This window comes from Scleropages formosus, chromosome 8, assembly GCF_900964775.1.
Source record: "Scleropages formosus chromosome 8, fSclFor1.1, whole genome shotgun sequence".
NCBI classification, from domain to species: Eukaryota; Metazoa; Chordata; class Actinopteri; order Osteoglossiformes; family Osteoglossidae; genus Scleropages; species Scleropages formosus.
This window is the reverse complement of record NC_041813.1, coordinates 13911327-13970683: the sequence shown is the minus strand read 5'-3', so window position 1 is coordinate 13970683 and position 59357 is coordinate 13911327. Positions and strand designations below refer to the sequence as shown.

The 59357-nt window shown below is 43.3% G+C and overlaps 3 protein-coding genes and 1 non-coding gene across 5 annotated transcripts; 2 read left to right on the top strand and 2 right to left on the bottom strand.

The window, feature by feature from the left end:
- Nucleotides 1-4316: 4316 nt before the first annotated feature.
- LOC108935713 (LIM domain-containing protein 1-like) lies at nucleotides 4317-30947 on the top strand. 2 transcript variants are annotated; one of them, XM_018754533.2, is made up of 9 exons: nucleotides 4897-4962; nucleotides 5339-5553; nucleotides 9660-9761; nucleotides 14481-14548; nucleotides 16113-16175; nucleotides 23582-23712; nucleotides 24498-24549; nucleotides 29021-29089; nucleotides 29520-30947. In XM_018754533.2, exons 2-9 carry the CDS (start codon nucleotides 5463-5465, stop codon nucleotides 29649-29651), a joined length of 708 nt encoding a protein of 235 aa, XP_018610049.1. In that variant the 5' UTR covers nucleotides 4897-4962; nucleotides 5339-5462; the 3' UTR covers nucleotides 29652-30947. The 2 variants fall into 2 exon arrangements, with proteins under 2 accessions (XP_018610048.2, XP_018610049.1); XM_018754532.2 differs by having other exon boundaries at nucleotides 4317-5553.
- A 4679-nt stretch (nucleotides 30948-35626) lies between these two features.
- On the bottom strand, nucleotides 35627-35699 carry trnar-acg (transfer RNA arginine (anticodon ACG)). Its single transcript has one exon. It is a non-coding gene; the product is annotated as a tRNA-Arg (tRNA).
- A 1211-nt stretch (nucleotides 35700-36910) lies between these two features.
- Nucleotides 36911-38574, top strand: LOC108935815 (small nuclear ribonucleoprotein Sm D1). The gene is made up of 4 exons (XM_018754695.1): nucleotides 36911-37099; nucleotides 37642-37718; nucleotides 37816-38007; nucleotides 38423-38574. Exons 1-4 carry the CDS (start codon nucleotides 37086-37088, stop codon nucleotides 38497-38499), a joined length of 360 nt encoding a protein of 119 aa, XP_018610211.1. The 5' UTR covers nucleotides 36911-37085; the 3' UTR covers nucleotides 38500-38574.
- A 1224-nt stretch (nucleotides 38575-39798) lies between these two features.
- Nucleotides 39799-54477, bottom strand: LOC108935788 (sodium- and chloride-dependent transporter XTRP3-like). Its single transcript, XM_018754652.1, has 11 exons — nucleotides 54291-54477; nucleotides 48627-48767; nucleotides 47473-47564; nucleotides 46113-46340; nucleotides 45788-45898; nucleotides 45420-45661; nucleotides 44726-44888; nucleotides 43063-43267; nucleotides 41190-41349; nucleotides 40257-40422; nucleotides 39799-40012 (listed from the first exon to the last, which is right to left on the bottom strand). The coding sequence occupies exons 1-11, from the start codon at nucleotides 54412-54414 to the stop codon at nucleotides 39869-39871; spliced, it is 1776 nt and encodes a 591-aa protein (XP_018610168.1). The 5' UTR covers nucleotides 54415-54477; the 3' UTR covers nucleotides 39799-39868.
- Between the last annotated feature and the right edge of the window lie 4880 nt (nucleotides 54478-59357).

The following is a 59357-nucleotide window of genomic DNA, read 5'->3' as shown; positions in this document are numbered from 1 at the left end:
CACAAAGCCCCCCTGCTGCCACAGGAACTTCACACTCCTGCATGAACATGCGGGACATAGCACATGAAGAACAGTGTTGATAGCTGACCACAATCTGCAGGACACAGTGCTGAGCTTAAAAAAGCTACCACTCCTTTGAAAAACAAAATATTATAGCCCTTCATATTTTTACATGTACATTTTACAGGTATTCAGGTGGCATGGTGGCACAGTGAATAGCGCTGCTGTCACACAGTGCCTGGGTGGTGTGATATGCCGTCTGTTCAGTCCCCTCTCAGTCTGTGTGGAGTTTTCATGTTCTTCCTACTTCTGAGTGGGTTTTCTCCAGGTGCTCCGGTTTCCTCCCATAATCCAAAGACATGCTGTTCAGGTGGATTGGTGATTGTAAAATTACCCATAGTGTGTGTGTGAGTGACAGACAGAAAGTGTGTTTCACTGAAGTATTGATGAGTGACTCATTGTAAGTAGTGTATCTAGCATTGCAAGTCACCTTGTGGAGAAGCATTCAAGAAGACTTTCATGATACTTGTACATGGTACTTGTATCTATGACAATAAACTTGAAACTTGAATAAGATGTGGGTTAGCACATATGCTACTACAGTGTTCATTGGAAGTTGCTTTTGAGAAAAGCGTCTACTAAACGAATAAATGTAATGTAAATGTATCCAAACATCTCTGAGAACAATATAAGAAAGATAAAAATTGTAGAGATTTAAATGAATTTAAATGTATGAATTATTAAAATTTTTTACTAAAAACACATTTATATTTATTCATTTAGCTGATGCTTTTCTCCAAAGCGACTTACAATGTTAAGGTTACAGTAATTAGGACAAATAGTAACAGGACAAATTACAGTGAGTACAGTAAGTAAATAGTAAACAGAACAAATATAGAACAAATAGTAACAAGAGAAATTACAGTATTGTAATTACTGCAATTTGGGTTGCTATAAGAAAACTATATGCATATAGTTTTCTTATAGCAACCCAAATTAAAATCTCATCAAATGTGAAACAATGCATAAATATGGTTGAAAACCCCAATCCACTCTGAACAGTAGAAATATTCCAAGTGAAATTATTGTGTCTGGACCCATTTCTTATCACCGTTATTTCTCGCTACTGTTAGTTCAAGTTCTTGTCATACTTACAGACAAGATTCAAAGAGAACCTGATTCTTCCATGACCCCTACAGCCCCATGGGTTCTCATCACTGTAATGGGATTTTGTTGAAAATCTTAAGGAAGTTAAAATAATCATTTAGAAAGACATGAAAGGGCGTATGATGGTGTTACCAAATTTTTGTTAAATCATCATGGCTGCACCAGTGTGAGACACTAAAGATTGTCATTACTGTATCAAAGAGTTTTGTGATCTGGTTTGGGTTAAAGTTCTTGAGTCTGACCGAACCGTGGTGCTAGAACAGGCTGTACAGCCCTGTCCTGCCATACACGCTGTCGACAGACAGGAAGAGCAGAGGAAATGACACACATTAATGTGGGTTATTTTTGTCCTTCATGGTTAAAAAATAAGACAAACAGAACAGATCCCCCCCTCCCCTTGATACCCAGGGCCATGATAAACACTGACAGTTTCCTACACACTTGCTATCTGAGCTCAAGACCTCAGTGGAGAGCATCCACTCCTGTCAGCTCTCTGGCCTGTTATGGCTCATGAGTAAGCTGAATATAAGTTTTTAGCATTGATATACATACACTGATTACAACTTGTGTGTTATTCTGTTTGTTAACGAGGGAGATGTTTTTACCCATTACTGTTTGAAAACGCCCTGTGTTGCCGGGTAGGCTTTGGTTCCCCGCGACCCCGTATGGGCCTAGCGGTTCTGAAAATGTGTGTGTGTGTGTGTATGTTTGAAAATCAGAGTAATTGCATGCGTGCCTGATTTGCAGGGCACTGTAGGGACAAAAATTTTGGAGATTTCAAGCTAAGACGTGAAGGCTATTCCTCATACTGCCAACTGACACTTAATGGAATCTTCTGTGCAGCGCTGAACACTGACAGCGACCTCAGAGGCCTGGAGTGCCCTGCCAGCTGGTGTGAAACATGGCCTTTGGGCCTCAGCCCTTAAATCCAGCATTAAGACCTATTTCTTTAGCTAACATAAACACAGCAGAATGTAGAGCTTGCCATGAAAAAGGTGTAGAAGAGATTAAAAAGTCAAACTCTGTCTTATTAAAAGCTGCTGGGGTTCTCCAGTCTGCAATAGAGTGTTTTAGAGCAAAAATTAAGAGTAGTGGCATTAAAGAATGTAAAATGCTGAAGCTGGGTTAAAAAAAAATTTCACCTAGAAATTTCAGTCAACAAGGTTCCGAGGCTGGCAAATTAGTTGCCCCTTTCCAGTCTCTCGCTCTCTGACACACACACACACAGAGAGAGAGAGAGAGAGAGAGAGAGAGAGAGAGCCCACAACCACCAATGTCTTTGTAATGAGGTGCAGAGTGCTGAAGGGGAGCTACTGAGTAGTCATTTCCACTATCAAACCCTAGACCAGCTTTTACCTGGCTGTGAGTGTCAGATTGCAGTACTGGTGTTGTGTTGCCAAGTCATGACCTCAAAGCCAGTTTAACACAAGACAAACATTTAAAACACCTGTCAATCCCATATACACATGGAAAGCAAAAAAGTATGATGACACTTTATTTGTGCAGCTGAGAGCGTGAGAGCTGCTGCCTTTGGATCTGAAGGTTGCCGGTTGGAATCTCAGTGCTGTAGTACCCTTGAGCAAGGTACTTACCTTAAACTGCTTGAGCAAAATTACTCAGCTGTATAAATGGCTAAATAACTCTAAGTAGCTAAACATTTTAAGTCACTTTTGAGAAAAGCATCAGCTAAATGTATAAATGTAAATGTATCAATTACTGACAATAATTAATTGTTTAGTGGGCAGCATAGTAACACAGCAGGTAGCACTGTTTGGTGTAGTTTCAGTTTGGCTCAGTCTGTCTGAAGTTGCTTGTTCCCCCATGTTTGTATGGTTTTCTTCTGAGTGCTCCTGTTTCCTCCCACAGTCCAAGGTATGCAATTCAGGTGGATTGGTGACACTAATTTGCCCATTGTATGTGTGTGTAGCTCCTTTGTGATTGATTTGTATCCCATCCAGTGTGTACCCCTAGCAATTCCAGGATGGGCTCTGGACCTCTCCTGCAAACTTTACCAGGACATTTAGAACTTACATAGAATATCCATTTAGAACTTACAGTCCTTGTTTATTTAGGGGGTAATCAAATTGAGATGGCTAGCCCACTATTGTTAATGTATTCTGGAGAGGAATAGTGCTGGAAATAGGACTAAACAGGTCTGATGGTGCAGCTGTACTGCTGTGCTGTACAATATTGTATAGTCAGTGTACAGTATGTATATAACACACAGAAGAGTTGCTGCCTTTGGAAAGGTTGCAGGTTCGAATCTCACCTCCTGATAGTACCCAAGAGCAAGCAAGGTACTTAGCCTGAATTGCTGCAGTAAAATTACCGAGCTGCATGGGTAAAAAATTATAACTAGCGTGTTGTACGTCGCTTTGGAGGCGTCAGCTAAATGAATAAATATAAATACATGATTGCATCGCAGTGTGTGTAAATAGTTCAATGCACGTTGTGCAGGGGGGATCCACACCACATCATGTTGTTCAGTGTATTTACCAGTCAGGGTGTGTGTTTATAACGTGGTGCAAAGCAAATGACTTAGAGTACTGTGTTTTTAAAACTGAAAATTACATTCGCCTACACTAGGTGACTGTTGGAGTCGTCGGGACCCGCCGGTGCTTCTCGGCTCATGACAGTAGTACTGTACATTATTTTATTGTACTCTATGTATGTACTGTTTTATAGTGTGTGAGTGACACTGAGGGAGTGTGTTTCACTGATGTACGGATGAGCGACCCATTCTAAGTAGTGTCTCTAGCAGCGTAAGTCACCTTGGTGAATAGGTGTGGGCTAGTAACAGTATCCATGATTGTAATGTAAGTCGCTTTGGAGAAAAGCGTCTGCTAACTGAATAAATGTAAATGTAATGTAAATGTTTTGACTACACTGTTGCAAGTACTGTGTACTGTACTTATTGTACAGTATATCTTCCTATTTAAAATATATTTTCATTTATATCTCGAGCGTTGTTTGCAGGTGATGACCGTTAGTATTTACTTAGGCTTATTTAGCTGTGTGCATGTGCTTGTATTTCCTGTCGTGTCCGCTGCTGTTTTCAATTACTCCTACAGGGGATCACTGCCAGCAAAGTTTTAAAAAAAAGTTTCGTGGGTGTTTGAGAGAGAGAGAGAGAGAGAGTGTGTGTGTGTGTGAGAGAGTGAGAGAGAGAGAGAGAGAGAGAGAGAGAGAGAGTGAGTGAGTGAGTGAGTGAGTGTACATGCGCGCGCACAGGGAGCTCACACTCGCACTTTCCTCTCTGCTTTGTCGCAGTTAATTGTGGAAATCCTTCTGATACTTCAGTAGTTATGTACATTGAATCTTTGCTTTGGTAGTCGAGGAGTGTAGAGCTTTTATTTAAACAAAATTCCCGCGCGTCTGTTGATTAATAACAAATCGTTGTTCTTCTGAGAGTTTTAATGGAACGGCCGGTTGCTCGCGAGTGAAAACACTTTTACAACTTTTTAATTTTTTTTATTTTCTACCTCGGCGCCATGGGGGAGCGCTGCGACCTGGGCCAGGAGGCGAGCCGCTTCCTCGAGGACCTCGACCGAATCGAGGCGTCGCGGGATGGGCTGTGCAGCGGGCGCCGCGCCGCCGCCAACAACCCCGAGTTCGAGCACACACGGCGCGTGTTCGCCTCCAAGATGGCCAAGATTCATATGCAGAAACAGCGGGAGGAGGCGGCCGCACGGCTGCTGGACGCGAAACCGCCCCTGCTGCCCGCTCCAAACGACATTGCGGGGATCGGGGGGCGCGGCCACACCCTCTCACCTGCCAGTGCAGGGACAGCAGCAGGTAGCGCTTCCTGCGGCCCTCGTGCTGTGAGCCAACCTACAGTGCGGGGTCCGATCGGCGGGGAGGGGGCTACATGCCATCAGCCCTCCTTTCCCAGCAGGCTTCCTCACCCTGGGGTGGCTAGCCAGGCCCACACAACCCTGCACCCACATGAACACATGGGCCTCCATCAACCAGGGGCAGCAGAAGATTGGGGCACCACTGGGTTTGTGCCCCAGTCTCAGTGTGGCCCCATGGCGCAGCTCCTTCAGGCCCCAGCATACACCTCCAGTTTAAGCTTGGAGCCCTGGCAAAATGGTATGTGTCACAGCTCCAGAACCCTGCATGTGACTCAGCTCTCCTCCTCCCATGGACTGCCCTCATCCTGGAACCCCAGCACTGGGTCAGTGAAAACTGCAGGGAGCCCCTGGTGCGGCCAGGGTGTAATCAGCAAGTTGGGGAATGCCACAGAGGAGCCCCAGTGTAGCTCCCTGAGGGCTGCAGTGCAGGCAGAGGCAGAGATGGGTCCCACGACTGCAGAAATAAAACTAGAAGCTCTTACACAGCAGCTGGAAAAGGAGATGGATGAGCAGCCAAAGGCAGAATACTACGGTACAATGTTTTATCTTCTCTCACTAAAATTCAGTTATTAATGTTTAAACTAGTAGTTTGTATTGCCTGGTTTGTATTATATGACCCTTAAAGTACAGACTGTACACAGTTACTGTATTTTGCCAGCTTTGTAGGGAAATTTTCCTTAACAAAAATTATACAATAGTTATACAGTAGTTATTTTTTGTGTAAATTGTGGCAGATGACATCATATTCATTATTTTTTATGGTGTCTGAGTAATGTAAGACAATTAGTTTCATGTATAATCAACCAAGTGCTTTCAGAAAGTATTCACCAACCACTTCTCATTTTTCACACTTAAAAATACATGGAAATTCAATTATTTCACTCACTTTCCTTAACCCGATGCAAGAGTACAATGCAGACCTTGCTGAGAGCAGTCGATGGGGACTTATGAGAAAAGAGAGTCCTTGGGAGTCGTGGAATGTGACAGCTTGCTCAGACACATGAGGGTAGCTGTAAGTCTTGGGGAACTCATCCATCAGGGTTTGTTAGAATGACACTTCTTCCTGAGGAAGAGACTCTGCAGATGGAATGGACTGTAGGTTTTTGAAGACAGGAAATGGCAAAGGTGGAAAACTGGTTGGTGAGATGGAGTATCTGCTCTTTATTCTGCTCTTGAATCCTGTCCATGTCCAATCCTGTGATGTAGTTGAGAACCACTGTGAGTGGGGAAGTATGTTACCAAGCACAGATTTTGGATGGTCTGTGGTTTCACATCTGGTGGAAAAGACAACCCATACACACTTCATTTCACATTGAATATACATTTAGCTGACACTTTTCTCCAAAGCAACTTAGAATTATTTACCTGTTTTTGTAGCTGGGCAATTTTACTGACACAATTAAGGGTAAATACAGTACCTTGCTCAAGGGTACTACAGCAGTAGGTGAAATTCAAAGCAGCAACATTCAGATCCAAAGGCAGCAGCTCTAACTACTATGCTGCCCAAAGGGTTAGATATGGACATCATTAGACAAGACTTGAACCAGCAATCCAGAGGTGACAGGCAGGTGCATAGCAGCACAGTGCCACAGAAAATACACACAGAAGCAAAATGTAAACAACTGTGTCATCAAAAATGACAAATTCACATTCAGAATCATTCATTTTTCAAATTTGTGTTTTAGATGCCTTAAGAATGACATACACACTATATGCTACATATTCTGCAGTGAGTATTCTTCAGAAATGTCATAACCACTATTGAATTATTTATTCCTGAATTGTGGAAATTGTTTTGTTTTATGATTTGCTGATTTATTTTAATTAGTGTGTGGTTAGTTTAAACACAATGAGAAAGGATTAAATTCAATCCAAGCAATTGTGATTAGAAGCTGCATGATGCACAATCTTTACTGTAAATGACCTCATAATACGATTACTGGTGTGGAAGCCAGTTTTGACGTGTTGCCTGGACAAGGGTTGGCTGCAGCTCTCACCGTTGCTGACAGTCCTTCTCAGTGCTCAACAAGGGCAGGATGTAGACCACTTCTCTCCCTTAACCTTCTGATAGCTGGAATTTGGGATTTTAGGTGACATTGTTTGCTTTTATCTGATCCATGCTTTTTTTTCATCCTAAAGCTTTTTGGATTGCACTTTTGTTTTTTATGAACTATGTTGCTTTTCACTGTTCAACTTTTCTGCTCATTGTAGGAAGCTTTGAAAAAGCAAAGCAGTGTCTGCCTCTGAAGTACCTAATTTAGTCTAAATTGGCTTGTTCATGCATGCTTTGTGATGAGGTCCTCTGGAACTCTTGAATCGAGGCACCAGTACAGTCTGGCCGGAGAGGACTTCATAGTCTGATTGGATTAGAGAGGACTGTCCCAGACTGTTCCCTATGTTCTAGCTGGGTAGGTAAGGATCCTGGGGTTCCAGTAAGGGCTGACCAATGATGCTGTCAAAAGGTGTGAGGTTGAAGTTATTTTGGAGATTGTGTTCTATCATGGCTGAGGTAATCAAAATTTCCCATCACTGATGGTGGGTTGTAAAAATAGCACCCAAGACCCTGTGGCTTTAAAGGATATTGTGTGCTGATCTGAAATCAATCCCAAGTATGTGCATCTTGGCAGGATATAGAGTGTCTGTGTCCGGCTCTGCTTTGTGACACCTGTCAAGCTCTTCATCAGGGGCAGCATGTTGCCTAGTGTCCAGGGGTCAAAGAGTCCATTATTTTGTCAGCTCAGTCTTACCCACCACTATCCGCCCAATGTCATCACAGTTTAATGTAAAATAAGGTGCCTGATTCAGGGGGTGCAGTGGTGCAGCGGGTTTGTCCTGTGCCTGCTCTCTGGTGGGTCTGCGATTTGAGTCCTGCATGGGGTGCCCTGTGACAGACTGGCGTCCCGTCCTGGGTGTCCCTCCTCCTTCAGCTCTGTGTCTTGTGTTGCTGGGTTAGGCTCTGGCTTGCTGCGACCCTGCTTGGAACAAGTGGTTTCAGTGCGTATGTGTCTGATTCACTGAGCTAAGGGAGTGTTAAAAAAAAATTGTAACATATTTCATCCTGTCAGTACAAGTGTATGACTGGGAAAATTAGACAAAGGCTATGATGCTGCCATGAGCTGGGTCCATCCCTTTATTTTGCATGGATTCAAGTCTATTGATTCATTTTTGACCAACTGCCATGATGAACGAGATGTTCCATGCTGAGCTGAGGATCCAAGATACCATTTAGCAACAGTATCGTTATTACTTGTTAAACTGGCTTATAATTGTTACTTAATCTAGAATGCCCAGGAGGGGTGGGCAACAACTGGCCCGTGGACCCCCAGAGGTTTTTTTTTTTCTCCCTCAACTTTCAGTTGGGAGTTCTTGTTCCTTTCCCCGGTGGCCAGTAGGCATAATTATAGCTCTGTAAAAGTACTTTATTATGGTAGCCATTAGTCGACTGTCTTCTTTGTTTGTATCTGTTTTTCTTGCGTTATGCCTGTGTTAAAGTGCTCTGTCACTGCGTGAGAAGCGAGCTCTATAAAAATAAATTGAATTTTGATTCATTAATTAAGTTTATATTCTTAATGTGGGTTTTTGCTGTCCCCCTTAAACACAGATCAGCTGTGTTAATTTCATGTAGCTCATTCATTTTTTGGGGAAATATTTTTTAAATACTGTGACTGATTAAAATGGAATATATTTAAAAGAAAAAAGTTTAAACATGAGCAGCTAGGAATTCAATATGACATCAGTGCCTTAGCTGTGTACTTTTCAATGTACCCAAGCTCTGGAATACCGAATTTAACTAGGTCCAATGCAGTTTACGGTGTTCAGGTACTGTTAGGCCATTTCTACAGCAGGACAATTTTTACTGGAGCCATTCAGAGTTAGTACCTTGCTTGAGAGTACTAGAACAAGAGCAGGTGGTTCTTTGAGTGGAAGGCCTACATTTGAACACTTTGCTAGTTATTACCATACCTGGCCTAATTTTAATAGTGTTTTGAACAACTGAAGTTGCTAGTAGCTTAATTGAATTTGGACCCCATAGTGAAGTCTGTGCTAGATGTCTGTGTCTGCAGCTTCATAACCATGTGACTGACCACACACACAGGCTGACCACTGTCCACTGTGGACCTGCTGTTTTCACCATTGTAATTTATACATGCAGTCTACATATTGTTATGTAGACTGTATCTGTAAATTGCTGTACTTTAGTGTCATGGAAAGGTGTGCGTGTGTTTGTGAGCATAGGGGGAGAGCTTGCACCATAGTGGTTAGAGTTGGTGCCTTTGGATACAAAGGTTCGAGTCTCACCTCCAGCTGGAATACCCCTAAGCAAGGTCCGTCCGTCCGAACCGCTCGCCCCATATGGGGCACGGAGAACCAGAGCCTAACCCGGCACACAGTGTGTAAGGCCGGAGGGGGAGGGGACACACCCAGGACGGGACCTGAGCAAGGTACTTACCCTAAAATTGCTCTAGTAAAATTACCCAGCTATATAAATGGGTAAATAATTATAAGTAGCTTAACATTCTAAGTCACTTTAGAGAAAAGCCTCAGCTAAATTAAGTAATGTAATGTGTGTGTGCTGTGTGTATTGACAGCTGTGCTCTATGTACCATGTATGGTGACTGTGGTTCTCTGCTGTTACAGGAAGGTGTGTGAAGTGCAGAAAGGCAGTGTACAGAGCTGGCCAGGCCTGCCAGGCTATGGGGAACCTCTACCATGACAGCTGCTTCACCTGTAGTGTATGCAGTGAGTACCAGCCCTTGGCATTCACACACAGTTGTTTTTCATATTTGATCCACAGTTGTTTTGTCTCTGGCTTCTCAGCATTTTCTGATGTCACCTGCTTTATCATCTTTTCACTTTCTCCGTTTGCTTTTATTTTTTTATGTCCTCCTACAAACCTCCAAATAATGCTTGGAGCACAATAGCTCCAGGTAGCATATTACTTCTGCCACATACCTGTGCTATTTGGTTTCAGGGAGTGTGGTACCAGGGAGCGCGATGGTGCAGTGGGTTTGGCTGGGTCCTGCTCTCTGGCGGGTCTGGGGTTCGAATTCCTCTTGGGGTGCCTTGTGACGGCCTGGCGTCCCATCCGGGGTGGGTCCCCTCCCTGCAAGCCTTATGCCCTGTGTTGCTGCGTTAGGCTCCAGTTCACCTCGACCCTGCTTGGGACAAGTGGTTTCAGCATTTTGTGTGTGTTTGTGTGTGTGTGTGTGTGTGTCTGTCTGTCTTACCTTCAGTTCATGCACTTCCCACCAGTTCAGCTCAAAGCTACAGGAAGCATCAAAATCTCCTTTTCCTGTTGCTTGTGTCAGCAGAGAAATAATATGAGCCTCGTGAAAGTATAACATTTACATTTTAATATTATTGAAGGTAAATCAGGTATGAGTTGTTGATACAGGGTTGCGTTTACACTTTTTGCAACAATATAACCCTTCCTGGTAGGAGTTTAGTATATCTCAGACAAAACACAGGTGAAGTTCCTATCCTAGCTTTGTTTAGTCAGATAATTTACAGATCCTGTTACATGAATAGTGTAAGACTGATACAAAAGGGCAGCAGGTAATATGTATGGTAGTTAAAGCTGCTGCCATCGAACCCAAAACACCTAGATTGAAGTCCATACTCCTGCTGTAGTATCCTTGATCAAGGTACTTGTCTTATTTGCATGTCAGTTTGTATTTCATTTTGTCAGAAAAGCTCTTTGAAAACCATTATACACACACACACAACTGCTTGTTCTGAGTGGTGTGGTGGCAAACCAGAGCCTAACCTGGCAACACAGGGCATAAGGGGATACACCCAGGAGGGGACACTAGTCTGCTGCAAGGCACCTCAAGCAGGACTCGAACCCAAAACCCACTAGAGAGCAGGCCCTGGCCAAACCCACTGTGCCCCCCTCCGAAACCCATTATATGTTGGTAATTAATTCAGCAAACTACATGAATCTAGACAAATCAGTTCTGAACCCTGCTGGTGCCAGTGTTTAGATAGATATACTTTATTGATCCCACAAGGGAAATTATTATGTTACAGCAGCAGAACACAAGTAGATAAATACTTGCAATATATATTTAAAAAACATATAAAACAAGTGGAAAAATACAAGTTAAAAATACAAGATAAAAATATATGTACAATTATGTATACTGTTGGAAAAATAAAAGAATAAAAAGTATATTAAATAAATTAAAACAGTATGTAGTGCAACAGTAAAGTGCAAGTTGTACAAACGGTAATATAATCATTATGAAGTAGTAACAAGATGAACTAACAATAGTGCTGAATAGTTAATCTGTCACACAGAGGTGAGCTGTTGTACAAAGTTATTGCGAACAATAGAAATGATTTCCTGAACCGTTCTTTACGGCAGCGGAGCTGAATGAGTCTTTTAGAAAATGAGCTTCGCTGTCTCTGCAGCGTGCTGTGCAGTGGGTAGGAAGGAGTGTCCATGATGGAGAGCAGTTTGTTCAGTGACCTCCTATTCCTCACTGACTCAAACGTCTCCATGTTCTGTCCAATGATGCTGCCGGCCTTACGGATGAGCTTGTTCACCCTGCCTGCATCTCTGGCATTGATGCTGCTCCCCCAGCAGACCACGGCAAAGTAGATGGCGCTCGCAACAACAGACTGGTAGAAGATCTCCAGCATCTTGCTGCACACATTGAAAGATCTGAGCTTCCTCAGAAAATAGAGTCTGCTCATTCCCTTCTTGTACACAGCATCAGCGTGGTCCCTCCAGTCCAGACTGCTGTTCAAGTGGACACCTAAGTACTTGTATTTCTGAACAGTCTCAACCTCCTCCCCCAGGATCTTTATGGGTCTGACTGCAGTTCTTGTCTTCCTAAAGTCGACGACCATCTCCTTGGTCTTCTTGACATTTAGGAGCAGATGATTCCTGCTGCACCACTCCACAAAGTTATCCACCAGGTGCCTATACTCCAACTCCTGTCCATCTCTAATACACCCCACCACTGCAGAGTCATCAGAGAACTTCTGCAGATGGCATGATTCAGTATCATACTGAAAATCAGAGGTGTACAGAGTGAACAGGAATGGTGACAGAACAGTTCCCTGTGGCGCTCCTGTGTTGCTAACCAAAACATCAGACAGGAAGCTCCCCAGCCGTACAAACTGAGGCCTGTCTGACAGATAGTCAGAGATCCAGGAGACCGTAGATGCACTGACACCCATCCCCAGCAGCTTCTCACTCAACAAAAGAGGTTGGATGGTATTAAAGGCACTGGAGAAGTCAAAAAACATGATCCTCACAGTGCTGCCACTACCATCCAAGTGTGAATGAGCTCGATGCAGTAGATAGGCGACGGCATCATCCACACCCACATGAGGCCGATAGGCAGACTGAAGAGGGTCCAGACTAGATTTAACCTGTGGTCTCAGCTGTATCAGCACCAGTCTCTCCAGTACCTTCATAACATGTGACGTTAGGGCAACTGGTCTGGAGTCACTGGGGCCAGATGGGATGGCTATCTTTGGCACCGGTACTAAACATGATGTCTTCCATAGCACAGGAATCCTTTCCTGCAACAGACTCAGGTTGAAGATGTGTTGCAGGATGCCAGGCAGCTGGGCTGCACAGGACCTCAGGACCCGGGGGCTGATGTGATCCGGGCCTGCCGCCTTGCCTTGATGGAGTCTCTCCAGCTGTCTTCTCACCTGGCCGATGGTCACATTCATGGGGGGTTGGAGTTGGGGGGTTGTGGTCAGACGTACACTGTGGGGGGTGGGAGTGGGTACGATGCAAGGCATTAGAGGGTGACAAAGAGGATGTGAAGACTGGTCCGGTGTGGGGAGGGCCAGCAGGGGGGTCCAGTGCTGAACCTGTTAAAGAACAAATTCAGTTCATTGGCTCTGTCCAGGCTGCCGTCCTGCTGGCGATCTTTGATGTTATATCCTGTGATCTGCTTCATGCCCCTCCACACATTCCTCATGTTGTTCAGCTGGAGTTTATTCTCCAGCTTTTGTCTATAAGAGTCTTTACACTTCCTCAGTACCACCTTCAGTTGGCGCTGTATCCTTCTCATCTCGTCCTTGTCACCAGACCTGAAGGCTCTCTTCTTTTGGTTCAAGTGACCCCAAGATAGGAGTACAGTTTGAGCACTGCTATACCAGGTGGTATGGGCCATTTCTGAAAGGTAAAAGCAGCAGAGACACGATTTTTTGACTACAGGTCAGTTTGAAGTGCAGGGAGCTGTTAGTCTAGGTTTGCTGCTAATGGGGTTATGATAGCACAGTCTTGTGGCTCTGTCCAAGGAGCACGTTTGAGCTGTACATTCATGAGCAGAATTAGGTTGGAAGGTTGATGGGAAAACTTGCTATTTTTCTGATGGACAGAGAGGGAATTCAGCAGCTGGACCCTTCACTTTCAGAAATGAGAGGCATATGTGAGGAAAGCACACAGCGATGAAAGCATTTTCCTAATGCCTTCTTTCTGCGGCATGGATGGATGCCATGTGGATGTTGCCCTAAAGGCATTATTGTGCTTCCTCCTGCGCTCAAGGAGCTAATGTCACACCGTTCCCTTCCCCAGATATGTGTGGAATGCTTCTCCTTCCTGTGGGCCTTAGAGCTCTGTGTGCTGGACAAGTTTCTGGCCAGGGTCTGTGATGCATAAAGGCCAGCTTCTTCCCCCACAACTTGCCCAAGCATGCCCCGCTCACATTTACCATGGGACATAAAGAGAGCAGGAGAAGTAAAATTAAGCACAGTTCAATTTATTGTTATATAGCACTCTATCCTGGAGCTTTCACAGATTGCACATGAAACAGGTAACAAATATGACTGCTTGACACATATAACACAAATCAGAAAAATGAAACAAGAATAAATATGTCAATAAATAAAAGAAGGCATTCAATACAATGAACGGATTTAAAGAGACAGAGCAGCGATCATTAAATGTTGATGAAGTGGCCAGCTGAGCTCACACAGAATTATTATAATTATTATAATTTCTGACTGTAATTTCTTTAGATTGATTAATAGTATTCCAGACACTTTGAATTCATTTTCTGACAAAAATCCATGGAAAGCTTACAAACAGATTTTTTATTCAACAGGCTAACGTGTCCATGGGAATGTGAGTAGCAGCACTTGGACTTCAATTCAGCGTGACTTCACTGAAAATTAACCAATGAACAAATAAAAGCCATATGATGCTTTCTCACTTTAAAGCAGAAAGTAGGGGGACTCTAGGTTTTGGGCTAATCAAAATGAAATGTCTTCATATAAATCTCAGCTCTTGCCTTCTGTTTCAAAGATGATTTTATCTGAACACATTAACAGCTTGGATATTAAATTATACAAGTCCACTTTTAATAATAAATAATAACAAGGTTGCTTGAATGTCACAGTGGTCCTACAGCAGTGAGACTGTTACAGGAAATACGCTCAAGTGAGGGGTCGTGATCCCATGAACATGCCTCTTTTATGTTGGTCTCCTAGGTCGAAAGTTACGGGGAAGGGCATTTTACTACGTCTGCGGAAAGGTCTTTTGCAAGGAGGATTTTCTGGTGAGTGTTAGTGGCCCTTTTTTACACCAGTCTTATTCTGTGAATATAATAAACATCCACATAATACACATTCTTTTGGCTCATACTGATTCAGTTATGAATCAATAATCAGATGTTAATGCACAGAAGCATGCATCTAATGTTAATGTTAATTTATGTGCTGTTGTTCAGGTTCATGAGGTTGGTTTGTCTGCAGAGGGTCCCCTGTCTTAAAATGGCTGAGACATCTAACAATAACCTATACATTTTGGGATTATTGTATAGTACTGTTATGGCTGCGGGGCTCAGGAAGGCAACGGACTCAAGTGCAGTGCGAGATTCCAAGTTTATTGGAAAGCAAGGGGCAGGCGAGGTAATGGTCAAGGGACAAGCAAGGGTCGGGTGATTGGCAATCTTTGTTGAAGCGGCAAGACAGAAATCGTGGTCGAGGAGAAACATGCGAGAAGGTCAGAAATCCAGGAAGCGTTCAGTAATCTTGGGTCAATTGGAACCATTGGTTGCTCGTTGCTGAGGTTCCGCGTGGGAGACCCACTGGTGCTGCCTTTTATCCATCCCTCCATCAGGGTGCAGCAGAAGTCGCCGATGTGCTGGTGAGCGGGGTTGCGACAAGTGCATTGGCGTGAATAAGTGAATTGTACGTTTATATTTAGACTGAAGGCACCTAATGTTCCCCCTGATTCTGGCTTGAGTTCTTCAGTTGCTTTACTGTTAAATTTGTTTGATCTCTGTCATAATACTTAATCTCCCTGGCATGATTTGCATGTCTCAGTGTTGACAATTTTTACCCATCGGTTAAATTTTGACAGAATTCTGAGTGTGACTTGTCTTTTTCCAGTGCTCACAGTACAGTTGGTCAGCTCCACTGACTTTGGACTGCAGGAATTCTCTGTATTTTCAGGCATCATACTCTACACTCTTCATCTAGACTCACAGCCTTATTTTGGCATCTTATTCTATTTCCATTTAATATTCAGATTTTTTTTTTGCTTGTCCTCATTTTTTGGAAGCTGTCTGGATTTTGGGGGGAAATGCTGTATTTTCAGAATACAGCAGAGTAATGGTGTCCTTTCCTACCTTTGATTCTCATGCACTTTCTCCTGGCATGGTGCTATTGGTGGACTCAGGGAATTTTTTTGATAACTCCAATTAAAGAGAAAAACACTTGACTTTAGTGTGCTTTAACACAGTCATCATCTGACAGCCAATAACTCCACAAATCACATGTTCAACAACACAAATACACAGGGTCACTACTCCAAACAACCACCAGACACCAAACAAAAGTACTAATAACTTTCAGTACTGCATCTGTAAGCAAATGTCATATATTAAACTCATGCTAGAAATAACCAAAATTAAATACAATAAATGATTACCAATGAACAACAACACTAAAAGAGTATTAACCATCAGCAAATTTTAAAAATCAATAAAATCTAAGTAAAATCAAATTCTCTAGAGCTAATTCTCTACTTACTATTCTAGCTATTTTTGGTGTGACCTTCCCGTACCATGTGCCATGCTGTATACTGTTCATGGTGACTGCTGTCTTTCTCTCTGGCAGTACTCCGGTTTCCAGCAGTCAGCGGACAAGTGCTGCATGTGTGGGCATCTCATCATTGACATGGTAAGTTCGGGCCTTAAGTTCTGAGCACCCAGAGACAGTCTTCCTGTGTAATTATTTATTTTTGCATTTGTGATTCCCTGTAGCTTTGAGGCATTACATACTTTGCCCAAGTGGCATCTACTGATATTCCTAAACACTTTATTTATATTTTTCATAAAAGGGACACACATACATTACACTAGGAAAAACAGCACAAAACAAATTTAAAAAATACCATAAATATAGCCATTACACAAAAATATTAGTCAAAACAAAAGTAAATTAATCTTTAAATTTGAAGTGGTAAATTAAAAAATGAAATACAATGTAAAGAAGCCCTATGTCACTGACATATTACATATGAGTTCCACTGACTGCAAAAATACAATAATCTGTAGATATCTGTGAGCATCACTCAAACATTCAGTGAGCGTGCTTGTACATAGACAATGCGCATAGAGCACAGGCACACTGTGAAGAACAACCGAACTTTAGGGTTCAGCTCCATGAAGTTGGCCCCCCTACAAACAGCACAAATGAAGAAAACCTCACAATTCGTTAGTGCTACATTTGTGCCATTTTGTGCTGTAAAAATTTGAATTTGTGCTGTTGCTGTTTTAACCGTTGTTTGTGCTGTTGTTGTGATATTAACATTTATTTTTTCCCTGGATTTTACGTCACTCAGCCCGCCTATATTGATGGAGACACCGGAATTCAGGCTCTTTTGTCTGTGCTTCATTTGTGCCATTTAAATTGTGGTTCTATCTCCTTCGGTTCAGGAGATATTCAAGGTTGTTTACATGGCACATGACATCACACCAGCCCCCTACAATGCCGCGGAAACTTGAATTTGGACTCATTCATTTCTGCCATTCTAACTGTGGTTCCATCTCGGTGAGTTTTGACGATAATGGAGGCTGTTTTCATGGCACATGATATCACCAGCCCTCCTACAATGCCTCAGACACTCGGAATGGGGCTCATTCATTTGTGCTACATTTGTGCCACTTTGTGCCGTTTCAACCGTGATTCTACCTTCTTTTGTTCTGGCGTGGTGTGCCATGGCGTCGCCTGGTGTGGTGTGGTGGGTTTAGCTGGTGCCCACTGTGTAGCAGGTCTAGGGTGTGAACCCTTCTTGGGGTGCCTTGCAACAGGCTGGTGTCCCGTCCTGGGTGCGTCCTCTCCACCTTTGTTTTTGCACCCTGTGTTGCCAGGTAAGGCTCCGGCTCACTGCAGCCCTGCTTTGGACAAGCGGTTGTTGCCAATGGATGGATAGTGACCTCACCTGGATCCGTGAAGTTGGCCACCCTACAAACAGTACAAATAAAGAGTAGTGTGGGCGTGACTCTGTTGATCGATTAATTGCATCTGTTTGGTTGTTTGTTTTGGTTGCTATTGTCGGAGTAGTTTTGATTAGGAATCTCCACCCCTGACCCGTTTAATAGTGCGGAAGCCGTCAATCCTGTTGATTGTGCATTATATTTTGCGTTGGAGGTCTGTCGCTGCACTTCGTGGTGTTTTGGGTAAATTTATTGTTGCTGCTGCTTTTTACCGACACACGTTGTTGTGTCTGTCTATCCGCACAGCTACACAGTCGGTTGTGTGTTTGTGTAGTTGTCGGTGGTATTTTTATTAATTTGTTTGTTAAATTGTATTTTGTGGTTTGTTAGGGTGCATGTTCACCTAAACATTTCTGTGTCCCATAGTGTAGAGTGGGTGTGACTCTGTTGATCGATTAATCGCGTCTGTCTGTTTGTTTTGGTCGCCATTGAGGGAGTACTTTAGATTTTGATTAGGAATCTCAGCAGACAGGAATTAGCCTGGTTTAAATAGCAGCTGGTGACCTGTAGCAGCAGTGGTTGCGGCAGCCTCTTGGTGCAAAGACAAGGGAGTCTACCTGTGGGAGTCCACCCGCATCGTGTGCCGCTAAGGATGTTGCGTCAACCATCAAAGTTGTCTACGGCAATCGAGCCGTGCGACGTCGCCACCACTGGACACCTGGACGCTCTCGCTGCTGCAGTAACCTGGTTTATCCTTGTCTGTCAGACCCTCCATCCTGCTTTAATTTCTCCATGGGACTCTGGGACTGCCAGTCTGCGGTGAGAAAGGCTGACTTCATACCAGCCTATGCCTCCGGTCTCTCACTGGACCTCTTGGCCCTAATTGAAAACCTGGATCACCTCAGACAAGTCAGTCACACCTGCAGCTCTCTCCACTAACTACTCCTTCTCTTACACCCCTTATCCCTCTGGCAGAGGTGGAGACACAGGCCTGCTCATCTCTCCCCAGTGGGAATATTCTGTTCTCTCTCCACCTGCATGATCTGTCCTCCTTTGAATGGCATGCCGTCCCTGTCATTGCCCCAATCACTCTTGTTGTAGTTGTTGTTTATCCTGACCCTCTTGGCTGCTTCTTGGATGACCTTGACATCTTGTTGACTTCTCTCCCAGGGGACAACGCTCCATTGATTCTCCTGGGTGACTTCAACCTGCATGTTGACGACATTCATGCAAGCGGCCTTCTGTTGCTCCTACAGTCTTTTGATCTTTCCCTGTCCCAATCCCCTGCTACTCACAAAGCAGGCAATTGTCTTGGCCTTGCATTTTCTCGTAACGGTGGCTGTCCTGTCCTCTCTGTCACTCCACTGCATGTCTCTGACCACTTATTCATTTCCTTTCAACCCTGCCTTACCACTAATTCCTCGCCTTTTTCTGCACCCATTGTCACCTTCCGCCGGAATTTAAAATCTCTCTCACCTTCTTGTTTCGCCTCTGCAACACTGTCCGCTTTCCCTTCTGCTGCACAAGTCTTGGGTCCATCAACAGATGATGCCACTAACATTTTCCTTTCTGCCCTATCTTCCACCCTTGACTCTTTCTGTCCACTGTCTTCCAGACCAGCATGCCCTAGTGCATGCCCCATGGCTAACTGATATGTTACGTGCTAACAGGACCAAATTCCGGGCTGCAGAGCGAAGATGGAGAAAATCCAGGACTTGCTTGTACCTGGATGCCTACAAATTACTCTTAGCTACTTTTTACTCTGCTATATCTTCAGCTAAGACTACCTTCTACCACAATAAAATACAGTCTGCAACTAAAAAAATCACACAGACTCTTTGCCACCTTCTCATCCCTTCTGTGTCCTTCGCTGCCTCCTCCTCCTTCTCTCATAGCTGATGACTTTGCTTTGTTTTTCAGAGACAAAGTAAAAGCAATCACTGACAAGTTCTCAGCATCACCCTGCCCAGTTTGCACTGGACCTCCCTGCGAAGCTATGCTCTCCAAATTCAAGCCGCTCTACAAATCTGAAATCTCCGACCTCCTGATATCACACAGAGTCACCACCTGCTCGCTTGATCTGTTTCCATTGTCACTCCTACAGAACATCTCCCTGCAACTCTCCACCTTCATTTCTAAGATCATCAGCTCCTCACTCTCCTCTGGCTGCTTCCCAGCTGCCTTCAAAACTGCTCTCATTTCACCTCTGTTAAAGAAAGCCTCCCTGGATCCCAATTCAGTCCAAAACTACAGACCAGTCTCCCTCATCTCCTTCCTTCTAAAACTCTAGAGCGGGCAGCCTGTGATCAATTATCTGATTTCCTCATCCAGAACCACCTACTCGATGGATATCAGTCAGGATTCAAAGTTGGTCACTCAACGGAGACAGCGCTCTTGGCAGACTCTGATGCTCTTCAATCAGTCTCCTTCGTGACCTGTCTGCAGCATTTGACACTGGCAACCACCAGGTTCTGCTCTCCTCTCTTAGTCATCTTGGGATCAGAGGAGCAGCATTGAGATGGTTTGAGTCCTATCTATCTGACAGATCCTATCAAGTTGTCTGGCAGAGTTCTCTTTCTTCTCCTCTGCCTCTCTCAACCGGTGTCCTGCAGGGCTCGTTACTAGGTCCATTTCTCTTCTCGATCTACACCCCCTCCTTCGGCCCGGTCATAGCTTCCCATGGATTCAAATACCACTGCTATGCTGATGATACCCAGCTCTTCCTCCCCTTTCCACCTGGAGCATCAGACATTTTCACACACATTGCTGCCTGCCTGTCGAATATCTCTGCGTGGATGTCTGATCACCACCTCCAGCTCAACCTTTCCGAAACAGAGATTCTTCACCTCCCAGCTGGCCTGTTCTCCTGTCATGATCTATCAGTCAAACTGGACAACTCACTCATTTTGCCTAGCTCCACGGCTAAGAGTCTGGTAGTGGCGATTGACCCAAGTTTATCTTTCTCTCAGCACATCGAAGACACAACCTGGTCCTGCAGATACAGCTTGCACAATATTCGCAGGGTCCGTCCTTACCTCACAACTGACTCTGCCCAACTACTTGTCCAGGCCATGGTGACATCCTGTGTGGACTACTGGAACTCTCTCCTGTGTGGCCTTCCCACTACTGCCATCAAACCTCCGCAGCTGATGCAGAATGCTGCTCCACGAGTTGTGTTTGACTTGCCAACGGGTTCCTATGTATCTCCTTTACTCATTTCTCTGCACTGGCTTCCTATAGCTGCCCAGATCAAATTCAAGACCCTGGTTATTGCCTACAAATACATTAATAGAACTGCTCCTAGCTATTTATAAGACTTGATCAACTGCTACACCCCAACCCGATCCCTTCGCTCATCTACTTCTGTTTGCTTGGTGGTCCCGTGCACGAAAAGTAAAGCACGGAGGTTCTTGGTTCTGGCTCTGATGTGGTGGAATGACCTCCCCCTCTCACTCACAAATGCCGAAACTCTGTCTACATTCAAGAAGGGTCTGAATATTTATGTTTTCCAGACTCACTTCACCCAAGATCTCTCCAGCTCATGTATGGTGTAAATGTTTATGTACTATCACTGTATGATCATCCCCAGAAAAGCCTTTACACAGCTGCTACTCCTGTATTGTATGTACAGTAATATCTCGCCCTACGTTGTTAATTGGTTCCAAAGGGTGCGACTTAAGTCGAAAAACGACGGAAAACAAAATAACCCCTAAAAAAAACCGATTTAGACCCCCTATAAATCCCTAATAAGCATTCCCCTTACGTGTATATACTTAAATTAATGTAAAATAAAGAAAAAACAAAAAAACTTTCTTCGTAGTCATGGGGGCAAATATTAAAGTCACAAATGCAACGCAAACGAGACACTGTGAATAGCCCAAACACAAGTTTGAGTCGACTAGTGGCAAACAACGATGCCGCCACGCAGCGGAACTTGACATTATCGGCGCCGAACGGCAGGTATATAAGACAATATTTATTTTTAAGCTTTTAATTGATTTTATAGATTACAATATATTATTTTATATATTTTAACTTTTTTTTTTATTTTACACTTTTTTATGTTTTTAAGTGATTTTTAAGTTTTTAACAATTTTTAATGTTTTCGGCTAACCGACGTAAAATCGCAACAGCTGACTCTGAATACGAATTGTATTTTTCCATATATTTAACAAAAGACTGACATAAAGTCGAAATCAACGCAACACAAAACAGCGTAGGGCAAGGTATTACTGTAAATGTTTGTGTACCTTTAGATGGGACCACGGTTTGAATGGCAGAGACCGGCACAAGTGTAGGACTAACGAAAAATGTTTATTTGTGCTGTTCGTAGGGGGGCCAACTTCATGGATCCGGGTGACATCACGTGAAATACTGTCTTTTATATTTAAAGAGTAAAAGAGATAACACTGCGGTTTGAATGGCAGAAATCGGCACAAATGTAGCACTATCGAAAAATGTGTTTGGCTTTATTTACATTTATTCATTTAGCAGACGCTTCTCTCCAAAGCGACGTACTCAGCGAAAATACAATTTGAATTTGTGCATTACATTAGGAGAAAGAGACATAGTTGCAGACATGTTATTCTTAAGTAAAACTAGTTTCTTTCCACTTGAAGCACCAATGTTCATCGCTTGAGTAGGTGCATAAAACACAGGATAGATGAATTCTGCTAACCTTCCTACAATTTTTTTTTTTTTTTGGAGACAACGGAGGTTGTTTACATGGCACGTGACATCACGAGTCTCTCTACAACGCTTCAGACACTCGGAATCGGGTTCATTCCTTTGTGCAACATTTGTGCCGTTTAAACCCTGGTTGTACCTCTGTTACTTTTTTTAATATAAAGGGATATTACATTTGACATCACTCCGGTATTTCAGGTTTCAGGTATTAGTGATTCTGTGACATGTTATTTCTGGCGATATTCATCATACGCATATTATGACTTGCAGTCTGTATAATACTACTGCCTTTTACCTGTCCCACTTCATTTGCCGGTCCATGTTGTGGTCGAACACGACGGCAAACTCCTGCTGTTCAGTGAACAGTATTCATTCACCCAGGTCGACACCACTAGTAAAAAAAAAAAAAAAAAATACACTGTACAGTTAACATCAAGAGATTTTTTTTTGTTATGAACAACAGAACTCAAAACATGTACAAATTCACAGGAATGTTTCCATAGTCCTGTGTGCACAACACATGCAATTTCCTGCAAAATAAAGCTGACTTAACAGGAAACAAATAGTCAAAAATGTGTTGGAAAATTGCTACAACCAAATATGTCAAAAAAAATTTCTTACCAAAAATATAAATGTCCAAAAATTTAGACATATAATTTTCATCTTCCATATAATTTTCGTTTTTGGAAATTTATATTTTTGGAAATAAATGTGGATAATAAAACACATATCAATAGTATAACATAACATGGACACCCTCCCCCCAAAAGGCATGCTGGGACCTTGTAAAAACTTGTTATATTTCGGTATGTTTTTTTTACAGGACAGCATCCACTTTGATTTTTTTCACTTATTTAAAGTCTTGTGATCGTTGTAACATTTTGATTAAACATCTCCTCCCGGAACTGCTGTGAACTGGGTATGTAAGATTAGTTTAAGGCACAAATTCTAATTTATATGGTGCAAAATAGCACAAATGTAGCAGTAACAAATCATGAGGTTCTCCTCACTTGTGCTTTTTGTAGGGGGGCCAACTTCACAGAGCTTTAGGGTTCCTTTAGTAAAATCATAGTACAGTCACGTTGCTGAATTACCAACATCAGTTACCTTATTAAAATTCAATTCAGTTCAAATTCAATAAAAAAAACATTAATATACATGTCATCTCACTATTACACATCCATATCACTCTTCAGTAGTCCTCCACTTGGTTCCGTATTTGAACACAGACTCGCCTAAACTTCTGTAACAGATGCTGCCCCTCACTTGATGAGTGCTGATTTAAAGAAAAGCTTAGACTGATCTCTTGCTATCGACGCTCATGGTGCTTCACCTGATGACTCAGAGATGGATTTCCGAGCTCAAAGCATATGCACAATAAGGGGATGATTGTTGGTCATTGTCATATTGCAGCTTTGATCAAATAACCTTCGACCCCATGATCCTTTGGCCTGTTGACAGGTGCTGCAGGCATTGGGGAAGTCATACCACCCAGGCTGCTTCCGCTGCGTGGTGTGCAACGAGAGCCTCGATGGAGTACCCTTCACCGTGGACACGGAGAGTAGGATCTACTGCCTGCAGGACTACCACATGTGAGTGCACCCATACCGGATGCCTTAGCTGCTGTCCACAGGGTCCCCACAAACACTGATAGAACGCATTTATAAAAAGCTTCAAGTTCTTGCTCCATTTACTCTTCTGTTTGTTTATTTATCTTACACTTTTCTCCAAAACATCTTATACTGTTTTACCCATTTATATAGCAGGGTAATTTTTGTGGTGTCAGTTCAGGATGAGAACCTTGATCAAGGGTCCTTTGGCAGGAGGTGGGATTCCAGTTCTACTATGTCTGTTCTTAGGAATTCTAATCCCTGGTGTGTTCCAGACGGCTTTCTGCTTTTGGTGATCCCGTCCAAAATTGTTTTTGTTTATAAATAAAACACAGATCACCTAATGTTACTAGTGTTACACCTTTTAACCAGTTTTGCTCTTTATTATAGTTTCACTCTTTTGTTTCCTATGACCTCACAGACCACAGGTGTAGAAAATATGAATTGTCAGCTTAGAAACTTACATACGTAAAATTTTCAATTTGTGAACACAGTAGGGTCCATAAGTCTATTTCTAACTCGATTTGTTCATAACCCCAAACTCACTTTGACGCAATTAGTAATTAGTGAAAGCTACAGAATACATTTTTGAAGGATAAGAACTTATGTATGCTTATAGAGATATAGAAGGTATTTCTTTTTTGGCATTTTTTAGGAATTGAGTAGATGTAAGTACGGTTCTCACAGTCTCTCAGATGGAAGGTGTTTGTCGTGTTCATGCAGTTGTTCTTTTCTCTCTCCCTCCCCCATGTGCATGGTCTCCTCAGGGTCCTCGCACCGAAATGTGCCGCCTGCAACCTCCCCATCCTGCCTGCTGAGGTAAGCTCCCACAATGCACTGCATCCCTATGCCACAGCTGTCATCTATTGAAGAACTCTGTGTCTGAGCCCATTCATTTCTGTGTCAATGATGATACGTATGTGTGATAAAATGACAGAGTATGATGATGATGATAATGCTTGATAGTTTGGATAGCAATAGATAACACTCACCGTGTGAGAAGAACGCTCTATAAAAATGAATTGAATTGATTTATATATTTATACCCTTCCTGGATCGGGGCCTTGGCGTGGTGGAAGGACTTACGTGTTCTAGGGATCTCCAGAGCTATATCGTTGGGAGCAGTATGCTCCTGGAAGGGTCTTCCATGGTGACCAGGTCTGGAGTGAAGATGCAGACTGACACGATCTGAAAAACCTCTATGGCAAATAGGAACCAGAGAAGGTTTACCCTGCCCGGAATAGGGTCACCGGGATCTACCCCTGGAGCCAGGACTGGGGGTAGTTTTCCTTGGTAAGCTCCTGGTGGCCAGGCAGCACACGTAACCCAGCCAAGCTCAGCCCTAGAAGGCAACGTGGCAGTGCCATGTGGGCGCACCACCCACAAGGTCCAATGCCTTTCAGGCAACGGGGGGGCGGCAGGGGGGCAGGGTGTCATGCGGCCTCAGGGCAGGAACTGGCTCTTGGCACGTGGAATGTAACCTCACTGGGGGAAGGAGCCAGAATTGCTATAGGAGGTTGATAGATACCAACTAGATATAGCTGCCACACAGTTGGAGTTTGTCCCAGTAGACTAGAGAGTTGCCTCAGTGTGATTTAAGGTCGCAGAGAGGAAAACTTTGACTGTTGTGTGTGCCTATGCACCAAACAGCAGTTCAGAGTATTCAACCTTCTTGAAGAGATTGGGTGGGGTTCTGGACAGGGCCCAACCTACAGACTCCATAGTTCTGCTGGGGGACTTCAACGCTCACGTTGGCGATGACTGGGAAATCTGGAATGGGGTGTTTGGGAAGAACGCCTTGCCTGATCTAAACCTGAATGGTGAAATGTTATTGGACTTCTGTGCTAGCCATGGTTTGTCCATAACAAACACCATGTTCAAACACAAGGATGCTCATAAGTGTACTTGGTACCAGAGCTCCTTGGGCCAAAGGTCAATGATCAACTTTGTAGTCATTTCATCTGAGTTGAGGCCGCATGTTCTGGACACTCAGGTGGAGAGGTGCTGAGCTGTCAACCGATGACCATCTGGTGGTGAGCTGGATCAGATGGAGGGGAAAACTGACAGACAGACCCGGCAGACTCAAGCGTATAGTGAGGGCATGCTGGGAACGACTGTCAGAGGACCCTGTCTGGAATGATTTTAACTGCCACCTCCGTGAGAACTTCTCCCATGTCCCGGAGGAAGTAGGGGACATGGAGTCTGAATGGACCCTGTTCAAAACCTCCATTGTGGAAGCAGCAAGGTGCAGCTGTGGCCAAAAGATTGTTGGTGCCAGTCACGGCAGCAACCCAAGAACCCGCTCGTGGACGCTGGTGGTGAGGGAAGCCATCAAGCTGAAGAAGGAGGCCTTTAGGGCCTGGTTGGCTCTGGGGACTCCTGACTCAGCATACAGGTACCGGCAGCCAGAAAAGGTGGTGGCGGTTGCAGAAGCAAAATCCAGAGCATGGGAGGAATTTGGAGAAGCTATGGAAAATGACTTTCGATCGGCCTCAAGGAAGTTCTGGAAAACTATCCGGTGGCTTGGGGGGGTCGAAGAAGCTTTGCTCAGCAAAAGTGGAGAAACTCTGACCTCAAATTAGGACATTTTCGGGAGGTGGAAGGAGCACTTTGAGGAACTCCTAAACCTGAGAGATATGAATCCCTTACAGGAGTCATGGCCAGGGGCTTCCGGGGTGTCAGAGTCCATTTCCGTGGTGGAAGTCACTGAGGTAGTTGGAAAGCTCCACAGTGGCAAAGGACCAGGGGTGGATGAGATTCGCCTGGAACTGCTTAAGGCCCTGGATGTTGTGGGGCTGTCATGACTGACACTCTTCTGCAATGTTGCATGGACCTCGGGGACAGTGCCTTTGGATTGGCAAACTAGGGTGGTGGTCCCTACCTTCAAGAAAGGGAACCAGAGAGTGTGTGCCAGGATTCTGTCCTGGCTCTGGAACAGTGCACCAGCTTTTTACCCTCTCACAGATAATTGAGGGAGCATGGGAGTTCGCTAATCCAGTCTACATGTGTTTGGTGGATGAAAGCCTACAGCCGTATTCCCCAAGGAATTTTGTGGGAGGTACTTCAGGAGTATGGGGTCCCGGGGCCACTACTGCAGACCACTCAGTCTCTGTACACACGGAGCGAGAGCTGTGTCTGCATACTCGGCATTAAGTCAAGCCCGTTCAGTGTAGGTGTTGGACTCCACTAAGGTTGTGCCTTGTCTCAACTCCTGTTTATGGTTTTCATGGACAGTATATCAAGTTGCAGCCGAGGTCAGGAGGGCATTCTATGTAGGGGCTGGAAGGTGATATCTCTACTTTTTGCGGATGATGATGTCCTTTTGGCATCATTACATGGATGCCTCCAGCATACACTACAACAGTTTGCAGCTGAGTGTGAAGTGGTTGGTATGAGGATCAGCACCTCCAAGTCTGAGTCCACAGTTCTCTCACGGAAAAGGACGGCATGCCCCCTTCAGGTAAGGGGAGAAAATTTTGCCCAGGTGGAGGAGTTTAAGTATCCAGGGTCTTATTCACGAGTGAGGGGAAAGGAAGCGTGAGATTGGCTGCAGACTGAGAGCAGCGGCAGCAGTAATATGGTTGCTGTACCGGACTGTAGTGGTGGAGGGGGAGCTGAGCCATAAGGCAAAGCTCTCTATATATCTGTCGGTCTATATCCCTACCCTCACCTATGGTCAGGAACTCTGGGTAATGACTGAAAGAATAAGATCACGGATACAAGCAGCTGAAATTAGTTTTCTCCGCAGGGTGGTGGGACTCATTCTCCATAACGGGGTGAGGAGTTTGGACATCCGGGAGGAACTCGGAGTAGAGTCTATAACTCCTCCTCATTGAGAGGAGCCAGTTGAGGTGGTTCGGGCCCCTTGGGCGCCTCCCTTTGGAGGTATACCAGGCATGGCCAACTGAGATGAGACCCTGAGGTCAGCCCAGGGCCTGCTGGAGGGATTATATCTCCCAGTTGGCCTGGGAGCGGCTGGGGATCCCACGGGTTGAGCTGGAGGAAGTTCCGAGGGACAGGGATGTCTGTCCTTCTCTGCTCTCCCCTTTGCCATCGTGACCCTAGAAGGACAAGTAGGCAAGAAAATAAATGGATGGATGGATGGATATTTATAAAATAATATTTTATATTTGGGGGGGCACAGTGGCGCAGCAGGCTTGGCTGGGGCCTGCTGTGTGGTGGGTCTGGGGTTCAAGTCCTGCTTGGGGTGCCTTGCGGTGGACTGGTGTCCCATCCTGGGTGTGTCCCCTCCCCCTCCAGCTTTTTCAATTCAATTCAATTTATTTTTACAGAGCGCTCTTCTCACGCAGTAACACAGAGCACTTTAACACAGACATAAGGCAAGAAAAACAAATACATCAGATAAGAAACAAAGAAGACAGTTGCATACTGACTACCATAATATAGTACTTTTATAGAGCTATAAGTATGCCAACTGGCCACAGAGGAAAGTAACAAAAACTCCCAACTGAAAACTGAGGGAGAAAAAAACCTCTGGGGGTCCAAGGGTCAGTGGTTGCCCACCCCTCCTGGGCATTCTAGATTAAGTAACAGTTCTAAGCCGGTTAACAAGTAACAATGATATTGTTGCTATATGGTATCTTGAATCCCCAGCTCAGCATGGTACATCTCATCCATCATGGCAGTTGGTCATCATCTTCAGTCAGCATGGGATTGCGCTCCGTGTTGCCGGGTTAAGCTCCGGTTCGCCGCGACCCTACTTGGGATAAGCGGTTTCAGTCTGTGTGTGTGTACATAATTTTTCTTCACAGTGCAATAAGTGTTTCACAGTATATCTGTGGGCAAATGGAACATACTGTACATAAGTACACCTTATCACTCCCAAAATAGTTTTCAGATGCAAGTATTACTTCAGCAACATTGGTTTCTGGTGGCCAACAATGAATGAATAAGTGCAGTACACACATATCCCCCTCAGCTGATAACCAATAGAAATGCCAGGCGACCACTCCTGAGCCTCCAGATAAGCACTGACTCAAGAGGCGTGTTAACCCTGTGAGCACAGGTGCAAGCAACTGGGTTCAGTTGTAAGCATGAAGGAACACACCTCATGTCAGGGTCATATGTGCACAGGCAAGGACTGACTTTTAAAAATACAGAATAGAGATGTAGTACTTTTAGGAGACAAGGTGTGAGTTACTCCACCAGAAGCCATTGTTGTTCTCAGTAGGTTATGACCTCAGACTTGGAACAAATGAGCTACACGTATATAGTAACAATAGTAGTACAGAGTGTGCAATATATTCTGCCTGTTTGTATATGTGTTTAGGGATCAGATGAAACCATTCGCGTAGTCTCCATGGACAGAGACTACCATGTGGAGTGTTACCACTGTGAGGTGAGTGACTTGTTTCTGGACAGTCCTCCAGGTCTGCAGACGGTCACCCGTTACCCACTGACACCACATCATGACACTCATCTGCAGAGTTCAGATGAACTGCAGTGTACAAGAATATGTGTTTACTTATTTATGATTGTTTAGAGTTGTTACTGAAGAGTTTAGGTATTTCATATGCTTTCTTTCCCTATTTGTTATCACTTGCATCATAATCCCTAGAGAAAGAAGCCACGTTTCCAGGTTGACTTCAGAGGGCAAATCTTGTTCCTTGTGTCATGTCCTTCACGGGGAAAATTTTCCCCAATATTCCATCATAACATGATGTGCTTAATCTGTGGCGTAACAAAATGGTTATGTGAACTTGCAGTTGTGGTTTGAGGAACTTGCATGTTTCACCCTCTCTTACTTACTTACACACACACATTTGCAGGACTGTAAGAAGGAGCTGAGCGACGAGGAGGGACATCGCTGCTACCCGCTGGACGGACATCTGCTTTGCCACACCTGCCACCTGAAGCACATGCCACCACACCACACCTCATCTGCATCTGTGGTTTACTAGCAGGAGGTTTGGGAAAAGTGCTGCCCCCTAGTGGCCACAGACAGCACCAGCCATACTGTCACACTGTTCACCAAAGCCCTGGGGTCATGGGGCATGCTTCATATCCCAGTACAATTTTTCAGAGCTTCAGGTTTCAAGTTTTATTTGTCACATATACAACCGTACTTAGTATGACGTGCAGCGAAATGCTTTTCTGACTGTCCGTGGTACAGATAAATAAGGCAGTACAAATAAGTAGAAATTAGTAACATACTACAGGAATATGAGGAATATATGATGATGAGAATAGGAAAGAATAAATAAAAAAGAAGGATACAAATATGTGTACTCCAGTATTAAAGGTTAAATAAAAGTGGTGTGTGCAATGTTGTGCGGGGGGATCTCAGCAGTATTCAGCTCAATTAGTGCTCCTTGTGCATGCAGACGAGTCTCTACTCCATGGTGTTATCCTGGTTAAGTGCTCGAATGGCCTGCGGGAAGGATCTCCTCCTCATTCTCTCTGTGTTGGCCTTCAGGGAGCAAAAATGCTTCCTTGACTGCAGCAGGAGAACAGTCTGTTGTTCAGGTGGCTGAGGTTTTTCACTATCTTCCTGGTCTTGGTCCAGCATTGCTTGCTGTAAATAGACTGCAGGTCACTGAGCTCAGTATGGATAATGCACTCAGCTGATTGCACCACCCTCTGGAGAGCCTGCTTATCCCTGCTTGGTGCTGTTCCCAAACCAGGCCATAATGTTTCCCGTCAGGATGCTCTCGCTGGTACAGATGTAAAAATTCCTCAGCACTCTAGAGGGCAGTTTGAAGTCTCTTAAGTGTCTAAGATGGTAAAGACGCTGACGGGCCTTCTTTGTCAGGGTGATGATGTGATGCGACCATGAGAGGTCCTTAGTGATGGGAATACCAACTGTATTCTTTCAGGTATTTGTCCCTAAGTTTTTTTGCTCTTGTTGATGTCACTTCTTTTTTAATGTATGGTCATGTATTTGACATAATGGCACACTTCCTGTTGGCCATTTTTTGTTTTGTGCAGGATGGTGAGAAGGGTTTCTGCTACAGAAGATGCTGAACTTTTCACAGATTATAGTGGAAAATGGTTATAGTAATGTTTCAAATGTTGAATATGATGATATTAGCAATGTCTGAGTGATGAACTTTGCATATGTTTATGGGATCAATCGATCAACAGCTGGCTTTAAATAGAAGTTTGTGGGCACTCATTAATTTTCTTTGCTATCTTTAATGTACCTGATAGTTAATAGAAATAATACATTTTTAAAAATTACTTAGTATCTTATTGCTGTAACTCAGATTTTATTTTATGTAAACCAAAAACATAAGGGATATCTGTATTATTACACATTTACAGGTGTGTGGGGAAAAGTAATTTTGAAGTTAGAAACAACATTAAAAATAGCTGATAACAGTTAACAGATAATAGTAATGAATGAATGAAAATGTATTAATCTCAGAGGGAAATTCACTTTGACTGCTGGGGTATACAATGTATAACATACATACATATACACACACATTCAGTATATGACATACAGTACATGTACATACATAAAAACATAAAGTAACCAAACATAAATACAGGCAGTCCCCAGGTTACGAATGTCCGACTTACGTACAACCCGTAGTTACGAACCACCCCCTTACTGACTGGAAGTAAATTTTTTTTGTCACCCTTAAGTAACAATCAAATAAAAACTTCATAATTAAGCCTATTATATTCAAAATTTGAATTAAATACAATGGTTTGTAATAACAAATGGGCGCTACTTTGCGAACCACATCAAAACATTGCACGTCTACAGCTGTTTGTCGGCTTGTGGGCAGGGCGCTTGAGCCCGATGTAGGACAACGACTTGCTTCTTTTCAGTTGGACAACACTGCTGTTAACAGTGACTCACGTGTTACTGCATTTGGCTTTAATTTTTTTTTGTTTTTACCCTCCTAACCATTGCACCAAAGCCTAAATGTGATGCAAGTGATGGTGATACATCCAAGAATAGGAAAATGATCAAACTAGCTTTAAACTAAAGTGGAAATAATAAAGCGATCGGAAAAAGGTGAAATGCCAACGAACATTGGAAAAACAAACATTAAAGTTTCTTTAATATTTTGCACACAGGCGCACACACTCTCTCTCTTATAAATACTGTAGTTGTCACGACCAGTACACACAACACTCACAAACGTTTTCTTGCAACTGTTTATTTCACTCCAGATATTTCAACAACTCTGGGTCAGCATTCATCTCTTTTAATAAGCCTTCAGAAGAGCTTCCCAAAAATTAACTGTACAATAAATCATGTAATGTTAAACTTATATAGTTTTCATTAGAAAATTTTTGTCAATTTTTTTCATAAGTTACATAATGCTATACTGTATTTATGTATTTATACAGTCTGTGGTTTGAAGTGCCAGGCTTGTTGATTCATAGCACCCTTATTCACAACTTACACTGAGTTTTACTGAATATGTTTCATTATCTGTGCTTGTAAATTTTTCAGTAAAGGTGTTTTAAATTTAAATGTTTATACATAGTTAATTTCTTGTCTAGTCATGCAAATCTGGTCATGAGTAAGAGTATTTATGAATACTGTACAAAGAATGAATATGAATACAATTGAGATATTGGCAAAGGCAGCTTACACTTAATAGTGTAAGATGTTTATTTTTTCCATCATTATTTCTCCTGTTCAGTGAAACTGTAAAGTATATACAGGTAGGTAAGAAGTCCAAAAAGATCCATGTCTACAACCAGGTGTGTAGGTTATCAAGAGAGATTTAAATACATGTGATCCATTGAACAATGTTCAAAGTTGAAAAATTTGTCAGTCTAACTTGTGTCAAAATCCTCAAACCCTATCAAACTCCTCAAAATGATGACCACAGGTGGGTGAAGCAGTTAACAGCAGTACTCATGTATTTTACTGCTTCAGTAAAAGTACTCAAAAAATCATGGAAAAAGTCAAAAGTAAAACAAGCTACTTTGATTAAAATTTTCAAGGTCTGAACCTATTACAAATGTTAATTAGCAGCGATTCAAGATCGAATCCATTGACTGTCAGGTGTAAGCATTAACCATTAAGCGTTAACCTGCTGTCCCAAACAAAGCTGTATGAGTCATTTGCCATTTAGCTGACAGTAGATGGCTCTTTAGCCATTTATACAGCAGGGCAGTTACAGTGGAGCAGTTCAGGGTGAACACAGTGCTCCAAGACAACAGGACAGTGGCACGACAGCAGTTAGGTAACATCTCTATCACCAAGTGAAGAAATATGTGGATGTTGTGCTGTAATTAAACGCACCAAAATAACAGCATCCAGGTCCCAGCATCTTTTTTTTTTTTTGGGGGGGGGCGTGGGATATCTAGGTGATGTCACAGACAGTTATAATACCATTAAAGTGTATTTGTTATCTACATTCATTACTAAAAATATTAATTTACAAAAACAAAAATGACATGGAAAGAGTTTTTAGACTGCACAACTAGACAATATTGTAATAATGAAAGATTGTCCTTTATATTTAAAAAAAAATAAGAGAGAACCGCAGTTTGAACAGCACAAATGCAGCACGAACGAAAAATGTGTTTTATCTGTGCTGTTTGTAGGGGGGGCAGCTTCATGGATCGGAATGATGTCACATGTAATATTACCCTTTATATTTGTTATATTTATGCACAAATGTAGCACTAACAAATGAGTCCGAATTTGAGTGCCTGTAGCATTGTAAGGGGTGCTGGAGTGATGTCACGTGCCAGGTAAACAACCTTTAATACCTCTAGAACAGGGGTGGGCAATAATTTTTTACAGAGGGCCACATCAGAAATCTGCCATGGGATCACAGGCTGAACACATGCAGATAGGAATGACATGAAATAATCCTGAGCTGTCATCAAAAATATATTCTATACAGCACATAAATTTCTACTTACAAAAACATATCAAACTGATTCTGATTACTTAGTTTATTGCACCAAATGTGTGAAAGCTAGTTTGTTATCAGGCTTTCAGTAACCCTGGTTTGCCACTTTACAGTAGTCATTAAAAGAAATACATTTTCTGAACAATAACAATAAGAACACATCTGTAGGAGTTCAGAGATACAATTACCCCTCCTCAATTTTTAGTTACTAGATTTGAACAAGTATACTAGTCAGCACATAGTGTATATCTCATGTCATGTGCAAAAAGTCCCTTGCCTTTTAATTTGAAGTTCAGTTCGTTCATAAGGCCAGTCACAACAACAGCAAATGCCAAATCAGTCAACCAGTCACCACTGCTTAGTTCAGGGATTTCCTTTCATTTCACAAAACTCCTGAATCTGAGTTTTCAAGTCCCACACTCTTTTCAGCACTTTGCCCAAGCTGAGCCAATGATTTGATAGCTGTGTGGTAGGGCAGGTCTGTGAGTTCAGTCATGGTCCTCTAAAAAAAACAGTAAGCTCCCTGTGGTAACGCCCTTGCCATAGCCTAATGAAGTTAACTAGCTTGGTCACAATACCAATTACGTGGTTAAGGTTTAGCACTGACTTACAAAACACCTCCTAAAATGCAATGCAAAAATATTAATTTCTGCTCTGGATTAATTTCAGACACTTTATCCTGTATCCTTTTCAACAGACCCATATTTTTTTCCTGTCAAGTTCCGACAGGAAAAAGGAAAATCAGTTGTAACACTAGCTAATTTTCCCATTTTACTCGTAAACGTTGTATGCATGAATTTACCTCTGTGAATGTCTCTCACAGCCGTCGTGCCAGTGGTTGCACAGAGGCGAGTTCCTCAGTTATTTCAAGGTTTTGCGTTATTCCTCGTATAAAGATGAGAAGCTGGGCTGTCGCGCATGACATTGCAACTTTCATCCAGGGCCAAAGAAGGAGTAGTAAGTGAAACTGTCCAAGATGCTTTTGTTGCTGTTCCAGATACCCGTCTCAATGAATCCGTCTCGAAAGCAGTATTTTTTCTCCTCCTTGTCTGAGCAGAATATTGCTGTTGAATATCCTGCACTCGCATCAACCTTTCTCTTTTTGCCACAATAACTTATTGAAGGTACAGGACTCAGGAGGCGAACACCACAGCTAGCTATCGCTCTTTTTTGCATGCGTGAATGTCATAGAAACGCAACGGTGTAATTAAACTGTGCTTTCAGTCGTGCAATTCAATTGCATGTGCTATTGTGTACGCCTATATTTCAAAATAAAAGTCACATAATTAATTTTAGGGAGAAGCTAGTTTACAGAATTTCATAATATTTTTAAGATTTCAATAATATAACCAGTAAAAAAATTCTTTTGGCCTTGCGAGCCAAATGGTACTTTTCACGGGGCCGCTTCATGCCCGGGTCTGCTAGAACCAAAGCAGATAAGCCGCGTTTTAAACGGCACAAAGAGCCCGAATTCGAGTTTACCCTGCTGTAGGGAGGCTGAGTGATGTCAAATACTAGAAAAAAGGAGTAGGTTTATATCTCACAAGCTGTACAAAGTCTAATTTCATGGCACACCTGTAGCTCTAACAAATCACACACACACAGTGTCTACTTATCCCTAGCAGGGCCACAGCACAGCGAGGCCTAGCCCGGCAACGCAGGGGGACACACCCCGGGTAGGGCATCAGCCTAATCCATCGCAAGACACCCCAAGTTGGACTCGAACCCCATGCCTATTAGGGAGCGGGACCTAGCCTAGCCTGCTGCGCCACCATGGTCCCCTCTAGAGAAAGTTGTTTTTTTTTTTTTAAAAAACTTAATTTTAGCTGTTCTAGAGTGGCCAGCTTCACGGAGCTGTTGCCAACGGCTCATTCCAGTGGGAGGCATCGGTGTGACATCACGGGGAAAACGAACCATCTTTTCTGTAAAATGTCATTTAATGTGCAAAGTGTGTTCACTTTAGTAACATTCACACATGATAATGTGTAATGAGTATGGGTAAAGTAAGGTGAACGTAGTAAAATAAATTCCCAAAAAACAACCGAGCCAGCCAGGAGTCGAACCTAGAATCTTCTGATCCGTAGTCAGACGCGTTATCCATTGCGCCACTGGCCCGATACATCGCTCAGTTTCCATTAGATAAAATACATACATAAATACGTCCATATCGCTCCTGAGACTATTAGCTGCGTAATTTGAGTCAGTCGATACCAGTGCACACATGACATTTCAAGGATCAAAACTCGACGTTCATTGTGCTCCTTCGCGCTAAAATAGTAGTTCCACTGGTCTCTTGCTGCCACCGGGGCGCTGAGTCACTGAGCGCTTTGCTAAGCAGCAGCGCTGCCTGTGTGTTCGTTCTAACATTTGAGTCCAGTTCCCCGAGCTCGCTATTATAATTACAATATATTAATACTGATTATTATAACGCTATACTTAATATTATATATAATAATACATTAACAAAAGATGAGCCGAAGAAGCCAGGAGTCGAACCTAAAATATTCTACCCTATGAGGCTTAGCCATTCATTTGATTTGTGCCTCTGGGCCAATAAGACTACGAGAAAGCTTCTTCAACGAACAATCAGAAACAAACACGAGGTCTTAAACGTACTTCGAACTGATAACAATAAAATTTAGGCTCCTATAAAGGAGTAAATCAGGATAATAGATTACTGCACACAACCAACAATACCATTGCCTATAGTAGTAGTTTTTCCTTTCAATCACGGCAACAATAAGCAAGGCACCTTTTCTCAACATACAGAGTTTTGATTCAGGACAATGACGTATTGTATTCCAGATCAAGTTTCTTTTTTTTCTTAAGCCTGACTGAAACATGACTCTTAGTCATGGGTTAGTGGGTTTTTTCTTTCGCGATTTGACCCAGGGAAAAGGTTTAAAATGCTCCAGCAGAATGTGACAGCAGATATGTGGCTGGCAGCTCACACAATGAATGAATATACAACAGAATCAGAATCAGAACGAGCTATATTGCCAAGTATCAGTATGTTCACACATACAAGGAAGGAATTTGTCTTGGTGACAGAAGACAGTACCATGGCATACTTCACGTCTCAGCGCTTAAATTAGGCTATACAGCAAATTTATAGCCGACTTGAAAAGAAAGATCGTTCAAAAATCTTAAAAAATATAATGTAAGTATGGCCATGAAAATATTTATATAATAATAATAATAATAATAATAATAATAATAATAATAATGTAACGGGCTACAATCACACCTCGTGGTGTGCTGCGCTCCTCCACCTGCGGTGGCCCTCTTTCACAAAAACGGTCTTTGTTGCCGAGGGGAATTTTCTTTCCTGTTACTTCTGGCTTCCGCTAGTCGCATTTTCGCGTTTTTCTTTTGCTTCCTGTTGCAGAGTGAAACAAATGGCGGGATGCGGTAGAGTTTGTTTGCTTTACCTCGTGTAGCTGTTATTCTTTCGTTGTTACTTTCGCGGAACTTTTCTCATCTGAGCCTGTAGTTGCCACCATGAAGCTCGTTCGGTAAGATGCGCATGGCATGCAGAACCTCAACTGGTATTTTAGTTTGGGTACATTTTTTGCGTGTAACGAACATGCCGGGGGGCATGCCATGCAGAGCATGGCTATGGCTAACTAGTAAGCGGGAAAGTGTTGTGATACAATACAATAGCTCCTGCATTCTAATTAGAAAATGTGCAGCATGTATGTATTTCATGCCAGTCATGTAAAATTTATAATTTAAGTCGTGTTTGAAAACACAGAGTTTTGTTAACCTAATGAGCTATACTCTTTAGTAACTGAATCGATTTTATTTTATAGACACACAAACATCATAGATATATCTATATATGCATGTTTGTGTGTGTCTATAGAATCGATAGCATCAAGAGAATTGGTTACATAGGTTATATTTGCATTCTATAAAATATTTTATGAACATTTTCCTATGGTTGTATTTGTTAAAGCTGGTGAATTCATTTGTTCATTCATGTTAGTTATGTATTTGTGACTGTACACCACAGTGATGAATCATTAACGCTTCCTGTTTGTTGCTGTGCCTCTAGGTTTTTGATGAAACTGAGCCATGAAACAGTGACCATTGAACTGAAGAATGGTACCCAGGTCCATGGAACTATCACAGGTTAGTGGCCTGCCTCACTTTGTGGCCACAGAAACATGTGCATTTTGTGGTGGTGATAAGTTTTGGAGGATGCCCACATCTGTGCATTTTCATTTAGGGGTGGACATCAGCATGAACACTCACCTCAAAGCTGTGAAGATGACATTGAAAAATAGGGAACCCACACAGCTGGAAAGCCTCAGTATTCGTGGCAACAACATCCGGTATTTCATCTTGCCAGACAGCCTGCCATTGGACACCCTTCTGGTGGACATTGAGCCTAAGATAAAGTCCAAAAAGAGAGAAGCTGGTAAGTACTGCTTTTGGGTCCTACTATCCCTATTCTGTTTTTGTTTTCATGGATCTCGGGTCATCACATTACACCTTAGACAGTTACTACAGCACTGTACTAGCAAGGAAAAAGTGCAGTTTTTTTTGTACTAGTGATTTAGTTTTCGTGCATCGATACTAGTTTTGTGTTATTTTATTTCTTTATTTAGCTGATTCCTTTTTCCAAAGTGGCCTCTTCAATTTAAATTAAACAGCATAGTGTGTGGGGAACTCTTACTTGTTGTATTGATGTTGAACAGCTGTAATTATTGTATTTTGCATACATATAACAACGGGGGTATGTCCACCAGTGTTGGGGCATTGCTGTGGTGTCTGCCCCAATATTTGTGTATAATGCTTCTGAGTTTTTACCACTTTTCTCACTTTGAACAAAGTTGCCGGCCGTGGACGTGGCAGAGGTCGGGGTAGAGGTCGTGGAAGGGGCCGTGGAAGAGGAGGCCCTAGACGATGAATCTCTCTGTCGTCAGTGTGTTCTCTCAGATGTTTTTTTTTTTTTTCCCCTGTCCCCTTTGGGGAAGTATTTGGTTTTTGTTTTCTTTTAAATATAATAAACATGTTCCTGATTGGGTTACTTGTCCCATCTATTTGTCAAAAAGGCCTGTTTCCTGTATATTTATCTGATAATCTATGCGGTCTCCTACAGGCTGTTAATCTGGAGTATGTGAATCCACTGTTTTCACAGAAAAGTCCTATTTTTAAGTAACTCACTATACAATTGTTATGCAGACACTCACTTATCCAGGTTGCAGGAATTTGTACCACTCACCCCAGAAAAACAGACCAAGTGTCTGACCAGATGAACTTAGTCCATCTTTCATACTGGTGACTAGTCCCAGCAAGTTAATATAGAAGCAGCAGTATATACATGCTATGGATGCATCTCAGGTTGTTTGTATACCACTTTTGTGTTCTCATGTGTACATCTGTATTTATTTAGGTAGTGTATCTGTTTTGTCTGTATATCTGTACCTCACATAATGGTTAATTCTGTCATGGAATCACTTTGATGGCAAATTGCTATTTGATATATTAGCTTGATTTGATCACTAGCATTCTGTTATTGTCAGTTAACTCATTGAGTGAATATTTGTTCTTTAGAATTCCTATAAAAGGAGCTTTCATTATATGAGCAAAACCTGTATATTTTAATCCTTACATGCACCATTAACTGAAAACATAACCTGTCTTGTTAGCAATATTTTTAGTAACATCACCTTTGGTGTACAGACAACTGTTAAAAATACAGTGTTTTTATGTGAAACAACAGCAGGACCATAATTACATCTTGAATCTGGCTTCTAGTAGAAGGAAGAACAATGTAACTGAAGTATCTACAGGTAGACATTTAGAGAAGCATAGTAATAATATAAAGTGCATTTTCCTGACATAAAAACAAATATGCTTGTTTTCTTATAGTGGAGATATCTGTATTTTTATTTTTTTTTACTGGGATAAAGTGCATTACACAGTTTTGATCTTTCTATCCTTTTAAATGCTTTCATGTGGGACCAGAGCATAGGTGTTTTCCTTTTTTTCCATATTAGGAAACTAATGCTCGTGGTGTGTAATTACATTTAACACATCTGCTGCATAATTTTATAATCAATCAGTTTAGGCAGATTTCCAGATACCTGTTAACAGTTGCTGAGTCTAATTTGAACCTTGTGATTTATTCAGCAAAAAACTCTATTAATAAAGTATAATTAAACAACAGCTCATTTGGAACAGAATCCAGAAGACATCACAAGGACGGAGAAGGTAGAGGAATCATTTTGATAATGTGGCTGGTAGTCCAGCTCCCCCAGCTCAGCTCCTACATCCTAAACTGAAATGGTGCTCTCAGGCCTCTGCCTGTTGCAGTAAGTGTAAAGTGCACTGAGTGGAATGCAGATGATGGAGGATACCAGGAGCAGTATGATGAAGGCCTGGGCATATGGCGGGTAAGGAGTTGTCACTGACTGACCCTGAGGGAAAAGGTACAGAAGAAGAGGAGTGTGGGTCATGCGGCACACTTTCCACCTTCTCAAAATACATAGTGCACATCAACACTTGCTGCTAACAATGTAATGGTACAGATTTCATTATGCCCTGTGGGGCCCCCGGATGCTAGCAACAAAATAAATTATTGCAGTGGTGTGTGGCATATGTACAGTCATTAATCGTTCATTATACAAGTGCAACAGTCTGAGGAAACAAGTGGAATATTACCAAGTCTTTATCCCATGCTTGGTAAGTGGGTGTTCCCCCCATGATGTAATTGATAATGTAAAAGATGAACAACATGATGATGATGAGGGGGCTTACAATAGCCCACACAATTTTCCAATACCAGTTAGGTCGGTGCCCAATCATGTCTTCAATGTCTTTTGCAAACCTGTGGAAATGAGACAGGTATAACAGATAACACCAAAAAAAGAGGTTGTTAAATCACAATACAGCAGTCCAAAAGGTGTTTGCTCCCTTCCCAATTTAATCTATTTTTGCAGCTTTTTGACAAGTTCAATTAGATATTTTTGTTTTTCAGTTCTAGTAGTATATGACAGGTGCCTGAGAGAGGAAACAGTATTGGAAATTATCAAGAAGATTTGTGGTATTCGTAGCTCAGGTTGTTGATTGAGGTGTTCAGCAGTTCACAAATTGTGCACAAATTGTGCACAAATGATGTCACCTCGACTGGTGATGAAACGTTTGCAATCTAAATGCCAAGCTCGGCGAACTGCTGAACACCTTAGGAAACAGTATTGTTTTTATAATGTTTTCTTGGTGTGAAAGGTAATGCAATGTACAATCATAGGTGAGAAAAAATAATTTATAATTTGCAACTGGTTTTGCCACCTTTAGCTGCTATGACTGCAACTAAATGCTTCCTGTAGTTGTGGACTAGAGACTTGCATCTGGCAGAAGTGCTTGTTGCTAAGATGGCAAAAAGTAATGTAATTTTTTATGTAATTAATCCTAACAACTTAAACTGCTGACTTTGGCCAAAAGTAATTGGGACTTCTACATTTCCTAAAACATCAAGTCAGATGATTGTTATGAAAGTCCAGGGGTATTCAATACATCTAGACACAATATGAGATAATTTCAGAATTTTCAGGATGAGGTTTTTTGTTAAAGAAAATGTCAGGACAGACCACCTACTGTTCCAGTCCATAGATATAGCACACGCTGATGATCTCAATGAGAACGATGAGCAGCAGGGCAAAGGTGGCACCGTAGTCATTGAACATGGTGAGCCAGTAGTTTCCCGAGCGGGTGGTGAAGCCCAGGCCGAGCACCAGGCAGAACAGACATACCAGGCCTGGGGGTAAAAGCACCGCAGAAGCCGCAGCAGTGAGGAGTCATAGGCTCCTAAAGCACTTGTGCAATTCACTGACTGTGGATCTACCAATGTCTGTATGACTGCAATCTGGCTGAAAACACACACACACACACACACACACACACACACAGAGAGTCTGAAACTGCTCATCCCAAGTGGGATCGCAGAAAACAGGAGCCTAACCTGGAAACACAGGATGCAAGGTTAGAGGAGGAGGGAACACACCTAGGACAGGATGCCAGTCTGTCATAAGGCACCCCAAGCAGGACTCAAACCCCAGACCCGCCAGAGAGCGGGACACGGCCAAGTCCGCCATGCTACCACGCCCCCCCCAAAGGCAATATAATATCTGGTGATCATTCTTTTTTTAAAATAGTTATTTTAACTTGGTGAAAATGCATTTAAAATAATTGCCTTTGAATTTTAACAATGCTGAGCTGCAGGCTACAATATTTTTGACCATTTTTTTTAAGTGTTCTTGTCCACAGGACTGTTACAGTTTACATCTACCTGTTACATCATATTTTGCACCTGTCCAGTCTTAAAATATATCGGTAAGACAAAATTAACTAAATGACTATGTTTAAAATATTCTTGTAAATGGTAATCATAGGGGGGCCTGCTGGGCAGCAGGTCTGGGGCTTGAGCCCTGCTTGGGGTGCCTGTGTTGCCAGGTTAGGCTCCGGTTTGTCGCAACCCCGCTCGGGACAAGCAGTTGAACACATTGTGTGTGGGTGGGTAACCATAGCAGGACAATCAGGATATCATGAGAAAGGAAACATATTTGCAAAAAGGCTCCAACATAAAGACATTGCCCAAAGTAGCAAGATATCGGGACTATTTTGCTTTATTTTAAACTAATTTGGGCACTCTTGAGCAAGAAAATGAAAATGCTGATTAGCGCAATTATTGACATCACACACACACACACACACACACACACATTTTCTGAACCGCTTGTCCCATACGGGGTTGCGGGGAGCCAGAGCCTAACCTGGCAACACAGGGCGTAAGGCTGGAGGGGGAGGGGACACACCGAGGACAGGACGCCAGTCTGTCGCAAGGCACCCCAAGCGGGACTCGAACCCCAGACCCACCATACACCTTCTTTATTACAGTTGTAGTTGTTTTGCATTAATTTCTCAAGATTTCACTGAGATTTTTTAAACAGGTGGCAAAATGATTCTACCTGTCATAGCTGGACATTAATAATTAATAATAATACACACACACACACACACACACACACACACACATTTTCGGAACCGCTCGTCCCATACGGGGTCGCGGGGAACCGGAGCCTACCCGGCAACACAGGGCGTAAGGCCAGAGGGGGAGGGGACACACCCAGGACGGGACGCCAGTCCATCACAAGGCACCCCAAGCAGGACTCGAACCCCAGATCCACTAGAGAGCAGGACTGTGGTCCAACCCACTGCGCCACCGCGCCCCCTTAATAATAATAATTAATCATTAATATTTAGCTCTGCAATATCTTTCCACTTTTAAATCATTTAGAAAAGGACAACAAATCCTGCAATATTTGAGAAGCAGGAATTAGTTTTGGGTGGGTTGTACTTGTTTTGGCTTTGAATCCTGAAGCCAAAAGGAACTGGGGACAGATGTCCACACATCATGTTCTAAACTGACCACCCCACCTGCATGCTCATGCAAACACAAGTGTACACGTACCGTTCGTGGTCTCATTGCTGAGATAGTGGGTCACGAAGCGTAAGTCACGCAATGGGGTGGTGACTGCCGTCACGTTTCCCAGCATGCTCCCCAAGCCCAGTAGAAGCAACATAAAAAAGTAGAGCACGGACCACAGTTGTGGCAGGGGCATGTTCTTGATGGCTTCAGTGTACACAATGAAGGCTAGTCCCGTGCCTTCCACAGCCTGCAGAAAGACACACGCTCTCACACCCATTCAGACTGTGGCACATACAATTACATTCTACTCAACACTGCGCAACCACATGCATGGTTTCTTAACAATGCTATCACTTGATGTTAACTGCAAATTGTACAATGGTGTGGTATGCATGTTTACACTTATGTCACTCAAAGGTCACAATGAAACCTTCCAGTTCCACTCTTCACTTCCATTTATGGTTTTACAAGTGAAACATATACATTTACTTTTACATTTATTTATTTAGCAGATGCTTCTCTCCAAAGCGACTTCCAGTGAACTCTATGTAGCGTTATCAGCTAACACACCTATTCACCAAGGTGACTTACACTGCTAGATACCCTACTTACTCTACTCCTCCATACATCAGTGGAACGTACTCTCATTTTATACCTTTTGACTGTTAACTTTTTGTGGCCCTGGAACACATCATTTATTTCTCCTATTTAAATTAATGGCAATAAAGGTCTCTGTTCACAAGAGTTCACTTCACAAGCTGATGTTCGGAACAAATTTGTTCACCTGATACTTTTCTCCAAAGCAACTTACAACATTAAGGTACTAACAATTATTTATCCATTTATACAGCTGGGTAATTTTTACTGGAGCAATTCAGGGTAAGTACCTTGCTCAAGGATATTACAGCCAGAAGTGAGATTCAAATGTGTGACCTTTAGGTTCAAAGGTGGCAGCTCCAACCACTTCGCTACTAGCTACCACTGCTTTTTATGCAAGGGGAGACTTTAGTTTTCTGATTTCTGTATATATGAATGAAACATATTGCCAACAAGTCAGGTCTTAACTTAACTTAAAAATATTATTACCTTCAAGCGCCAATGCTCTAAATGCATTTCTTCCCAGTTTTGCAGATACACCCTTGCTTACTAAAGCAATTCAAACTATAGTAATGATACAACAATCTATGTTTCTGATTTTAATTTTGAGACTCTGATCCAAAAATATGGAGCTCATCCTCAGATCATAGGCTGTGCTCAAGGAAAGGATGATTGGTGGTGGAGCCACTCAAGAACTTAATGGTTGCTATTGCCAACTAAAGATTTGACACCCTCAATCTTCAAGATTAGCAGTAAGATTTGAGAGCAGCCTCTTAATGAAAGAATGGGCCCCAGGTACAGTCAATCAACCAATAAAGGACTCAATAAAAGGCCAGACTTGTAGAGGCAAGTATGAGTAACTTTAGTGTAACTTGATTTACAGTATACCGTGGTTTGGTTGGTAGGTGTGTTGTAGGTGTAGCTCTGTTGATATTATATGGTTGTTTTTTTGCTATATTTTGGCTGAATGAGGGCTAAAAAGGAAAAAGAAACACTGCAACTCCTCCCACTCAAGTTCCTTGACTGGTTATTTCCTGGACCTGGCATTCCTTTCTGTATGTTGTATTGTACAATGGGATGGTTGTCTCAATGTCAAATGAGACATTACCGTGTCCAGTTCAGCCTCCAGGTCACAGCTTTCCAGCTTGGGTAATAAGTCTGCAAACTGGTTTGGATGTGTTTTGTTTAGTTCAGTAATCCAGTAGGTAATGTTGTCCACATTAATGGTGTCTTCCGCCAGGCTGAAGGTGTTTAACAGGAGCAATTTCACCCTGTAAAGGCCAAAGGTCCACAATGGAAACTATAAAACCTTTGGTCTCTTCTTCTGAGAAAGAACTTTGTAGGGGGATGAAATGCAAAATCACTTTACTTTCCAAGTTTCAAAGTCTAAATGCATACTTGCACACTATAAGTGAGATGATGATAACATTGTTTCCACTTAGCTCCCAAGGGGATGACATGAGCAAATGGAGTAATAGGAGAGAAGTATATTGCTGTTTTCTGTTGCTGTTGCTGTGTCACTTTAAAAAGGGTTTACAAAAGGTTCTGTACAAGAGTGATATTAAGAGACTCGGATGATCCTGGACATTGGGGAGAAATAAGATAGCTGGACAAAACTTCTTCACTTTGTTATGTCTGTGTTGGCCCTGTGGGTGTATACATGTTTCTGTGACAAATGTAAACATTGAAAATGTGTAAATGCCATGACAGCTAAATGTCCTAACATCCTGATAACTGTATCATCAAGAAAAGAATGCAAAAGGTATCATAGGTGAATCCTGTTGGAGTTGGAATGTTCTCACCTCTCCAGGCACGACTCGTAGTTCAAGGTTGCTTTAAAGCCGTAGATGGAGAAAGTGACAATGCAAGCGAAGATGGAGGTGCTGCTGTTGATCAGTGACACGGCAATAGCCTGCCGCTCAAAGTTGTTGTTGTGATGATTGTAGCTGGCAAAAGCGATGAGGGAGCCAAATCCAAGCCCCAGGGAGTAAAAGATCTGAGTAGCTGCATTGATCCATGTTGTGGGGTTAGCCAGCTGCTCCAGCTAGTGAGAAATAAGCAGTTCTGACATGCTGAATGACTAGAATGTTGCATTTACTGAAGCTTATAAAAAGCAGCAAGATTTTCTTGTGGTTCTGTGGTCACAGTAAATGCTAATCTTTTGATTTACCTTGGGTGTGAACATGTATTTCAGTCCATTCAAAGCTCCATGCAAGGTGAGTCCTCGAATAAGGTAGACAAAGAGCACCAAGTAGGGGAAGGTGGCTGTGAAGTACACCACCTGTGGATAGAGACAAACAGCCACACTCAAAATAAGTGATTTTAAAAGCTGGTTGTTGATGTCCTCTCTGTGCAGGATGCTGACTCTACCTATGAGTATGTTGTTATGAAAAACATGTTGGAGTTAATAAAGACGAATAGATTCAACAAGCTGGTGAATCAGGTCATCCTTTATTGTTAGGAAAAACATCAGGGACCCATTCTGAATGGGGTACCTTTCCAGTGGATGCTATGCCTCGGATGATGCAAAGGTAAACCACCATCCAAGCCAGTAGGAGACAGAGAGCCTGACCCACATGGACACCACCTCCATCACTGATAGCCGATGTGATATTCAGGGTCTCCCTGTAGAAGAAGTACTGAGTGGCTGTGGCTTTTCTACACTCATCCAGATAGCCCGTGTGGTTACTGTTCAGCGGACATTCTGCCCATGGTAAGACCTCCTGGGAAATGCACATGTCACATATTTCATACACACACATACATAGGCACATATGCTGAGATACTAGTAACAATCTAAGGTGAGCTACAAAACTTTTAAAAGTGCCACAGGCATCACAGCTTGGCCCTTACAGCATGTCAGAAGTTTAGTCATATACCTATCCATTTTAAAGTTTAGTCTACCTTCCCATTTACATACTTTGATATTTAGGGAAGGATTCATTTTCTGGATTGTGTCCCCAGCTCCTCAAACAGCATCTGTGAGTCCGAGTCACGTCATGTTATTCCACACTCAGTAGACCCTTACCAACAACTTTTTTTTCCTCTTGTGTTATAAAATTTTGTATTAAACAGACCAACATGTTTTACTCAAAATTGTGTAATTTGGTTTTTATCACTGGGAAGGGTAATATGTGTACAATGACATATTTTCCTTGACAAAATATGTTATGTGGTTGCTGTGACATATTCATAGTTTGGGGAAATAGTCTGAATTCAAAATGTCAACTCTATATTTCATGTCTGTTGACTTTCTGAAAATAAAGATCTGGTTGGTATTCTTGTTGCTTTATCCTGATAAAGCATACTGAAGCAGCTATGGAGAAGAACCTCTACCTTATTTAGGTCTTAAAACCTGTTTTGGGTATTAATGAGTTCTAAATTTAATTGCAGACATGGCTTGGTGTTTTGGATAATATTATACACTAAGGGTAGATTTAACTAAAGAAGAGGTTTAACATTTTCTGGGGCACAGACCCTGCTAAGAATGTGATGAAAGTTGAAAATGTCCACAAATATCTCTGGAAAAAACATTGCAAGCCTGTGTCTCATGGACCCCCTGAAGCTAATTCACAGACCAACATAAGAACAAATAACTGTTAAATACAGCTGAACTGATTAACTTAATATACATCACATTTTATTTACCAGGCCCCATTGGCCTTATAACAAATCCAGCACTACATTATGAGCTGTCACATGGAAATAAACCATGCTTTGAGCAGCTGGACAGGAGACAATGTCAAAAATTAGACCAATTAGTCTGTACAGAGATTAGTTATTCTGACCTTGACAGATTCCCTTAGAAAGACAAATTCCCATGAAACTGTTTTCACAGTGGTAAATTTGCCCTACCTGGAAGGAATGAAAGAGGTACCAGAATGACCAAGCGTTGATCACATTGTAATATAAACACAGGTAAATAGATGCCACAACACTTGCAATACCTGAGAATAGGGATTAAAAAAATACATTATTTCCCAGCATTTTACAGCATTTGAATCTGTAATTAAAACTTTCAAGCTACTGACATTTGCGAAATATTAAGAAAACATTATTTGGTATTGGGCATAGTCACTTGAACAAAAAATCAGAAATAAGCCTAAATAAAGTGAATATTGGGTTTAATTTGAAGAAAAGTCAAAAAGTACCCACAATACACATTTCTGAACCGCTTATCCCATATGGGGTCGCGAGGAACCGGAGCCTAACCCAGCAACTCAGGGCGTAAGGCTGGGAGGGAGGGGGGACACCTGGGATGGGACGCCAGTCCATCGCAAGGCACCCCAAGTGGGACTCAAACCCCAGACCCACCGGAGAGCAGGGCCCGGTCCAACCCACTGCGCCACCGCACCCCCCCAGTACCCACAATAATGTTTACAAAAATTATTTTGCTGATATCTGCTAGCAAAGTTTGCTTTGTATGTGATCTGAACCCCCTCACTCACCGGCAGCAGTGGTCAAAAAGAAGAGGAGTCTGTTTAATCATCAAATGCATACATGCTTAACATGTAAATCATTGGGTGATGGTGCTAACAAACCTCTTTTTTCGCAAATAGCTGACGGCTATCAGCACTGGTGACTATGGCAGTAGTTTAACATGTATCGACTGTAGAAAGAATGGAAGTCATTTTTAATAAACTCTCACCAAAAGCAATGAACGCAAGTTGTGTCTGTTTGGAACCCATCAGCAGTATGCATGGGTTGTGCCTCATCAGAGGATTGAAACCAGGACACTGTTACACATAAGTGCATTATAAGCAGACCTAATCATTATAAAATGACTACAAAAGTTGTCCCACATGTTTACACTGTTGGCTCCAAACCTTGAGCCTGGTGTATAAGAATACAGTATATATGTATATGATATATAGTTTATTGCGTGATGGTCAGCATTTCAAGGCTGTTTAGGCTTCAGCAGTATTGGATGGTCTCTATCAACCAGTACAGCTGTGACTATGTAGCTGTATGCATGATAGTGTGTGTTTGCCTCAGCCCTCCACACTCACCTACACCACCCAAGTAGGGGCTAATGGCACTCCAAGCCCCGATACTGCCCAGCCGCATCTTCTGCCCTACAGCCAGTTCCATGTAGAAAAGCGGCACACCTTCGAGGACTAACATAATCAGGTAGGGGATGAGGAAGCCACCTGTAGGTGGAGCCAACTCATGGGAGTCATTATTTAAGAATTATTGCACTGAAACAACCATTAACAATTTAAACTAAACCTGTATTTTCACCTCTTTCAACATGGATATGAATATAACCATAAAACAGCACTTCATAGCATTATTAAATACTATTAATTTTGCTTTCACAGTCCTGCATTCTACTTTTTTGTCTTTCGCTATACAAATAAACATTTACATTTATTCATTTAGCAGATGCTTTTCTCCAGAGCAAGATACATTTTACAGAACAATACAAAAAGTTCATTACGTCAGCAGAAGGAGCAATTTGGATGCAGACATGTGATTCTAGAGTATAGTCAATTTGTCCCATACCACTGTATAAACCAGTGTATATTACACAAGTAGCTGTATATACAGTGTTTTTTTTTTTTAAACGGATGCAGTACGCGTTTATTGAGCACGCAGGAGATCTCGAGATAAGTGAGTCCAACAGAGATGTGTTTTGAGACCCTTCTTGAAGGTTGAGAGGAATTCAGCAGTTCTGAATGAGAGAGGGAGGTAATTCCACCACATCAGAGCAAGAACCAAAAACCTCTGTGTCTTTAGACATTTGGAAGAAGCTGGATTAGCCAAGGAAACAGTAGAGTGGTAGAAGGTGAGGAGTTCCTTGTAAACTGCCAGGTCTAAGAGACAAACAGTATATTCAGCATCAACAAAGGCCTTTATAAAATCAGAGCACAAGACCCATTCCTCACACAAAAGTAACTTTTGTTCCAATTTGTTTGTTGCCTGTGTTGGCACGTACCTGCTTTTTAATTATTTCATTTATTTACTAGTTTTTGTTCTATTATTCATTAAACGTCTGGGCCTACCGGGTCTGTCTATCAGTTTTCCCCACCATCTGATCAAACTCACCACCAGATGGTGATCAGTTGACAGCTCAGCACCTCTCTTCACCCGACTGTCCAGAACATGTGGCCTCAAGTCAGAAGAAATGACTACAAAGTTGATCATTGACCTTTGGCCCAAGGAGCTCTGGTACCAAGTACACTTATGAGCATCCTTGTGTTCGAACATGGTGTTTGTTATGGACAAACCATGACTAGCACAGAAGTCCAATAACATTTCACCATTCGGGTTCAGATCGGGCAGGCCGTTCTTCCCAATCACCCCCTGCTAGATTTCCCAGTCATTGCCAATGTGAGCGTTGAAGTCTCCCAGAAGGACTATGGAGTCTGTAGGTGGGGCCCTGTCCAGAACCCCTCCCACCTTCTCCAAGAAGGCCGAATACTCTGCACTGCTGTTTGGTGCATAAGCGCACACAACAGTCAAAGTTTTCCTGTCTACGACCCTAAGTCGCATTGAGGCGACCCTCTCGTCCACCAGGGCAAACTTCAACTGTATGGCAGCCAGCCAGGGGCTTGTGAGTATCCCCACACCCGCCCGGTGCCTCTCACCTCGTGCAACTCCTGAGTAGGAGAGGGACCACCCCTTATTGAGGAGTTTGGTTCCAGAGCCAACACTGTGAGTGGGGGTGAGCTCAACTATATCTAGTTGATATTTCTCAACCTTCTGCACCAGTTCCGGCTCCTTCCTCCCAAGTGAGGTGACATTCCACGTACCAAGAGCCAGTTTTTGTCGCGAGGGGCTGTGACGCCATGCACCACCCCACCCGCTCCCGCTGCCAGGTATACATAGTACTGGACCCCCATGCTGGACCTTGCAGGTGGTGGGCCCACATGGTCCCCTCCACAATGCCTTTTCGGGCTGAGCCTGGCCAGGCTGCGTGGGCTGCCCGGCCACCAGGCGCTCGCCTAGGAACACTACCCCCAGGCCTGGCTCCAAGGGTAGGTCCCGGTGACCCTATTCCGGGCAGGGTAAACGTTCTCTTGTTTACTTTTTTCATGGAGGTTTTTGGATCGTGTTAGTCTGGATCTTCATTCCAGACTTGTTCGCTTTGGGAGACCCTACCAGGAGCATAATGCTCCCGACGACATAGCTCTGGAGATCCCTAGATCACGCAAGCCCTTCCGCCACGCCAAGGTCCCGATCCAGGAAGAGCTGGGAACGACTGTCAGAGGACCTTGTCCGGAATGATTTTTAACTGCCACCTCCGGGAGAGCTTCTCCCATGTCCCGGAGGAGGTAGGGGACATGGAGTCTGAATGGACCCTGTTCAAAACCTCCATTGTGGAAGCAGCCAGGCACAGCTGTGGCCAAAAGCTTGTCGGTGCCAGCCAGGGCGGCAACCCGAGAACCTGCTGGTGGACACTGGTGGTGAGGGAAGCCGTCACGCTGAAGAAGGAGGCCTTTAGGGCCTGGTTGGCTCTGGGGACTCCTGACTCAGTAGACAGGTACCGGCAGGCGAAAAAAGCAGCGGCGACTGCAGTTGCAGAAGCAAAATCCCGGGCATGGGAGGAGTTTGGAGAGGCCATGGAAAACGACTATCGGTCGGCTTCAAAGAGGTTCTGGAGAACCATCCAGCAGCTCGGAAGGGGTCGGAGGAGTTTCGCTCAGGCTGTGTTTAGCAGGAGCGGAGAAACTCTGACCTCTGATGAGGACATTGTCGGGAGGTGGAAGGAGCACTCTGAAGAACTCTTAAACCCGAGTGATATGTGTCCCTTACAGGAGTCAGGGCCAGAGGCTTTCGGGCTGTCGGAGTCCATATCCCTGGTGGAAGTCACTGAGGCATCTGGAAAGCTCCACAGTGGCAAAGCATCGGGGTGGATGAGATCCGCCTGGAAATGCTTAAGGCCCTGGATATTGCAGGGCTGTCATGGTTGACACGCCTCTGCAATGTTACATGGACCTCGGGGACAGTGCCCTTGGATTGGCAAACTGGGGTGGTGGTCCCTATCTTTAAGAAAGGGAACCGGAGAGTGTGTGCTAACTATCGGGGCATCACACTTCTCAGCCTATGCCAGGGTGCTGGAGAGGAGGCTCTGGCCGATAGTTGAAGCTCAGATTGAAGAGGAACAATGTGGATTCCGCCCGGCCGTCGAACAGTGGACCAGCTTTTTACCCTCTCACAGATCATTGAAGGGGCATGGGAATTTCCTAATCCAGTTTACATGTGTTTTGTGGACTTAAAAAGGCCTATGACCGTGTTCCCCGGGAAATTCAGTGGGAGGTGCTTCGGGAGTATGGGGTACCGGGGCCATTAATGCGGGCCATTCGGTCCTTGTAAATACGGAGTGAAAGCTGTGTCCGCATACTCAGCATTAAGTCAGGCCTGTTCAGTGTGGGTGTTGGACACGCCAAGGTTGTGCCTTGTCTCCACTCCTGTTTGTGGTCTTCATGGACAGGATATCAAGGCGCAGTCGAGGTCAGGAGGGCATTCTGTGTGGGAGTCGGAAGGTGACGTCTCTGCTTTTTGCAGATGATTTTGTCCTTTTGGCACCGTCACATGGCTGCCTCCAGTACGCACTGGAACGATTTGCAGCCAGGTGTGAAGCGGTGGGGATGAGGATCAGTACCTCAAAGTCTGAGTCCATGGTTCTCTCACGGAAAAGGATGGTATGCCCCCTCCAGGTAAGGGGAGTGTTTTTGCCCCAGGTGGAGGAGTTCAAGTATCTTGGAGTCTTGTTCATGAGTGAGGGAAGAAGGGAGCGTGAGATTGGCCACAGACTGGAAGCAGCGGCAGCAGTAATGCGGTCGTTGTACCGGACTATAGTGGTGAAGGCAGAGCTGAGCCATAAGGCGATCTACGTCCCTACCCTCACCTATGGTCATCAACCCTGGGTGATGACCGAAAGAATAAGATCGCGGATACAAGCGGCCAAAATGAGTTTTCTGTGCAGGGTGCTGGGACTCACTCTCCATGACAGTGTGAGAGAGTTTGGACATCCGGGAGGAACTCAGAGTAGAGCCGCTACTCCTTCACATTGAGAGGAACCAGTTGAGGTGGTCTGGGCATCTGATAAGGATGCCCCCTGGGTGCCTCCCTTTGGAGGTATACCAGGCACGGCCAACTGGGATGAGGCCCCGAGGTCGGCCCAGGACCCGCTGGAGGGATTATATCTCACAGTTGGCCTGGGAACGGCTGGGGATCCCCCAGGTTGAGCTGGAGGAAGTTGCGGGGGGACAGGGGTGGCAGGGCCTCTCTGCTCTCCCTGCTGCCACCGCGACCCTTTTAGGACAAGCGGGACAGAAGATGGATGGATGGATGTTCTATTATTCTTATTTTGTATTCTTTTACTTTCCTTATTACTGGGTATTGCACACAGTAGAATGTTCCAGAATACAGAATGCTTATGTAACTTGGTTATTTTACACAGACCAGGAGTAGGACACTGAAAGGCCTTCACTATGTTTTATTTTAAGAACATTTTGATAACTAAGTTACAGTTGTATTTGTTATTAGCAAGAGAGCAGAGATCAAACCCACATCCTCTCACACCACCCAGGCACTGTGACACAGCAGCACTACTTGCTGTGCCATTGTGCCACCCAAGGTAGCTAGGAATCAGTGATATTTTGGTAAAGTTTTATGCAGCTACTTGTGTGATGAGCATCAGTGCATATGGTGTAGGAAACAAAATAACTGTACTTAAGAGTCACAAATCTACAGCCATGTCTCTTCCTCCTAAGGTAATGCACAAATTGTATTTTCTGAGATGTACTTCACATTGGAGAAAAGCATCTGCTAAATGAATAAATGTAAATAAATGTAAATGTATTTTAAATTATATATTTACATTTAATTTACATTTAACAAATTATACGTATATTTTAAATGAAGAAATTCTTTTAAATGAAATGTATATGTTTATTAATATAGCTTTATTTCCATTGTTAAACTAAGTTAAGATAAACAAAGTAAACCCAGCACCTTTTAAGTTTAGAATGCACCTCGGAGCAGGATATTTTTCTTTTTGTTTCTTTCTGTCTCAGAAATATTTAAGTCCTTAAATTCAATTAACGTAAGTGCGAAACCTTTTTACCAGAAAATAATGCCATGGTGTAACCCCGGTAATGCAGTCAATCACAATTTTAAAACATTAAACATTAAAACATTAAAGGAACAAACAATCCAGTGGAGCAGAAAAAAATACTGGAGATGGTCAACCAAATCGTCTCTGCTGTTCCTAAATGATTTATAGACTTTCCGCTAAAAAATGGTAAAAAGACACACACACACACACACACACACACACACACACACACACACACACACACACACACACACACACACACATTTTCTGAACCGCTTGTCCCTTATACGGGGTCGCGGGGAACCGGAGCCTAACCCGGCAACTCAGGGCGTAAGGCTGGAGGGGGTGGGGACACACCCAGGACGGGACGCCAGTCCATCGCAAGGCACCCCAAGTGGGACTCGAACCCCAGACCATCTCTCCAAACTGGTCAGGAGCAAAACTCCATGACAGCCGCGAACAGACAGTAATCTGTATAAATGCGCCACGTGTATGAAATGAAACGCTCAGCAGGGGGAGCAGTGGCTAGGGCTGCAGCGTTGGAAGTCCAAAAAGGTTGCCGGTCCGAATCTCGCTGGCAAATCGCAGCGCAGCGTGCGTGTCCTACCTCCTCCGTGCATCTGACAAAGGTAGGGGAAGCGCCACACGTTGCCGAGCCCTACGGCGTAGGAGACGCACGCGAGGACGAACTGCGCGGGCTGTTCCCAGGACGGGCGGCTCTCCTTCTCCATCCGCAGTGACTCCTTCTGGGGATCACACAGAATTACTCAGAATAACAGTGATATATGTACAGCCAAGCGACACTATGCCCCGCTTATTGCGCAACTCGTCGGAAAAATTTATTTCAGCGTGGGGGGCGTGGCCCTGGCCCGCGTCGACTTACGTACTCCTCTCCTGGTGAATGTTCAACCGCAGCTTTTAATATAAACTCAAACAAACGTACAGGAAGCGCGACTGAGCAATAGCTATAAGACACTTCAACGTCATAAAATCATATTAATTAAAGTAAGACGCAAAATATTCCTAAAACCTGAACATAAAGTCATATTGGGTCTTTTCTGGTGAAAACACTCGAATGAGAAATGTGGTGTTTGTGCGAAACACACTACGTACGTTGTTGGACAGCTAGCTCAGCTGCAGCTAACAGGTGTGGATAGACCTGTACAAAAACACTTTCCCTCCACTCGATCAGTTTGCACAGATGGCTCAAACAATGAAGCTCTCTGAGAGTCCATATTGTTGATAAAGTGCTGTGACTGGAGGGATGCCTTCATCAATCAGTGAAAGTATTTACTGTTAGCCTGAACATACTCAGTGTTAGTACTTCACTTTCCATTTGTTCATTTAGCTTTCATTTAGTGCTTTTGTAAAAAGAAACTTAAACTGATTTACCCATTTATACAGCTGGGTCATTTTTACTGTATCAGTTCAGGTTTTGTATTTTGCTTAAAAATTCTACAGCAGGGGGTGGAATTCCAGTCTGTGACCTCCAGGTCCAGAGATAGCAGCTCTAACCATTAGCACCAGGGGTTGCTTCAGAGTAAAGGCTTTTTTAAGCAAATTGTCAGCCTGGTATCTGAATTATCATATATTTCATTTGGGAAAAATAAGGATATGATAATACAGATCAGAAGAAGTCTGCCATGTGACCAAAAGGCCTTTCATTTGAAACACAAATAGGTGTAAGGCTGTTTATAAAGATCAAGTTGTTGTCATACATGTGTTTCAATGGACATGTTGTTACAGCTGCTCGAGTTTGGCTTGCATATTTTGACTCTTCCAAACACGCAAAGCTTGACCTTTAACCACTGTGACACAAGCAGAGGCGCAGCTGCAATGTGAATGTTCTGAACTCCTTCACAAGTTCCAGAAGTTTTATTTTGCAGTGTGGCATTGTCACATGGAACGAATGCTGTCATTCCAGAAAGTATCACATATCAACAGGGGTGGCTCAAGGTTCTACACAGCTGTACAGAAATGTTTTCAGGGGGCAGGTAACAATAAAGGGGAATGTGTTCCAGAGTAGGGTTCTGGTGGCAGATGTGAGTTTTGACCTGGACTAAAAACTGATGGGGGTCAAGTTCATCCGCCTGTTGTAGTGGAGTTAGTGTGCTAGAGGAGCAAATCAACAAACTAAGTGCAGCACGGAGCAGCAATCAAAGCAGAAAGTGCAGCTATGGAACTGATGGAGCTCTTCTGTGCTGCTCCTCACCACGGTTCAGCCTGGAGACCACTGGTGAGGCCTACAACTCTCCCAGGAGAGGAACTGCTTATTTACCAAATGGGTCTATCTTAGAGTTCAGCAGAAAGGCCCTGCTGGGAGAGGCTCAGGTACTCACTCCAACGACCTGTCCGTTTTCAGATGAGAAATTCAGATATTTTGTCCTTCTCACCCCTTGTTTTGTCCCTCTCACAGGACAAAACATGTATGGGGAGCTTATGGCCTGCGAAGTTCATTAAACCTTGTTGAGACACTAACCTCTGTCCTGTATACTGCCAGTTTGCTGGACACATCACTCCTGCAGTCCCAGCAGAATCTGGAGACACCACAGTTGAAGATGACCCACCAATTTTGGGCTGAACTTGCATTCCTTGTCATATCATGTTGTACTCGGGGGGGAGACACACCCAGGACAGGACACCAATCTATTGCAAGGCACCCCAAGCAGGACTTGAACCCCAGACTTATCAGAGAGCAGGCATAGGCCAAACCTTCCGCACCACCACACCCCACCTGTGTACAGCTCATAGAAAATACAATTTGTGCAAGACACATAGCTGCAGATGTGTGGACTGAAGCCTGGGTGTGTGATCCAAAGAGTTGCGGCCATGGGCAGAAGTGTGGGAGATTGTGATCCGAAAAGCTGTGATTGTTGTTCGAAGAGCATGAGGTTGTAAACTGAGAAGAAAAAAACAAAGAAGGGCATGTTTTCTCAATGAGGTTTTGCAACCATTTCGGTGGGACCTCACTCTTTTAAAGACTGCTCCAGTGGAGCACAGGTGTGCGGAATGTACTTTAGGCTTGACTAGAATGGGATCGGGGAGCGCGGTGGCGCGGACCGGGTCCTGCTCTCTGGTGGGTCTGGGGTTCGAGTCCCGCTTGGGGGGCCTTGCGACGGACTGGCGTCCTATCCTGGGTGTGTCCCCTCCCCCTCTGGCCTTATGCCCTGTGTTGCCGGGTTAGGCTCCAGCTCCCCGTCACCCTGTATGGAACAAGCGGTTCAGACGGTGGGTGTGTGTGTGTGTGTGTGTGTGTGTGTGTGTGTGTGTGTGTGTGTGTGTGTGTGTGTGCGCACTGGAATCCCCTGTGGTCATCTGGCATATTGCCCCCAGGGGTCACAACAGATGAAGAGGCCAGCCAGCAACAGAGCAGAGGAAAATAAAAACTCCATATAGACAGAAAATTAGTGTCTGGGGACATGGTCATATGACACAGAAATCAATGACCACACCCAGCTTTTCACCCCCTCCAATTTCCAGTGTTTTAACATTTATTTACTACCAGCTGTAGAAGTGTTCAACAAAAAGAATTCATAAATGCTTTAAATGTTTGACAGTTGTGTGATATTCTGCATTGTATAGTGCATTTATTTTTAATTCAACATTACACTTTGTAAGTGTTTGTACACTCTGTATCTGCTTCCTGTTTCTTTTCTTCAAACGGTGGTATGTCACAACAATCCTTGTTAGTGCCAAAGCTGTTTACTGAAGTACCCAAGTAAGTGAGAAACAAGAACTACATACAGTATTTACAAAAGGCTACAATACTTGTCATTTACCATCAGCAGCAGCACACACCATATACAGTCATGTGGAAAAAATAAAAGAGCACCCAAGATTTAGCCTTTTTCAAAATATTTTGGACATGCAGACATTTGATCTTCATTTACATGGTTTCTGTAGATAAAGGGAAAATGTACTTGAACAAAACACAATGAAAATGTGTTTTTTTCCAATCGCTTATTCAACAAAAAAATTTAACTGATATACTATTCCTTAGTAGAAAAAGTAAGCGCACTCCAGGTCTCAGAAGCTGGTATTGCCCCCTTTAGAACTTCTTGCCGTTTTGTATAATGGTCTACCAGTCTTTGACATCAGCTTAATGAATTTTTTGACGACTTCATGCAGAATTCCTTTAACTGTGAGATGCTTGAGGGTTTTCTTGCATTTACAGCCCATTTCAAATCCTATTTCAATGGGATTCAAATCTGGGCTTTGACTAGGCCATTCTATAACCCTTCATTTCTTCTTTTTGAGGTATTCTTTGGTGCATTTACTGGTATGCTTAGCATCATTATCCTGCTGAAAGGTCCTCTTCCGGTTCAGTTTGAAGTTTTGGACTGATGGCTTTACACTTTCTTCAAACTCTCTGATATGATGCAGAATTCATAGTTGAATTTATGACTGCAAGTCAATCAGGCCCTGAGGCAGCAAAGCAACTCCAAACCATAGCATTTCCACCACCATGTTTTCCAGTTGGTATGAGGTTCTTCTCAAATGCCGTCTTTGGTTTGCACCAAACAACTATATTTAATTTACCAGTCCAGAGCACATTGTTCCAGAAGTCCTGGTCTTTGCCTAGGTGTTCATTGGCAAATTTTAATCTTGCCTTGATGTTGTTTTTGGACAGTAAAAGCTTCCTCTTGATACACCTCCCATACAGATCAAAGTTGTTCAGTCTTTTTCTGATGGTAGATGCATGCAACCAAGTGTTACCTGCAGATCTTGGGATGTAATTTGAGAGTTCTTGGAGACTTCTTGAAGCAACTTACGGTCTGCTCTTTGGCTGACTTTGCTGGGCTGGCCTATCCTAGACAAATTGGCAATTGTTTCAATTTTCTTTTTGCTTTTCGATGATTTTGCATACGGTGAAATGATTAAGTTCGAGTAATTTACAGATATTTTTGAATCCCTTCCCAGACTCATGGGCATCCACCATCTTCTTTGTGAATGCCTTTAAGAACTCCTTTGATCAAGGCACAATGACACTGTCATGCCCCCTTGCTCCCAAACAACCAGAGACACCTGTGGATGATCGAGGAACAGGAGTATAAAGGGCTGTTCTGGACGCAATGGCTCGTGGAACCTCCGTTCAGCCTACAATGACTGCTGTGGTCAAACCTGTTTTTCTCGACTCCTTCCATGTCATCGTCTCCTCGGTTTTCCTGACTCACGGCTTGTTTTCAGACTTCAACTTTTGGATTCTCCCTGTTTTCACGTTTGCTCCTCGGTGACCCATTACCTGTTTTTCAACCATGAGATTTAGCCTGCCCCTTTGAATAAAGCCCTGAGCACCTGCAATTGGGTCTGTTGCCTCTCTCTGTATGGAAACCATGGCAGACACCATACAATTTGGTAACAAAGAGCAAATCACACACTAGATGTCTGAGGTTTAAAAAACACAGGTTCCTCAGGGATACTCCCTAACAATGTTCTAATCATTGGCATCTAATCTGGTACACCTGATTCTAATTTTGTGTATTTGAATTTCTGATAAATGTAAGAGTGTACTTATTTTTCCATGTAACTGTCACATGCCCCGCTCCCATGCAACCAGAGACACCTGTGGCCAAGGAACGGGAGTATAAAGGGCTGCTCCGGACACAACGGATTGCGAAACCTCCGTTCAGCTTACTACAATTGGTGCATTCTAACCTGTTCTCCTCGACTCCCT

What these genes read in the sequence shown, in the direction of transcription:
- LOC108935713 (XM_018754532.2), top strand. Translation starts at nt 4,659, where the DNA reads ATGGGGGAGCGCTGCGACCTGGGCCAGGAGGCGAGCCGCTTCCTCGAG. An exon ending in CTTCACCTGTAGTGTATGCA is followed by an intron (nt 9,762 to 14,480) that starts GTGAGTACCAGC and finishes TTGGTCTCCTAG; the next exon opens with GTCGAAAGTTACGGGGAAGG. An exon ending in TTTGCAAGGAGGATTTTCTG is followed by an intron (nt 14,549 to 16,112) that starts GTGAGTGTTAGT and finishes TCTCTCTGGCAG; the next exon opens with TACTCCGGTTTCCAGCAGTC.
- LOC108935815 (XM_018754695.1), top strand. An exon ending in GGTCCATGGAACTATCACAG is followed by an intron (nt 37,719 to 37,815) that starts GTTAGTGGCCTG and finishes ATTTTCATTTAG; the next exon opens with GGGTGGACATCAGCATGAAC. An exon ending in GTCCAAAAAGAGAGAAGCTG is followed by an intron (nt 38,008 to 38,422) that starts GTAAGTACTGCT and finishes CTTTGAACAAAG; the next exon opens with TTGCCGGCCGTGGACGTGGC.
- LOC108935788 (XM_018754652.1), bottom strand. Translation starts at nt 54,414, where the DNA reads ATGGAGAAGGAGAGCCGCCCGTCCTGGGAACAGCCCGCGCAGTTCGTC. An exon ending in CCCCTACTTGGGTGGTGTAG is followed by an intron (nt 47,565 to 48,626) that starts GTGAGTGTGGAG and finishes CCCTATTCTCAG; the next exon opens with GTATTGCAAGTGTTGTGGCA. An exon ending in GCATAGCATCCACTGGAAAG is followed by an intron (nt 45,899 to 46,112) that starts GTACCCCATTCA and finishes CTCTATCCACAG; the next exon opens with GTGGTGTACTTCACAGCCAC.